Here is a 72,089-nt window from a genome sequence, read left to right as displayed (position 1 = left end):
CAGCTAATCCCGATCATGATGATTATTTCTAATACATGTATGATTCGTAATAATTTAGCTATAATTACTTGTAATTTGCATATATTTCTAATTATGTTTTGTTTGCCTATGCTGACTCGTGTACTCTTTTTAATTGCAGGTCATTAAGCAATGGTGGGCGGTATCAGGAAGCTCACGTCGATTTGCGAGAGACTGGCCGTGGCAGGGACTGGTTCAGGGTCAGGGTCACGTTCAGGGAGTGGTCGAGGGAGGCGTCGAGGCAAGCCTCGACGTAGGGTTGAGGAGGAGGAGGAGGAGGAGGAGGAGCAGGAGGTGGTCCAGAGGCCTCGAGGGAAAGGTAAAGCGGCGAGGCCCCCGTCGCCTGAACCTGAGGAGGAGGAGGAGGAGGAGGAGGAGGAGGAGGAGGTACCTTCCGCACACTCCTCTGGGGACGAGGAGGCGGAGGAGGAGGAGCAGCAGGAGCAGGAGGGGGACGGGGAGGCAGGGGATACCCAGGCCAAGATATGGTTGCGAGGTCCCTCATCCCTCCCGAAGCGGCCGATACCTGAGCATTTACGCCCGCTCATTAAACCGGTTGGGATCAAGTAAGTAACTTTAAATATTCTTAAAATTGTTCTTATGTTGTAAGTTACAAAAACTAATAATTCATATTAATTACTTGTGCAGGAGTTGGGTTAAGCTCAGCGGGGGTGACCACAACCGTAAGGCCAACGGGATCCTTGGCCTTTTGTGCAGGGTTCACTTCCCTGGCTTGGTGGTGTACGCCGGACAGCTGCAGCCGGCCTACACGTGGGACCACTACGTCGCCGCCCCCGACGTCCCTGATCGTCAACAAAGAAGATTCCCCAACATAGCGGAGCGGGTCAAGGCCGAGCTGTGGGTAAGTACTCCTCGTACTAAATTGCTCAATACATCAGCTACTTTCGACATTCTTGAAATAATAACGGTTTACGTGTGTATATGCAGGACTTCTATAGATGCCAGGAGGGGTTCGAGGCCAAGGCGAAGGCCGTCTGTGATGTAGCCGCCAAGAAGCTCGTGAGGGACATGCATTACGAGGCGCGCATCCAGGCCATCATAGAGTTCAACGCTCAATACAATCATACGAAGGTTAGAAAAGAGGAGGCAAGAACAATGAACCTGACTAAGGATCAATTCATGATGGTAAGTAAAGAACGTTGATCCATACTATTTATGATTAATTAGGCTCATTTTCTTTTTCATACGTCACACGCTTGATGATGTAGGTGCCTCCGTGGTGGTGTCGTGCGCATATGCCGTGCTGGGAGAGGATGGTCGACGTGTGGTTGGAGCCCGGGTGGTTGGAGACCCACCTTTCTTGCCGGCAGCGGCGTTTGCAGATGCCGACTGCATCACACCATCAAGGCAGCCTAAGCCTTGATGAATATAGAGAAAAATGGGTACGCAACTTCAATTCTTTATTGTAACGTTCAGTTCTACGTAATTTTTAATGATTTTGTATTTTGCCGCAGTCGGCGTCACATGATGGCCGACCTTGCTCCCAGCTCAAGGCATGGGTCCTCTCCAAAAAGGGCAAGGCGACGGCCGATATAGATTTCAACCCAGACGACCCGTCCGAGGCGTACAGCCACCCTAGCATATACAGCCGCGTCAGCGAGTATACAAAGATGGCTAGGGAGGTTCACGGGCCAGACTTCGATCCGAGCTCCGAGGACATTGATGGAGAAATCGTGATGAGGGTGGGAGGAGGCAAGAAGCATGGCCGATATTGGATTGGCGACGGCGTCCTCGACACGGCCTCTACTCCCACTCTCTCCCAGATCCGAGCTAGGAGCACGGACTCGAGCCCGGCGGTACGCCCACGACCCACCGCTGCGCAGTTCCAGATGGAGGCTCTACAGGTTCTTTCTCTTCCATTCATCGTTCGTTTGTTGTTATACTTTAGCTTTGCATTATAACATTGCAATGAAATATTGTAGGCCCAGGTGGAAGAATCAAGGAAGGCACAAGAGGAGATTAAGGCGGAGATGGCGGCGCAGATGGAGGAAATGCGGCGGAGGATGGAGGAGGAAAACCGGATTAGGATGGAGCAGATGTTCCAGTACATGCAGAACTTTGCTACGAGCATGGGACAGTCTTTGCCTCCGCCACCGCCGATGATGTTCCCTCCGCCTCAGCCACCCACGACTACTCCTGTGAGTCACTTTACACATTGTGCTTAAGTTTCAATAGTTTAAATTTGACAACTTTAGATGTTACCTTAGAATGTCCTATTCTATGTGCAGAATCAATCGGCAGCTTCGAAAAATGAAGATCAAGATTTGTCGCAGTGGTCTCCTTGGCCTCCACGGAAGTAGACTTGATTGTGAACAATGTGGAAACTAAATTGTGAGAAGAACTTGGATTTATGGATTATTTCTTGCTTATGTTGAACTATGCCTGTGATGTTTATGAATTGTGCCTGTGGTTGTGAATTATCCATGTGGTTGTTTATTACAAATGCCTGTGATATGTGTATTGTGAATTGGGAGGGGTCCGTTATACGTGGCAAAATATCGAAAAAGGGGCGGTTCTGGTCACTTTGCCGAGTGTTACACTCGGCAAAGAGGGGCCTTTGCCGAGTGTCGTGACCATAGCACTCGGCAAAGGAGCATTTCCCAGGTGTAGGAAAGGTCCTTTGCCGAGTGCTATGGTCAAGGCACTCGGCAAAGGGGGCGGCTTTGCCGAGTGCCCGGGAGCCGGCACTCGGCAAACATAGGCCGCTTTGCCGAGTGCCCGGGAGCCGGCACTCGGCAAAGAGACCATGTTTGCCGAGTGCCAGGCGCGTGGCACTCGGCAAACTCCCTGCCTTTGCCGAGTGTTGGCACTCGGCAAAGACTAGGTGTTTGCCGAGTGCCTCCCGTTTGGCACTCGGCAAACTCGCCGTTAGTCCGACGCCGTGAGTCCGCTGTTCGCCGAGTCCATATGTTCGCCGAGTGGTTTTCCGCCGTCGGCAACATGTTTGCCGAGTGTCCGAGTTTTGACACTCGGCAAACTAGGCTTTGCCGATACAATATTTGCCGTGTGCCCTTTGGCTTTGCCGAGTGTTTTCATGCCTTTGCCGAGTGCCCCAGGCACTCGGCGAACTTTCTGTTTCCCGTAGTGACTACAAACAGGAGCGGGATAATATAAGTATATATATATAACAGTAATTAAAAGTCAGACCCTAGCATTCCCAAAATCAGTTGTGATGAGAAGATTACATTCAGCTTCATTTTTCCTGCAGGCATAGCTAGCAGTGTGATCGATCGGCTCCTGCGTGTACAATGACCTCATGCACCATCGATCAGCTCCCTGCTTTGAAGTGTAATTGTGATTTTGCCCTCATTTTCTCAACTTTGTGATTTTACCCTCAACTATTCATAAGTCAACTTTGTGATACTCGGTACTGCACCACATTAGTTCCTGGTAATGATAATAGACAATTCTTCAACACTGTCTCTACCTCTCAAAGGCTCCATTGTGCTGCAACATATTTTCCTAATTCCTCCCAATCCTACATATTATTACTACAAACAATTTTGCGTTCCCGGAATCAAAACAAGTGTAAGGAAGAAGAGGAAGCATAAGGAAATCAGCTTGAACACCATTATGCTTAGACCCACAAGATAATTGACTGTCGCAAACTTTCTAGCTAGGTTTATATATTCACCCTTCACTTTCAAGCCACTTATATAGTCATGCCTTCATACGGCGGATGGATGAGAAACAAATGTGCCCAGACAATCATGAAGAAAAGCTCGCACACTGTTGTGTACTTTAGTATGAATATTTACCAATAATGAAAAAAAGATGAAATTGAATTTATCGTGTAGTTCCTTGGAGATCATTGAATTTGGATATATATATATATATATATATATATATATATATATATATATATATATATATAGACACACAACACAGATACACACACACGAAAATGGAAAGAAAAAAAATTCTTGACACGCATACAAATTAGATAGATGACAAAAAATCTTCTTAATTGCCTGTTGCAGATTACAATCTCGTAAAATCAATCGGTCAAGGCCTACATGTACAGGGCCTGAAATTTTTCTTGCCTATTCCAAGATTACAGTCACTGATACAGTTAAAGTACATGTACCAAATTTTCTTTCTGTTTTCCCAAAAACTGGAGAGAAGACGTCTTCCCAGCAGAGCAACACAACGATCCGATCAATGTGCCCCAAGGTTGGATGCTCAAGATCATTGCTCCAAGTGAACAGCTGATGGTTCCGAGATATGAAGCTCAAGATCATAGGAATCATTTGAAACTGCCCCATAAATTCATAAATCGATCGTCTGTTTCGGCTGTGTTAAAATCACCACAGAATGGCCGCGAACGAATGCAGCAGCCGGCCCAGACGATTATCATCTCGACCTTTTCATGTTGATTGTTGGGACCACATGCACGACGATGCACCTTTTCATGTTGATTGTTATGACAAGCACGCCGGAAGCTAGCAGCTTGTCATAGCCAACCCGTAGGCGTGGTGGACTGCGTTTGCATCTGGCGCCTGACGGGCTGCCTTGATGCACGACTTCAGCACGAGCACATTCGGTGCCTTTGGACTCGTTAGAACACTACATTCGTGCCTGCTAATGATAATAGACACCTGCTGCTCACATTGGTCCTACGACCTGAGTCGCAAATCCTGCAGGATATTTTCCTAATTCCTCCCAATCCTATGTATATATTACTACTACAACGCAACGCATAAATGAATTTTGTCTAGGTCTTAAAAGATAATTGACTATGTGTGTCGCAAACTTTGTAGTTTTATATATTTATTATCCTTCACTTGTGAACCACTTATATACCCATGCCTTCACATGGCGGATATGATGGAGGAGAAACAAATGTGTTCGGTCATCCACGAAGAAAAAAGCTGGTACAGTATTGTGTACTTCAGTGTGAATAATTACCAGCAATGAAATAGATGCACTTAAATATTGACGGGTCCATAGACTCGGGTCCCCAACGGAACTGCCTTCCCGCAATACTTGGCCCAACATAGGGCACGAAAACGACGCATACCTGGGCCGGCCCAGCTACGTGTAGCCAGGCCATGACCACGGTCCAGCCACCGACCAGCTCCTCCGGCCAGGGGACTGGTCAACGCCCCGACCACGATTGAGCTCTCCCAACCAAATGCTCCCGCCCGAGCTTCCCGACTAGGGACTCGCCGTACCACCTGTACCGACCTTCCCAACCGACTCGGTCGGGGACGACTTGGACTCCCGACCGGGGACGCCCGCTCGAAGTGGACCCAAGGAGCAGGTGGGACGGATAACGAGTTAGCACCCTGCTCAGCCGGCCGTACGCAGAGCCGTACCACGCCACGCTCTGGGCATGTCTATACAGTGGCATCGTAATCCTACCCGCTACAGCGTAGTGGGCTGACGAGGAGAACAAGGACCGATGACGGAGGCCATACCGTATGCACCGGCATGGGATTCGACAAGACTAGGCAGCGCCTGTACACTCATTCTCTTATCCTCCACCAACCTGTAAGGGCCGCCCCCTTGTGCTATAAAAGGGTGCCGACCCCCCTCTTCTATAGGACTTATGCTATCGGACGTTCACTTACACACAGACACGTTCACACTTCCTAACGCACACGTTACGTCTTTAGATGTTCCCATACGTTGCGTTAGGAGCTCTTGCATACTTCCACAACTCTCACTTACATTCTCACAAACTTAGCGCACGTCTGAACTCCTGCCATTCTCCTGCACTGAGAGGAGAACAAGGCCAGAACTTGGGCACCCCATCTCTTCCTACTCTCGTTTGTACCCCCACTGCAAACTTTGAGAACCTGGGCTTAGGAATAAAGTTGACGACCGACTTCCAACTGGATGCAGGGCACGTTGCCTGAACCAGTATAAATCTTGTATCATTGCGTGCTAGGCCATATCCGATTAACGCGCGGAAAAACTATAAATAATTACTTGTCCGCACGGATAAATATATTGTAGTTCCTTGGAGGTTATTGTTAATAAAAGATACTTAGGTGACCGAGGATCAGGCCTAGCCCTGGGGGATCGAGCTGTGCGGCTGCCCTAGGCCACCAAAACAAAGGGGCCCCCTCCCAGGTACAACAGGCTGTGTGTAGGCCCAAAGGACGAGCGTTGCTGAGCAGTGTAGGCCAGAAGCCACGCAAGTCCCCTGCTGAACCAACAACGCGATTTGCTGGCCCTCTGCCCGAGCTGCACAGCACGTGCGACTCCTCTTCTCCTCGTGGCGTGATGCTCTAATCTGATCTCACCCGCAGCATGTTGAAACGGCGGCAACTCCGTTTTCTCTGACGCTGACGAACTTGCCAGAGTCGCCTATTGTGCACCCTATGCCTTAACGTTAGTGTAGGTTATCTATTGGTGTTTGATGATTAATACTTGGAGCCTTTGATTAATAGTGATCAAAGTTGCCCGTTCTCTGCTGCATGGTAGAAAATTGATAGACTGAACATTGGTTAGGGTGAATATTATTTGGATTTGTGTGTTCCATTTGATAATCTATAATATTCCTGCGAGTTCATTAGGTACTTATTTTTAGCTTTGCCCTAGTTTTCAATTACCGATGTGTTAAAAAAATTGCAGAAGTAAACTTTAAGGTAATATATACTATAAAATGTATATGATTTTGTGGTGCTATTTTTGGATGCACTTTAAGAGTTTATAAGTACATTTCATTTATAATAGAAAGAAAAAGTTTCTTGCCTATCTTGATTACAATCTCGTTAAATCAATCGCTTAAGGCCTAGATAGGGCCTGCAGAAATAATCTTCCTTACCTATATGTTCTAGATTACAGCCACTCGTAAAGTTAAAGCACATGACTACCATTTTCAACGCACCTTGGATACGGCAGGTAGAAGTGGACTGCATTTGAATCAAGTGCTGGGCAGTCTGTAATGATCGACTACTTCCGCGTGAGAACATTGGGCGCTTTTGAACTCTGTAGAACACAACACTAATTCCTGCTAATGATAATATAGAGAACATCCCTCCATACAATCACTACCCTTCCAACTGTGTGGTGCTACAAGATATTTTCCTAATTCCTCCCAAACCTACATGCATGTTATTACTACAACACAACACATGAAACAATTTTGTCTCCCTAATAGCATAAAAAATGTAAGAAAGAGAGGAAGCCTAAGGAAATCGGAACACCATTATTTCTAGCCCCTCAGGATAATAGACTTTGTCACCAAATTTATAGTTTTATATATTTATCCTTCACTTCCAACCCACTATATATAAAGATGTGGATGAAAGAGGAACAAATGTGGTCAGTCACTCAAGAAGCTTGTATGGTGGGTGTTGTACACTTTTTATGAATCTCTACCAATAATAAAGAAGAAGTACTTGAATTTACTTTATTTCATTATTAGATTCTTTTATTAATAATTCTGATGCAATTAAATCGTTAAATCAATCATTCAAGGCCTAGAAAGGTCAGTAAAATCTTCTTTCCTACTCTTGCTTACAATCACTGATGAAATTAAATCAATCCACCAAGGCCTACAAACGGCCCAAAATCTTCTTGCTTTTTTTCTTTTTGAGTACTTGCGGTAGATGCACACATCTACACATGATACCGTACGTGGATGTATGCATATCATTCACTTTGACAGATATGTTCCAGGGAGTGCCATTTGGACTGCCTGCCAAGCGCACCGGCTGTTGAAGCAATGCAGGGAGGTCATGGATCGTGCAGAGACCTCGGCCGGAGTCGAGGAGCAGGACTGAGTTGCCGCGGAGAAGGTCCCAGGCACCTCTTGTGTAGGGACATGCATATCCATAGAAAATGTTCTACCGTGATGTTAAGCCTCTCCAGAGAAGACGATGGCTAGGCTATCAATGAATATGATAGCACACCATGGAATTAATTCAATTTAAATGAATACTATTTGTGATCCCCAATATATGTGTTGTACCGTGGAAATAATTATTCTATGGAAAAACATTGTTGCACACATATCGTACATCATAATCACAACATATAAAAAATTCACATGGGTACAAACTATTAAACTTATATTTTACAAGTACATATTAACCATTATTACTTGATTGTAAACTGAATATAAAGGTACAAGCTCAAACATATTGCATCAGGTTCATGAGCTTCACAAGTTTACTTAATAACCTGGTCCGATAGCTAATAATAAGCAGACTTTGAGTACGCGGTAATGGACTAGTGCTGATATTTTACTGAAGATGATTAGTTGACTTAACGCATTAGCATTTCAGTGCGACAAAGTAGTAAGATTTGTGCTCGATCTAACTGGGGCGATTATTACCCTGATATCACTTCCATCTCATCTGAATCCGCCGACTATCACTCAAGACTCAACATATCCTCGCCCGTCCATGCCTAGGTGATGATATTGCAGAACACACCGCAGAACCTGCTCCTTGAGAAGAATCTTAGGCACAACGTACTTCATCTGAATACCCCAGATAGTCTTCTCCTGATACCACCCAAATTTAAACACATGCATAAAAAGGTTACAAAGAACCGCAAAACGTTCTATTTTCTCAAACTCAACATGAGTCTGTAAACCAGTATGCTTTTGATCCTCAGGTTTTTCTTGTTCTGAAAAATATCCTGTATTGACCACCTTGCATTGACCGAACAACCATATGCTTCACGTTCACGCAAAACCGTGCAGCCACTGCATTCATCACTTGCCGTTCAGCTTAGCCAGCAAGATGCGTTATCAGCGAGAAGCGTCACCTTTTTTGAGTTTGACACAGAGAATTAGCGCGCGGCGACACATTCGTGGCAACCCAAGCATCAGTGTGTCAGGCAACCACACGATTATTATTCTGCCATGAGTATTTTAGAAGCAGAAGGATAATAACAGTAATCAAAGTCAGATTATGAATCGGTTGTGATCAGTCTCTGGCTCTACACATTCATCTTCCTTTTTCCTGCAGGCATAAGCAGTGTGATCAGCTGCTGCACAATGACCTCATGCACCGCGCTCCTCCGTGCACATTCATTCAGCTCATTGCTAACCGGCAGAATGGTCGACCAAAGAGTACATCGCAATGGTTTGGCATGTCGGTTCCATGTCTGACGATGCCATCGCGGCTGCCGGCGCCCCGGACGGGAACAACTCCCGGATTGGCTCGCGCGTGGACGCTGGCAGCAGCCTGACCAAACGGACTGGTACGCGAGGATTGCGTTTGCATCCGGTTCCTGATGATCTGCCTTGATGCACCACCTCAATACGAGAATATTCGCCGCCTTTGGACTCGCTAGAACAAAACATTAGTGCCTGCTAACGATAATAGACACATACTGGTCACAATGGCTCTACAGTTTGAAACATTGACCCTGCAAGATATTTTCCTAATTCCTCCTAATCCTCTACATATTACTACTACAACCCAACACGTGAATGAATTTTTTCTCCTCGAAAGCATATTATAAAGTGTAAGAAAGAAAAGAAGCAAGGAAATCGGCTTGAACATTCTAGTTTATATACTCATGGCTTCACAAGGCGGCCGATGGAGAAGAAACAGAAGTGTTCAGTCATTAATGAAGAAAAGTTGGTACAACATATAAATTGGAGTACTTTAGTATGAATATTTACCAATAAGGAGAAATATGTACTTCAATTTATTATTGTCGTTCCTTGGAATTTATTCTTGTTCTAAATATTTCAATCACGTTAAATAAATCGCCCTAGGCTTAGACATGGTCTGAAATATTTCTTGACTATTCTAGATTGCAGTCCCTGATACAGTACATGGCTATCCTTTTCTAAGCAGCTTTGTGAGATCCCCAGAGGCTTTCCATTGAAGGAACGCTCAAGCAAAGCCCAAATAGAAAAGGGATGATAACTTATGAACAAACAGGATCTATAAGTTGTGTAACCTATGACTAACCGCAATAGCTCATCTTCGGTGCATTGCAACTAATGAGGACCAGCGGCGATTTACTTTTCTTTTTGAACGTTTATTTCCATTTCAAAATTCGAACTTACTGGCACAACAAACGACGGCGACCAGCCCCTGTGTTGTGTTGGTGATCGAGGACGCCGGCAGAAGAGGTTTCGACGCGGTGGGCAACAAGATTCGGGCGTCGTCCACCCCACAGAAGATCTCTGGACGTTCGTGGTGGTGCTTCTGTGGGCGACGGTGGCCATCACTGGACGAGTAAGGTGCAGGCCATGAGTGGGGAGTATGGTGCAGGGAGCCGGTGGCGGCGGCGGGGGCTCACCTTGAGTGCGCGCTCCGGGCTTTTGTGGAGTTTTTCGGCTATGATCTCAGATCACCATCGTGGCAAGCAACAGGTGATCTTGCGCCAGCCAAATCATCTATACATCCATGATATCTTCCGATGCCCCGCAAACCTAAACATATATATGCAATAATATTGATATACAAACGCAACATGAATGTCCTATATAAACTCTTTTTACATTTTACAATAATAATACATGAACACATCTGTCAGAATTAATCTCCTAGCTAGCTCAAGAGAAGTTGCTAGTCTCTTTTATCATGTCTAATTTCCTTTGCATTTGAAGCATATTTATATAGCTTGTGCAGATGAAATCGAACAACAAACTAAATTGCGTGGTCTAAAAAAGAAACCAATGCAAGGTAAATTGCGTAATATATAGCTCCTAAATAAGTACATGAAATGTGGCTTGTTGCGTAGTATTCATAGACGCTAAAAAGTACAGATAAAAGCCTACTGTACTGCATACCATGGTAAGTAATTCGAAAAGATGATAGCAACTGAATGTTTCTTAGGGAAATATGTATTTATTATAGGAAAATATTAAATAATTACACAATTTTATGTAGCTCGAGAATAAGTACAGTTCAAGCACATTTAAGAGCCTTTCAGAACTCATATTGATGCCTAATCCGTAGCCGTATTCTTTAGAGGGAAGAACTCCAAGAAGTAGTGCCTGAGAGTGATCACTACTAGGATCCAGCCCTATCGTGACGCCTATATTGGGTTGCAATATGACTATTTTGGTTGCAATAAGGATCAATTACATCTATGTATGGTCGTTGACAGGTGGTTGCATTTGGAACGTTGCAATAGGTTCTTGCATCCTTTTGGAGTGGTGTTGCAATATGGTGGTTTTGCAATGCACATAAAAAAACTAACGCAACTGCGATTTGGTTGCAAACACGGATATCGCGACCAACAGAATGGTTGCATGAATTGTGGCTGCAATGAAATACGTGGCTGCAATATGACAGTATTGCCACGAACAAATTTGTCGCAAATAGGTTTATTGTCACCCCGTAGTTACATGGGAATATGGCCATATTGCCATGCAATATGCTCCATTGCATCAAATAAATATTGCAACGTAACAAATTTGGTGGCTAGAGTCACAATTGCAACGTTCACTTGCTGGTAGCAATAAAAAGTAATGCAACGAATCATTGTTCATGGTAGACACATCCTATAGCAACACATAAAGTTTGTGGCAATAATGTATATTGCAACAACAAATGGTGGTTGCGTAGTGGTTTGTTGCAACGAGAGCATTTTGTCCAGCACCTTTTTAATTTTATTTTGTAGCAAGAAATTTAATTGTTGTTACAAAATAATTGTGCCATGAGTATATATTTCATCATCACATATAAGAACTTAAACCTTCATTAACTTCAAATATATGTCTCAACCAAAGTAATAACACAATGAACAGAGTACTGCTAAAATAAACATGATCTCTAACTACAAGTTTGTAACTATGTTTTACATAATAAAATAAAACTAAATATGAGTTCTCTTATTGATCTCTTCATGCCCTATCAGGACCGGCCATCACCAATAAAAATTTCTATAATTCTTCATTCTTCTAGCTGTCCATCACCAGCATATAGGCAGAAAGCTTTCTCTAAATATTTTAGCTATCCACGCTTTCCTGCAATTCATGAACACATATACTTTATTAATTTAATATAAGAACCTTGGTGATTAAGTGCATGGAATAACTAATCACGTGCAAACTAAATGATCATGGTGACATAGTAAAGATATAAACTAAATTAAGGAACATTCTACAATAATATCATATACCGTTTGAGATGACAAGATCCCCACCAGTTTGATGAACTTTATTGACATATCATACAAAGCATATTGCCCACCATTTCAAAGACAAATCACATTGGTATTCATACCTGCTATTTTTTCTTTTGATTACGAGTCCTTAATAGTTGTTGGGTAGAAACATAATTCAATGACCCATTGGAACCATTCTTTTTCTGAAAAAGAGTCCTGGTTGCACTAGTCTTTGTTGTCATGGTAGTACCTTCGTCAACTAACGTTTCTGTGGTCAACATGCTTACTGGTTCATTATTCTGCCAAAATGAAAGCTTTGATGTGAACAAGTTGCATTTTATATGTAAACATGTTGCATCTTCTGTAAGTAACCTTGTTGTATTTGTATTACCTTTATAGCCACATCCTCTATGCATGGTGGTGTGATGAAGTTGTTGTTGACACTTGGTCCGTTTGGAACTTGTGTGGTGTTGATGGTTCCCGGGATAGCCTGCGTAGCCCAAAAGACAAGGAACATTAGCTGAAATAGAGGAGCCAAAAAAGGAGAACCGTGGTCCAAAGTTATTACCTGCTGCAATGCTAATTGTATTTGTTGTTGTAGTGTTGATCGGAATTCTTCCCTGATTTCTTCAATTTGTTTCGTAGTTTCTTCCTTGTCTCTTTCCCTTGCGGAAACTGCAAGTTCAAGTTTTTCTTTTAATTCTTCAACCTCTTGTTGGTGCTGCATTCTTTCTTGTCGAACTAAAATTGATGGGCCACTATTTACCAAATTTCAAGCAACAATCAAGATTCAAGACAGCATGTTTTTCAAGATAAAGAATTAACACAGCCTATATGTGTAGTGATAAGTATTTGGTTAGAAAATACAAAGAAAGCTAGCCACACACTACGCCAGAAACGATTTGTGTTGGCACAAGCAAATTACTGTGCTAGCGAGTGTGATTGGCACACCAGCACAAAGGTTCCTTGTGCCGGCAGGGGAGCACCCGCCAGCACAAATTGCCCCATTTGTGCTTATGGAGTCTTATGTGACCCACCAGTACAGTGGCCAGTGCACAAAAGCAGCCTACAAGTACACCGCACGCGGGCTCACCCAGAGTGTGAGAGAGTGTGCAAGTACCAAAGCAAATTAATGCACCCACAGCTGCCTGCTCACCCAGAGTGTGAGAGAGTGTACGTGCAAGTACCAAAGCAAATTAATGCACCCAGTTGTCTGCTCACCCAAAGCAAATTAATGACACCAGCAGCACGACACATGCACTGTGCTGGCGGGCCACATAAGCGTCTGCCAACACATTTCTTTCAATAAAATTCAAAAATTTTAAATACTTCGTAAATAATTTTAAAATTATTTCAAACTTTTACACATGCACATAAATGTTGTTTAGTGAATTTAAAAAATATTATTTCATAGATAACACAAATTATAATGAGTAGTTAGTTCACTTGTCACTATGGGTTGAAACACCCTATAACTCATGAGGTGTTTGAACCTATAGTGATAAGTCAACTAACTACTCATTCTCATTTGTGTTATCTATGAAATAATATTTTTTAAATTGACTAAATAACATCTATGTCCATGTGTAAAAGTATGAAACACTTTCAAAAGTTGTCACACACATACAAGTTTTTCATTTGATGTTGATTGAAGGATTAACTTTGAAAGATGTATTTTTTGAATACAAACTTTTTCATACAACCTCAGATGAATACGAACTTTATATCAAAGTTATAGATTTAGATTAGATCTAAAATTTTGTACTTGAAATTCATTTAAAGTTGTTTAATAGCTCAAAATATCATTGTAAGCTCTCTAATTTTGAAATCTTGAATTTTAAAATTTTCAAATGACCTCGGATGCAAACAAGTTCTATATCAAAGTTGTAGTGCTTAACGAGATATAAATTTTGTAGTTGACAAATGTTTCATTTAAAATCGTTTAGCTGTCCAAAACTTTGTTATAAGGTTATGACATAAACACATTCCGCCACGTGAGCGATCCGTATCTCCAAAATTGAGCTCTCCCATTGGCCCGAACCTCATCTCCCTGGATTCCTCCCCTCCTATCCCTTCCCTCTCCCTCTCTCTCTTATCCATCCCTCTCGCTTCATCTTCCAAGGCCCTGGTGGTGGGTGGCGCGCAGGAGGCTGGTGGGCAGCGGGCGCGGCAGGAGTCCCTGGCAGTCGTGCAGGAAGTCACCCTCACCTGCCCGAGGTTGAGCGGCTATGCTGGCCCAGCGTGGACGCAGTTCTGCTACCTCCACATCGGCGTCGGCTACAAGTGGCCCTTCTCGGAGATGCTTCCGCACGAGATGGACAAGGAAGATGGTGAGGAAGCAATCTGCGAGGGAGACGTCAAGCGATACGTCAGGGCACAAGCCAAAGAAGCCATCAAGCAGTGGGGGTGGTTGTTCACGGTCCCCGTGAAGTCGGGCTGGCTGGGGGCAAGTTGCTCGACATCCTCATGGAGCGCGTCGACCGGAACCTGCACGTGGTGATCCACGGCGGGCCGCACACCTCGACTTACACCGTCGTGATCAGCAGGGCGCGGGTGCCGCTGCTCGACGCCCTGGTGATCAGGGACCTCAATGAGGAGGAGGAGGACGTGGTGGAGGATAACAAGAAGAGGCGCCGTGCCGAGGTGGAGAGCAGCTTGATGCTGGAGGGGATGCTGGAGTTCAGCAAGAAGCAGGGAGCCGGCACGGGAGCCCATTTTTTTATTTTCGCAAAATCAACTGTGCTAGCGGGTGGTTATGCCACCCGCCAGCACAGAGCTATCTGTGATGGCAGGCGAGCCATTTGTGCTGGCTCAAAGTTGCTAGCGGGTGCTAGGCCCACCAGCACAGAGCCATTTGGCCCGCCAGCAAAAATGGATTCTGGCGTAGTGATACTAGCGTCAGTACTGGTACAAGTACAAGTATTTTTTCCTCCAGTAGGCTAGACACCCACGTATGTGGACCACATGGCTATTCCAATCGGGTCGAATGAAACAGAAACACACTATTTCAATCACTACGCTAGAAACGAGAGCGGCGGGTGGCCGGTGGGCGCGGGAGCGGCAGGCGCACGGGTTGGAGCGACGGCGAGCGGTGGCCGGTGCGGGCACGTGGGCTGGAGCGGGGGCCAGCGCATGAGCCACGGTGACGGCAAGAGGCGGCCGGTGCGACCGGCTGACTCGGCCCGCTCACTGCTCCACTCTAGTAGTCGCGGGGGATCGGCGGAGGATCAGTTGCCAGCGCAAGTGGAGCATAGCTTACCGTGTGCAGTTGCTTTTTTTATTTTTCGAAAAATATCTTTGCTGGTGGGCAGCATAAGCAACCGCCAGCACAAAAATCATATGTGCTAGCGGGTGACTTAAGAGGCCTGCCATCACAGAACCGTCTAAGTTGGTCGGTAGCCACCCGCTAGCGCAAATAGCTATTTCTGCTGGCTCAGCGTTGCTGGTGGGTGCAGTACCAGCCAGCACAAATCTCTTCTAACCGCCAGCACAAATCTTTTCTAACCTAGTGAATCATGTCGCACGTCATGGTAGTAGACATCTCGGCGATTAGCACTGTCTCTGCCGTTTGACTGAAGCGGCGCCGCAAGGTATTTTCCTGATTCCTCCAAATCCTACGTAGTAATAGCCCCTCAAGGATATAATTGACTGTGTTGGCAAACACGTGTAACGATTTTGTCTTCATGAAAGAAGCAGAGTGAACGGCTTGAATCCCAATATGCCTAGCCCAGCCCCTCAAGAATATAAGTGATGGTGTTGGCAAAAGTTTTCAGGTTTTATATATTTATCCTTCACTTCTTCTCCACTTTTATATCATTCCGTCATGCAGCAGAGATGGAGGAGAAATAAATGTGACAAGTCACTCATCAAGAGAAGTTGGTATGGTGTTGTACTTTTGCATGAATCTTTACCAATAATGAAAAAAGTGGTATTTAGAATTACTTTAGTTCTCTGGAGGTTATTGTTAATACTTTAAAAGCTCTTTGAGCTCATTGTCCAGGAAAACGTTAAAATCATGTTAAAATCACCCACAAGAACCAATGCAGCCCGGCCGAGTACTATCATATAGCTCCTGAAGGATCTCGACATCAGTACGCCATGGTTAGCCCCACCAAGACGAGTTGTCAGCAAGCCTTACCTTCATTGAGAGAGATTGGATGCGTGGCGACATGCACATTCGTGTCACCCCAGACATCAGTACGCCAGGCAACCGCAATTCCCCGATGACAGTAATCAAAGTCACATCCGATCATTGCCAAAATCGTGCAGCTTCATTTTTTCCTGCAAGCATGATCGACCTGCAGCGTGATCTGGCCCTGCACAACTACTTGATGCGTCGCGTCCCTGCGTGCATGTGCATTCAACCCAAGCATGTTCCACACAAACGAGATTTTGGCTTTTTGCACTGCTCATTGCTAATAACTGGAATGGTCTGACCAAAGAGTACACTGCTCATTTCGAATTCGCCCTTCGTGATGTCCGATGGTGCATATTTGCGCCTGCCGGCGCTCCGGACCGCCGCGCATTTGGACTCCGACAGCGCAGCTTCTCAAAGGAGACAATGCATCCGTAGTCCTGTTAATTGGGTTGGGTTTATTGGTTTTAATGGTTTGGTTTATATAATAAGTTCATTTGAATTGGTTTATAATGAGTTGGCCTGCTAGATGGTTTGGTTTGGTTTGGGTTTTACAAATAAATAGTTTGGAAGGTGTTTGGGGTGTGTGGTATTATTTTTGGATCTAAAAGACTCTCAACCCGTGGGTTGAGACCCATTAAGAACCCAAAAGCTTGGAGCCTCATCTATCAAGAGTCGGACCCTAAAAATAAAACCTCGCGTTCACACCTTAAAATTTTGGATAAATTGATCGAAACTTGTTACAGATGAATTAGTTTAACAGTCCGCTACTGTATGCAAAGTAGTACGGCTGGACTTACATGTGGGGCCCGCGTCAAGAGTCGGACCCTAAAACTAAAACCTCGTGTTCACACCTTAAAATTTTGGATGAATTGACCGAAACTTGTTGCAGATGAATTAGCTTGACAGTCCGCTACTTTGTGCAAAGTAGTATGGCTAGACTTACATGTGGGTCCCACGTTGAGAGTCACATACAAACTCAAAAAAAAGTTAACTAATGGGTTTTTATTGGGTACCTAATGGGTTCTTATTGGGTTGTAACCATATTTGGCAAGTAATTTGTATAACTTATGCAATGGTAAGTTTGGGGTGGTGTGGTGTGTGATAGTGGAGGTTTGGTTTAGGGTGGGTTATATTTATTTTCTTATGAGAATAGATTGGTGTGGTTACAACATGGGTTACAACCCAATTAACAGGGCTATGCATCCGGCACCTGGCACGCTGTGGTGCTGCAAGCTATTTTCATAATTCCTCTCAATCCTACATATCACTACTAAAACATAACACATATGAAACAACTTTGTCTCCCTGAAATCATGAGTGTAAGAAATAAGAGGAATCATAATAAAATGGGCTTGAACATACACCATTATCACTTGCCACTCGAGATAATTGATTGTTTTGCACACATTCGAGTTTTACATTTATCCTTCACCTCTGATCCACTTATATACTCATGTCGTCGACCATGACATCGATGTAGGAGAAACAAATATGGTCATCAGTCACGCTCATGAAGAAAAGTTTGTTTGGTTGGTGTGTTGTGTACTTTTGTATGGATCTTTGCCAATAACAAAAAACAAGTACTTGAATTTACTTTAGTTTATTAGAGGCTTTTATTAATAATTCAGAGTGCACAGAGATTTGGTGGCCGAGGATATACATGCAATGCGCTAAGAATGAATGTTCATTTGCGGTGGTAGTAGCCGTCGTCAGAATGAGTAAATATATAGAGTATGGCATTGCTAATATCGAATATAAAGGAAGGATCATATATATCCATCCATGGATATGTTTTTGGCGATTGATTATTATATTACTAGTAATAAGTATATCTTTATATATTCTAGTTAACAGCTGCAGGAGGTCTAGCAGTAGCTATTATACGTCTGAGGCCTCCCCTCGGCAGCAGTAGCAGTCCCACCCAACGCACTCCCCGCGGAGGAAGCCTGCAGCCTTGCAGCACTTGTTGCAACCGCCAGGCCGCAGGCACTTTATATAGCACACGACTGGAAAGTTCTTGCAAGGATCTTCATCAGCTGCCGCCCCCATGCTGGCCTCCTCATCTGCATCACATCTATACCATATGCATCCATGCAGGAATAATTTGCTATTTAGTTGGATTGCTATTTAATTTGCTTTTTATTGTGATTGCATTTAATTAATCATACAACAGAAGAGAATTGAAGGACGAAGATGCTAACTAGCTGGTCGATGATGATAACCGGATCAACTGTATAACTTACGTGAGGCGATGAGGAGGACAACAAACAAACAGCAGGAGGATCAACATCATCTTCTCCCTCGTGGTGCCCATCTTAGCCATCATGCCCGCCTTGATGAGAGAGCAAGTCTGCAGGATGATATTCAATCTATAATAGTGTTCATCTCCATCCTATAAGTGCTTGTTGGTAGTCTGCATCTGCATCCAGATATTAAATATTCAGTACATATTATATCTAAATATGGGTACTCAAGATCGGATATCTAATATGCATATGAGATGGATATATATCCGATTATGTATTGGATTCTATGTGAATAATAGACCCCATATCACGGGTATTTGGGTCATGCAGCTCAATTATAAAAAGATAACTAGAAAAAATAAAATTCACTTGGATGAGTTCATTTTCCCTTTGATAATTTACTAATTAGAAGAATTCACTATAACCACTTCCCACACACCAACTCATCAAACATTATATCCACCCATTTTGTATATGGAAAATGGACATAAATTCTTTCCATTTAGATCTTAATTTCTTTCTATTTGAAATCCTAATAAATTGGTTGGGGGGGGGGGGGGGTGCTGAGTTGAAGCTCTGGAATGAAATGGCAAAGTAAAGATTGTTCAAAGTGAGTTAATTTCTTTCAGAATAACAATCATCCTGTTGTTCATTAATTTTGATTATCGACCTAACCTATAGTTATTAACGTCATGCCCCTGTCAAATATATTTCAGTTCTATCAAAATAGTCTAGCCATGTAAGCATATATCCACCATCATCTTAATGATCATTCCTCCATGGTCATATTATATCTTGTAGTATAGTACAGTAGTTTGAATTTGGAGGTCGTCGACCTGGTCATATTATCTCTAAATTGATTGTATAATGATGGTTTTGGTGGCATCTATATTTAGGCTTCACAAATTTGCCAAATACTGTTCCTCAATCAAAGTCCATGAACCATAAAGTCCCAACTTCTGATGGTTCCATCATTATAACACAGGAGATCATATTGAAGATTACTACCCGCACATATTATGGAGAGAAGCAGCCTTTTCAATACTAGTAATAAGCTATACCACGCTGGCATGAAACTAGTTATTTATTTTATCGTACTAGGTTTCATCGTTCTTACTCCAGGGAAATAGTTCTCTTCTTATTGCATGACCTGCGACCTTGTGCTAGGAGTGGAAGTAATGCCTCTGCTATATTAACTTCAATGTTATCCCAAATTCTAAGATATAACCATGCATATCATTGTCTTTGTATAATGTTATCCCAAATTCTAAGCTAGTTTGAGTTGACTAGCTTGTGTATTTTCATAATCTTATTTTGACACAACATCCAAAGGCACAACTCATATCTTTCTTATCTATATTCTATAATGGCATTATAGCTTGGAATTAGTTCAGTTAAATAAAATCTGGGATCTCTGATATATGTATTGTGGTAATTTATAGGAAAATAATTATTGCACATGTATCGTACAAACATCGTCATCACAACATACAATTTCGCATGAGGTTACATAATAAAACCAAACTTAGTTATTACATGTCTTAACCATTACTTGATTACAAACCAAATATAACTACGAATATATTATTGCAACCAGGTTCATGAGCTTCACAAACTAACATGGTCCACCAGCTAAGCAAATTTTCAGTACACTGCAATGAGAATCTTCAAGAGAACCAAACGCCTGGTTGTTCCATTTACCGACATATATAGAAGTTTACTTGAGGCTAGTGTAGTATGAGCACCTCTAAGCATCACCAATTTCAGTGGGGTAAAAGTAACCAAAGGCTTGCTCCTCGCCTGAATTTTTTTTAACAAAAGCAAATTAAATGAGGATGAATATGTACTCGCAAGAATATTTACTCCACACTATAACCAATGATAGATTCAAGTATGAAGGCTACACGCTTGCATTTGAATCTAGTATTGTCACACCCGGTTTTAAAGGCAAAGCCAGATGACTATCATATGTGTGCCAGGATCAAGTTTCACATGTACGATAACTTCATTAAATATCAAAAATACTTTATAACATAAAGAGAGAGTTACATAGATTCCATAACACGAAATGAGATAAAAATCCCTAGTATAAGCACCGGATATCCAACAACTCCACAGGCAGTTGATTGGGGAAACGTACGCCTAGCAAATCTTCAAAGTCTTCAATAGATTTGTCTTGTAAGAAACAATAGATATAGCAAGTCTGAGTACACTTATGGTTGGTACTTAGCAAGTGTGGAGAAATGTGTAGTGTAAGGCCAAGTCAAGGAATAGCTGACTGGTTTACTACATTTAAACACTTTTAATGTTGGTCAAGTTTTATTAGCAACCTACTTACTAGAATTTAAGTTTATACAACCCAATTAAGCATAAGAACAAGAGTATATCACGAACATAAATAAAACACATGTTAATTATTCTTCAAGTTCAATTATCATGGGAGGGTCCAGGCCGTTCTTGACTGTGAGCATGGCGGATATACTAGTTTTACACTCTGCAGAGGTTGTACACTTTGATGATAAGTCACGTAAAAGTTCAAGAGAACTTTAGACCCAATCATGCTGTGCAAAAGTGGGCACTTAGAGGTGTGACTGCATAGGGATGCTACGAGATTTTTACAAAGATTCCCCAGTAAGTAGTAGTCTACTAAGGTTTCGATTGTTGCATGTGCATAACCCTCCCCTAAGGTGAGTATCTACAAAGAGAATACCACACAAAGGAGCTGAGCTATGCCCCATCACAAGACCCCTTCTTGCCCTTTCGGTAAGACCACCACAAACCAGAGTCTTTAATTAGTAAGCCAACACCAGAGCCCATTGGTCTTATGGTTGTACTGTTTTCCTGGGTGGTCACTCCATGTTCCAATTAAGGCATGTGAGTGGTTGTAATTAACAAAGGTATATAACAGAAATAAATTAGGTTCATCATTGTTCATTACTTCCTACCGTAAACCAGGTATACCAACTAGCATAGCTACCCAACAATAAAGTAGAACCCAGGTTGACAGGGATAATATGGAAACTAGGTTAATCCTTAATTAGGACCCATCAAATTAAGACTCAAGCATGCATAGCATATGTTTCATATATAAATGTTGTGTAGGACAGAATGTTATCAAGGACATAACTTGCCTTTATCCACAGTACCGCTGCTGCACAGAATGTCTCCATCTCCTTACTCTTAAATGTCCTCAGGGTATGTTCGTTCTACTCATGACAATCATCCAAAGCACACATCCAGAGCACGCACATACAAGCAAATAAATGAATTAAATTACAAACAGTACACCAATCATCATAAATAGTACTGAAAAGCGGTAAAAAAACTAATATACACGTTAAGACGAATGCGTGGGCAAAAGAATCACTCAATAAAATGCAAAAGATATGAGCTAAACAAGGTTCAGGGGCGTAATTGCAAGCAAACTAAACTTCCAGGGGCTTAACTGCAAGAAACCGAGGACCTAAACCTCATTTCGTGTAGAAACTCGAGGGCTAACGTGCAAAAGCTTAAAGACAGACTGGATTGCAAAAAGTCTAAACTTTTTGAGGACTTTTCTGCAAAACATACAAGAAACAAATTTTCCATCAAGATTTCCTATTTCTTCGAGGGCTAACTGCAAAAATGACTTCTTGAACCTTCGGTACAATCTGCTCGTGTGTTGCCGGCAGAATAAGAAATGCAACCAGCATGAATACAACACACATAAATCTATGGTTTATTAAGTTAATTGTAGAAAAAAGATTTTAATGCCTAATAAATTCACAAAGAATCTTTAAGGCCTTAAACAAACTCAAACAAAATCTAGAGAATTATTAACTTGCAAATGATGAAAATTAGGGTGTTACAAGCATAAAGCATTTAATCATTATAAAATGAAAGGAGCTAGCATCGTCAGAATAAAAACATGGCAAGTTCACCTTTTTGACATTGGTTAAGCATTTGTAACTAGCAGGGTAATCCTTGCGTGGCTGAGAATCCAATTGTTAGCATATCCATGCTATTATCTTGTGTTTATAATCTGTATGTGCTTTACTATAATATTGATTAATTTTGGTTTTTATCACTGCTGCACATGCTTCTTGATGCTCTATACTACCATAACAGTGCGTTGATGTTCGTACTGCCGTTATCTATTTCCTTCATTTCATATGGATTCTACACTGGATGCACTTATTCTCAGGGGCGGATCCAAGGGGGGCTAGGGCCTGCAGCCCCCCCCCCCTCCCGAGAGCTCGATTTTACCTATAAAATACTGTAGATAAAGTCTCAAATCACCATTAATTTCTAGCTCTAGCCCTTAATCTCTACTATTTAACCCCTAAGGTATTCATCTTGGTTCCGGCCCTGCTTATTCTCGTACATCGTTTGATATTACAATAGGATATATTTTGTTTGGGTCAGAGCCTCATGCATCTAGCTAGCTCTCAACCATGTTTGTACCAATTCCATCTAAGTCATCCATATTTCAGGCAACATGATTTTTTTTAAAATTTCTACGATTGGCATAACCATTATTACTAGGTAATATAAGGTAAAGGTAAGGTAAGGTAAAACATGGAGTGTGAATTTCCAGCATGCCAAGGAAGGCTGTGCAACAAGGATAATCCACACTTGCTAAGCCTAAACCTAAATGCAACTACAATGCAGATGCACAATAGCGGATATATCTGCTGTGTACACTGCAACAATATTTGAGTCAAACATGACATATTGCATCATATGGGATTAACATGTTATATGCTTGCCTTGTTCAAGCTCATAAGGGCTCTGCTGGTCCCGCGCAACAAGTTCCTCCTCGACTCCAACCCCACGACTCTCTATTACTTCAGAATAATCTGATGCAAATGCAACGGTGCTCCATGTTAGAATAGATAACGAAAATAATGCTCCAATACTTATGAAAGATGATGTATGGATGATGGTCTACAGAGTTACTAGCATGATGCACTTCATATATTATTTCATTTTTCATATATAGAAACTTCCGAACCACCCTTTTCAATATAAAAGAAGCTTTTATTCATCCATTGAAATAATAATCACATATACTACAAATTTCCACCGGAGCACCAGAATTAAACAGGAATTTGATTTAGGATATATAATAACAAGCTTGAATCTTGAAAGAATAATTATGGAACAGCTACTTACCGGTGCATCCGTCTTCATCTTTGTAAGGGTTGCCCTCGAAGCCTTGCTTGCATCTGCAGAAGTAACCAGGCCCGTTGACGGAGTCGACGCACTCACTATTGACACCGACGCAGGCGTACCCCGCACTTCCCTTCGCGGCCGCGCAGGACAGGGCGTCGTCGTCCTCGCGGATGGCCCAGTCCAGCCACACCGGCATGCTGCTCCGGCTCACGTCCATGTGCAGGTCGGACGCCCGGAATTCGTAGCCATCCTTGTCGACGAGGAAGGCAATGTCGCAGGGGCTGTGCTCCATGCCGTTGTGCGGCCATTGCTCGAAGTAGACGGCGTTGTCGGTGAGGCCCGGCGGGATGTCGACGTGGCAGCAGCCGACGCTGGCGCACCTGCCGTCCCTGGGGCTCCCGGGGCCTCTGCAGTAGGTGAAGCAGCCCATGTAGTACTGGTAGCGGTAGCGGCCGACGTCGCCGTCGTCGACGCCGGAGTTCATGGTGAAGGCCCCGGTGTTGCACCCGAGCACCACGAACATGTTCCGGGCGTCGGAGATGCGGTACACGCCGTGCGCGCTCAGGTCCACATGCCCGTTGGAATATTTGACGGAGTAGCCGTCCGAGCTGTAGCACTTGTAGGCCACCGGTAGCATCACCCTGGCCTCCGGCAGCGGCGCCACCGACAGGCTGGTCACCGGGATGGTATGCGTGGCCGAGCGGAGCGCCGCCGTGGTGCCGTTGTTGATGCAGGAGATCTCGAAGCCCTTGCTGCGGGAGCAGCCGGCGCCGATGCCGAACGGGTAGGGGATGTCCACGTCGCCACACTTTGTTGGGCATTCGGGCTCCGCGGCGGCTGCCGTCGCCGCCAGAAGCAGCGCAGGCAGCAGGGACAGCGCCGGCGACATTGTTGGTTATTAGTTGGCTTGATCACGTTCAGTACCCAGTTAAGCTTTTGCTTATTAGTTAGTTGACCATTGGTAGCTAGACAGGGTTCCCCGCGTTTAAATAGCAGATGCAGCGGCTACGTGCATCTTCTCCAGTGGCCCTTGTAGTATGTTGCTATCGGACGGTGGACGGCATATGTGGATTCATATGAACAAAATTATTAACAACATTATCGTCTACATCAATAAAAAAAATTGTTCGCATCGATGACATCGAAACGGATGACAACAATCCTGTCAGAGTCACTCGATCGTATCCCGTCTTCTTGATCACCATCATTTGCTGAGCATCGTTCACCCAACGTCGTCCAAGGAACTCCTTCAAGTTTTGAATCTGTGCTTCCTGTGTCCCCTGTGGTTGGTACAACCGGCCGGCGGCGTGCAGGACAATGCGCCTACGGTCAATTTGCCGGCCTGCCGGCTGCGCAAATTGTCATCGTTTGATAATGTTAGCTCCGATTTACAAATGCATCGATGATGTAGAAGTTATATAAAAATATAGAGAGTAGAGGTTATGCAAAAGGACCACTTTAATTGACATACAAATATTTTTCCTGTGTGATAATACTGATAATCTGTACGGATTTCTATATATATGGTCGACCAATAGTAATTAGCTAGGAACAGAAAATTCGTAGATGTGTGTCTTCCCTTGAAAGAGACATGGATAATTGTTCAAAACCATAGCTAGGCAACTATTATTCTATTAAGGCCATTTTTCGAAGCTTATTTTAGCCTTTTCTAACTAGTGGAAATAAAACGGCAATTTCTCTAACAGTTAGCCTTTTCTAGAACCATCAGGGAAAAAGGCAGGACCGACAGAGAAATAGGAAAAGTAATTTCCCTGCCGGTGAACCGATAGGGATATAGCTCAGCATGAAAAAATTGCTTCCGTTTCTCCGGTAGCAATCTAGTAGCTAGGCAACAAATTTGTTCTGCTTGTATATAAAGGCAGCGATGCAGACAGGATCCAAATCTGCATTTCTCCCTGAAGGTTTCTTGGTAAGGCAGTCATAAGAGAACCAAACATGACCTAAGTTGTAACTGGTAGTCATGTAATCTATTCAAACTCTTTTCGAACCTTTCCATCGAATGGCACATGCTGGTACAATAGGTTGATGTTGATGATCACCCCTTCAATTACAGAATGTCATCATTTTCTGGGGAGTTGAAGCTAGCTAGGCTATGCATTAAGAATAAAAGGAACTTGGCATGAAATTAACACGGAAGTGCATAATCCTGGTGCCTCCCGACCCAAACAATACACAGTTTGCTACGAGGTATCAGCATGTGTGGTTTATTTCTGAAATAAAATGCTATAGCAAACTCCAATGGGCGTTGCTGGCGCCTGTCTTTTATGCGTGAGTAATGGTCTAAAATTGTAATATGTTTAATAGAATACTTCCCCCAAAGAACACAGATCTTGTAACGGATTTCTTGGAGTATTTAAATGCAGGAGTCCCATGGGATTGTTTTTTGGCCTTCAGGTTTTACCATATATATGTCTACCCAACAACTACAACGGTACTTACCTTATTCCCTAACTCTTCAACAAACGTATTCAGATCAATACACTCATTTGAACACAAGTCACACAATCCACATTGAACGACCGACTAGTCGTTTTACCTTTTCATATATATCCTCCACATGGATAAGATATTATTATAGTGTCTTGAACGTTAAGGAGATGATTAGAAAAGATAGAAGTAGCATGTGTTGCTGACTCGCATCTAGGAGGAATATTCCCTCCATTCCGGTCCTTCAGCTTGACCTAATTTCACGTAGTTTGACACCAATTACACGTAACACCAAATGAGCTCGAAATTTCCAGGCTCCTTCGAGATGGAACAAGGACAACAGAGTTTTTAATGTAAATTGATGAGCAGGACATCCTATTGAATTGACGAGTGATGGGTACCACATATATTAAAGGTCCCCATCCACCCCCTCTGATCGACCGTTCCGGTCCTTCAGCCTGACTTAATTTCACATAGTTTGACACCAGTTGCATGTAACACCAAATGAGCTCGACATTTCCAAGCTCCTTCGAGATGGAACAAGGACAACAGAGTTTTTAATAAAGATATAAATGCTTTATTTGATCTATTTTCTTTGGATGTGCATTATATTGCTCTGAAAGGTGATGGTGATGTTGCGTATAAATGAAATCAGGACATATAAACTGTTCATGTGGCTGCATGGGGCTGCAGCAGCCTGCGCCGAGAATGACAATGAGGGAACGAGTGTCGGGGGTAAGCTCACGCAGCTGTTTATCGTATACTCCCTCTGTCCCAAATTTTGTTTACTTTTTCTAGGTCCATACCTTTTACTATGCATGTAGACATAATTAATATATAACTAGATGCATAACAAATTAAATCTATGAATCTAAAAAACCAAAAACAACTAATAATTTGAGACAGAGGGAGTAGTAATATATAATGGTTTTTCTGCTATTAGTGTCATTATTGATTTTATGTAGCTCCTAATGATTATTAGCTGCTAATGATAATTTTGTTCTTCTGCTATTAGCTGATATTCTGTAGCCAGACACCGACCTGAGGTGTTGTTTGAACTGCCCCATTGAGCGTCTGTTCAGTGTACGTGGTGTTGTTTCTGTCAGCGGCCTTGTAATTCATGTTAAAATAAATCACCACAGAGACAGAGTACGTAGCCACGGATCAATGCAGCCCAGCCGAACTTGGCCTATTCATGTTCATTGTTGTGTTGGGGCCATTGCATACTGTGGTTACATACTGTGGTTACACACCAATTAATAAAAGTGATCAGCAAGAAGCGTTATCTTCGTTGAGACTTGACAGACACATTCATGGCAGAACAGAGACATCAGAACGCCAGGAAACCACGATTCTCCTACGACTATTAGAAGCATGCAGGAGTATAGTAACAATAATTTGTCTCAGATCCTGGCATTCCCAAAATCAATAGAGATGACTTGACCATATTCTTCATCAGCCTGACTCTTCTTGCAGGCATCGCAGCACGGCACATGTCTCTATGTGCGCGCGCGTTCAACCGCGAATGCAATACCTGTTGCTACCTGGAATGGTTAGCCCAACAGTGCAGTCGCAGCCTCGTGGCTGCAGGCGCGCGAAACGGGAAGCCTCGTGGTTGCAGGCGCGCGGAACGGGAAGCATCCGCTCGACACCGGTAGCTTCTCGTAGGCCTAGATTGCAATTGCATCCGACTGGGACTCTTCCCCCATGAGGCCATGAGAACATTCGGCACATTTGACGTCGGTAGAACACAGCATTAGTGCCACCAAATGATAATTGGCACCTCCGGCTCATCCTGGCTCTGCTTTCCAATCCTTTGTGCCCGCGACATACTTTCCTAATTCCTCCCAATCCTACATATTAATTACTACTACAATACAAACATATGAAATAATTTTGTCTTGATCCCCGAAAACATAAAATTTGTAAGAAAGAAAAAACAATGCATAAGGAAATCGGCTTGGACACCATTGTTTCTAGCCCCTCAAGATAATTGATATGCTGTAAACTTTTCTGGTTTTATGTATTTATCCTTCACTTCTAGCCACACTTATATACTCAAGCCGTCATGTGGCAGACAAAGGAGAAATAATTGCCAGGCACTTATGAAGAAATAAAAGTTGGTATGGCGTGTACACCTTTTATTTGTATGTAGTAAATATTTATCATCAATAATGAAAAACAGTAACTTGAATTTATTGTAGTAGTTCCTTGGAGGTTATTATTAATAATTTAAAGTACACATAGATTTAGCGACCAAGGATAGTAGATAAACACAATATGCTTCAAGCCTATATATGTCAATGTCGCTATTCTTTTGGACACAAACTTTTATTGTATCTCCTTCTGTTGACATGCATGGTCGTCCCATCATGTGCACTGACGCTGCCGCCGGAGCTGGGCCTCCGCGCTATCGCCCCTCTGGCCCTCTCCTTTTCGCTGCTAGAGAAGATGAAGAAAAATGATACAAGAATCTCTTCTGCTAGAGAAGACCGAGCAACGAGAGGCAACGCAGGACGCGTGAAAAGAATAAGGGCTTGAAAGGAAGAGATTAGGCAGCGCAGGAGGAGAAGTTTGGCCAATGGGAGAGCTCGGTTTGGAAGGTGTGGATAGATGATTTGGTGGGATGTGTTTCTTTTGTGAGCTTACATATAACAATTTTTTGGAGAATTAAACTATGCTAAATAAAGAAGTTATCCAATACAAATTTTTGATCTTGTCGAGCTCCACAATTTTCATATAAAATTCATCTTCATTCGAGATCATATGAAAAATAAGCTACGGATTTATTTGCAGAACCATTTTTAGGGATGGTAGAAAGTTTAATTTATATCGATAATGTTAGCTCTATTATAAGTATATCTACATAATCTAGTGCTTATATAAGTTTATATGTAGTTGAAATTTATATTGCATATTTAAACAACATTAACTGAAAAATGTGTTAACTATAAAATTTTAGACTTTTTTTAACACTACAACTTTGATATAGAGCTTGTCTGCATCCAAAGTCGTTTGGAAAACTAAAAAAATTATAGATCTCAAAATCTAAGATCTTATAATGAATTTTGGACTACTAAACTATCTCCAATGAAAAGTTTTTAACTATAAAGTTTGTGTCTCTTTGAGCTCTATAATTTGATATATAGTTTGTCTTCAGCCGAGATCATTTGTACTTTTTCAAGTCATTTTTAGGGACGGGTGCCACCATCAACCCCTAGAAAATATTTTCGAAAAAGGTGATGCTGCCACCCGCTCCTAGAATGCGCCCGCCCCCCCCCCCCCCCCCAGGGGCAGTTTTCCCCTCTGCCCGCATTTGGGGATGGCGGGTGATGTTTCGGTTAGTGGTCCACCGCTACAAACCCATTTTCAGGTGCTACAGCGCGGCTCCATGTGTTATTAGACTGGTGTAAACTCCTCATTCGCCTTAGAAAACCAGACGTGCCTAAAACTATTTTCTGTAGTAGTGATGCTCAGGTCCACATGCCCGTCGAAAATAGGAAAGTAATTTCCTTGGTGGTTCACTGCCGTGAAATAAACGATAGGGCAAGCTTGTTAGGGAAATGTTATTCCAGTTTCAAGGGGTGATCTCTAGTAAACAACAAATTTGTTCTGCTTGCCCATAGCAAGTGATACAGACATGACGATCCAAATCTGCATTTCTCCCTAAGGTTTGCTCAGTAAGCAGCAAGAGAACCAAACATGACCTTGAATATGCTAGTCATGCTGGCTATCTATTTAAACTCTTTTGGAAACCTTTCCATCTAGTGACACATGGTACGATAAGTTGATGATCACCCCCTTCAATCAAGCACTGCCAATATCATATCATCTTCCTTCTGGCCATAAGATGTAAAGACGAAAAAGGAACTTAGCCTGCAACTCAAGCAGCGCTGCATGATCCTCATGCCTCCGAAGCCTAACAATACACAGTTAGCAATGAGCTATCAGCATGCGTGGTTTCTGAACTAAAAAGCTAGAGCAAATTCCTGTGCATATGGACGCCTGTCTTTTGTGCCTGAGTTTCGTCAGAAGCATGGACTAACAAAATACTTTCCCGAAAGAGCAGAGATCTTGTAATGGACTTCTTGAACTATTTAAATGCAGGATTTCCTTAGCCTTTGAACTATTTCCAAAGGCTATATATAAATTCCATCCTACAATTAACTGTGCAACAGTGTACTTTCCTAATCCCCTCTGTCTTAAAATGTACCACATGCGTCTTCATCAATACTCTCATTTGAACACAAAGTCGCACACTTCACCTCTGAATGAGTGACTGCTTGCTCATTATACTGCTTTAAAAGGTGATGGTGATGTCGCGTATAAATGAAACCAGGACGTGCCATGTTTTTCACAATTGCAGTAGTTTTGGTTTGGAAGCAGGCAGCAGGACCATGCAGGTTCAGGTGCAAGGGCCTCTTTGGCACTTTCTTGGCATCATTGTCTTATGAACTGGTGAAGATGATGGAAGGAATCTTGTTGGCACAAGCCCTTTCTGCTAGAGATTACGCAGTCAGCCTTCCTTGAACCTTCTTGAAATGAACGCACCTGTTGGCTTTGAAGATGAACTCAACAATTTCTACCACGTAGTGCTGCTGATTTCAACAAAAATAGAGAGAGATTATGTGGCATATAGTATGTTATTTGATATTTCTTTTGTGAATGGCATAACTTGAGGATGAATTTCTCTATTAATGTCGATAGTTGTTCCATCGTAGATGCAACGTGCTTATAGAAATGTTAGCGAACTATTAGTGTTATCACACGGTCATCACAACTGGTAGATACTGATCAGGCGCGTCCTGGTGCTATGCACTGATCAACTCAGTGGAATAATGTGCTTCACAACAATAAAACAAATAAGTTAGCTAGGGCGAACCTAATAATCCGAACACGTTGCCATGTGACAGACAATGTGGGAGAAAAGAAACTAACTCAAGCTAGCTTTCACCAAGAGATAATGCATGCAGTCCGATCCGAAATGGTTGCTCTTTTTTTATGACCTGAAGACCGAACTACTTCCTGTGCATACGCCGAGTTGAGAGACACATTCGTGGCAGCGCAGACATCAGTATGCCAGGCAATCACAACTCCCCCACGAGCTGAGTATCAGAAGCAAGAGTGTAATAACAATAATATGTCAAATCCTAGCTAAGTATTCCCAAAATCAGTATAATAAAAATTATTCCCAAAATCAGTTGTGATGAGTCGAGAATACATTCAGCTTCATTCTTTATGCAGGCATATAGCAGGAGTAGTAATAATAATAATAACAACGATATCATGCACCAAGCCACAGCGTGTTCGTGCATTCAACCGCGGATGCAATACTCATTGCTAACTGGAATGGTCAAGTAAAGAGTACACCGCGGCATTTCGCCTGCACCCCTCCTTTGTCCAACGGTGCAGTCACGGGTTCGTGGCTGCTGGCGTGCCGGACGGGAACGCATCCAGATTGCTGCTCGCTCGACGCCGAAGCATGGTTGCTTGTAGGCCTGGATTGCAATTGCATCCAACAACTGTCTGTCTGTCACGATGGACCTATTCCCCCATAAGAACATTCAGCGCCTTTGACGTCGGTAGAACACAGCATTAGTGCCAGCAAATGATAATTGACACCTCCACCTCATACTGGCTCTGCTTTAAAATTCTCTGTGTCCGTGACATACTTTCCGAATTCCTCCCAATCCTACATATATACTAATTACAACTACAATACAACACATGAAAAAATTGTCTTGATCCCCAAAAACGCAAAAGTTGTAATAATAATGAAAAGACGATGCATAATGAAATAGACTTGGACACCATTATTTCTAGCCCCTCAGGATAATTGACTATGTCGTAAACTTTCTAGTTTTATACATTTATCCTTCCACTTCTAGCCACTTATATACTCATGCTGTCATGTGGCAGATGTAGGAGAAATAAGTGTGGCCAGGCACTTATGAATAAAAGTTGGTAGGTGTTGTACACATTATATTTGTAAGTATTTAAATGCAGGAATCCCGTAGGATTGTTTTAGTGCTTTTCGGTTTTGGTCATATATAGTGTCCACCCTCTACAAGTACTTGCCTAATTCCTTCTCACTTTAAAAAAGACATACCCCATCTTCGTCAATACTCTCATTTGAACACAAATCACGCACTTCACCTATGAGCGACGACTAGTCCTTTTAGATCTTCATATCCTCCACATGAATAATATATAAAAGTGTCTTGAGTGTTAAGGAGATGATGAAGAAAAACATAGAATTAGCGTACGTGTGGTGCTTGCAGTTATAAAAGCTTTATTTGGTTTATTTGCTTTGGATGTGCATTATATTGTTTTGAAAGGACTGGTGATGGTGCGGTATAAATGAAACTAGGCATGTCATACTTATTTCACAACTGCAGAGAGTTTAGGTTTGGGAGGCACCAGGATCATGCAGGTTCAAATCTGTTGTGGACACATTCTTCAGCCTGCAGTTCAAGTGCACAAAGAAGGCCCAAGTATCCCGGAGTGGCTAAGCAGTTCCAGCGTTTGCTTAGATATTTATTCGGTTGTAAATTTGTTTAGGAGAAAGTTTAGCTAAGTTTGTTAGGGCCGCACATTTATATAGGATGCAGCAAATTCATTTTAATTAGTTTTAAGCAGAAGATAAACCTCAAAGCTCAGAGCCTCCTAGGGAGGACGAGCAGGTTGTTTATCAATCTGCTCATCGTGTTCTAGCCCATAAACTAGCCATATATCAAGACCATTGGCCCCTTTGGCACTTTTAGTACATCATTGTCTTATGAACTGGTGAAGATGATGGAATGAATATTGTACACAAGTACTTATTACTGCTAGAGATTACACGTTGAAATGAACCCACTGCATTGAAGATGCAATAAACAATTTTGTTGCCGATTTCAACAAAAATAGAAGAACATTATGTGGCAAATAGTATATATGTTATTTGATTTTTCTTTTGTGTATGGCATAACTTGAGGACTAATGTCTTTGTTAATGTCGATAATTATTCCATCACAGATGCGATGTGCTTATAGAAACGTGAGCAACCTATTAGTATATATTATATATCATGGTCATCACAACTGGTAGAAACTGAATAAGCCACGTCCTGGTACTATACATTGATCAACTCAATGGAATGTGCTTCAATGATGAAACAAATTTAGCTAGCTAGGGCACCTATTACGAACACATTGGCATGTGATGACATAGTGGGAGAAAAAAGAAAGTAACTTAAGCTTTCACCAGGAGATCACGCGGTCTGAATGATTGCTCTTGTTTTATGACCTGAAGATGGAAGTGGAACCACTTCCTGTGCATACGCTGAGTTGAGGGGAGCTTCAACTTACATCAATTGTTTTTTTGTTTTGTGGTTCTGAGTTCTAACCAGTTTGGGCTCTTTCAGTTGAAGTTAAAGTAGTGAATTGCCCATATTTACAAGAACAGCATCACCTTATATGCCATTCACCAATTAAGATGCAGATTAGAACCCATTGGTCCGCATCTAGATTTCAGAGGGGGCAGGGATTTCCCAGCTAGTGCAGAGAGATTATTAAGCAGTGGGGATCTGGGCATTATATGCTAAATAAGGTGTCAGACGTACGTGTACACATAATTATAAGTTCCTCACATGTGGATTTGTACCTGAGATATCTTCAGTGTGATTTTTTATATAGAGGAAAACGAGTTCAGTTTTTTTTTTGCATCTTTAGGTTCGTGGAGCCTCACAAGTTACAGCTCATTATTTCATCATGAATGATCAGAAGGAAAACAACAAAAGCATGAGATCTGATCCAAGTCATAGTCGTTCGACATGAGATGGCCTGTGTCTAGCTAGTCAGTTTAACGACTGCTCCTATTTGATGTGTTCAGTAAAACCCGAGCCATGGAGCCAGGTACTGCATGCATGGCGGCACACTACATGAAGCTGTAAATGTTTGCAATGAAAACGGGATCCAACCATGTGTTTACTCTGATAGTAAAACCATTGCTAATACTAGTATGTAGCCTATTAATTTCTGTAAGCAAACACGTTACATCTTCACAAAGGTTTCACACACTTGGATGCAAATCAATTGCTCTAAACAAACCACAAGGATCTGATTTAATTTCTCCTGGTGATTTGAAATTTTGAATAATGACACAGTGACGGAAACAACAATACCCTATGCAAGGACCCCTGTCGATCCACGTCCCAACTAGTATGGACGTGAGATACAACGAACTGTTGGAGAAAGTACGTTGATTGGATTTGGGAGCACTACTCACTATCACCATCATGAGATCTGCAGAAAATTATGGCTCCAAACGCCTACATACAGACCTTTCACAATCTATGGATCTTGATGGTTTTCTCCTGTCGCCTCCCAAACCTACACCTACATACACAATCGCTGCAATCAAACACTCTATCGATAGATGCTATCTGTATTCTCTCAAGCTAGAGTTCATCTATTATGATCTTTCAAAAGCAAATGCACTACACAAGCAACACTCTGTAACCCTTTTAAATTTTTAATTTTCCTCAGCATTTCCTTAATTTGCCTTCCAAGATATATCTATATATATCATCTTGTTAATCACCGGTAGAAAACTCACATTCCATCCACCTCTTTTGTCCCGGTTAATATTTAATCCGTAACTAAAGGTTCACCAACTAGGACTAAAACTCAGCCACTGGCGGGGGGCGGGCGGCGGGCGGGCGGGCGCAATGCTTTTTTTTGTTTTTTTTTTTTGAAACTTTTTAGTCACGGTTGGTAACACCAACCGGGACTAAAGGGGGTCCCAGGACTAAAGGACCCCTTTTTGTCTCGAATAGTTAATCCCGGATGGTTTTTTGGAGAGATTTGGCCCTTACCAACCGGGACTAAAGGTGAATTTTTCACCAGTGTAATGATACAAGAAGAAAAACAAGTAACTCATGAGTCCTATAAGGAAGAGTAACATGCGTGTGTAGGTAAATAAGCTAATAGATCAAAAATATGAGTTAATGGGTTAACATTACCTCCTTACCAGTAAGAAAAGATTACCGGAGGTCACCGATAAACGGGTTTATCGGTTTTATCAGAAATCTACCGGTTTATCGGATTGATTTTCAGCCAAAATTTAAACAAATTGTTGTCTCGATTTCTCTAAAAAGTTACATATTTGTTTCCAAACCATTTAACATAACAAAACTACATGTAATGCCACTGAAATGACATAATATCACAAGTTGATGAGGGTCAACCAGTGAACTGCATGCGAATTCAACTAAAAATTAAAATTTAGGTGATAAAAAATATTTTACCGGACCATGCCAATAAACAGGATTATCGGATTTATCGATATTTTATCGGCGATAAATTATTCCCTTAGGCCCCGTTTGGATCATTGGAATTGAATTCCATCCTAATAATCATAATTTAGACACAAATTGATTAAGCTAATATAATTGTATGTGGAATATAGTTGTATATTATAGTTGGTGATATGGGAGAGATACTTGTATGCTGCACTTCTACTATAGAGAAGCGAGTCTAAGAGCGTGCTATAAGAATTGAATTCCATCTAATAACCATAATCTATAGAATCAATTTCCATCTCCCACCCCATGAATTTAAGATAGGCTTATATCTAAACTTTGGAAAGTTGTGGAATGCCACATTCCAACATAAATTAGCCTACTCCATTAAATAGATTCCAATTCCTTGGATCCAAACGGGGCCTTAATGTACAGTAGGTTGAGCTAGCCAATAGGGAAAAAAAAAGTGCAGGAGCACTGCGATGTCATTTAAGTAGAAAAATCAAGCAAAGTCTCACGATAGTTGATATTGCATAAACTGATAAACTCGCACAGCAGGCACTCTGAAAGAACAAAAGTTAACACAGTTACTAGGGTAGCTCAGAGCCTCCACATGCCCTCTTGTGACGCATTCATTCGCCACCGATCTTCAAAGAAGCGCCAATTTCTTTCTTCCCAACCGTTCCGGCCTGCAGTATAAAAGAGAGCCGCAGCCTTGACGCGCCTTTGCTTTGCCAAGCTCGTCATCTCGCTTGCTGCCACCAAACCGATGACATCCAGGTCGTCCTGGCTCTCGGCACTTGGATCATGGCCAGGTGTTGGCTGCAGACACAAGCAAAAGCGAAGGCTGGCCTGCGCAGGCCAGGGACGACCTGTCGGTGACCCATGGACCTGCCGGTGGAGGAAAAGGGATCGGACGGGCCCAGCGACCGTGGCGCAGACACGACGCTGGCGGATGGCGGCGGCGTGGGGGGCTGCAGCGGCCTGCGCCGGGAGCGACGAGGAGGGAACAAGTGTCGGGAGTGGGCCCACCAATCCCGTTGGCACTGAAGTCAACGCTCTCTCTCTCCCTTCTTATAACTGACACGGGCCGGCAGGCGCGGCTCCAGCACAGCCAGTTCCTTCGTCACGCCGCTCAATCACTCCCCCGACGCCTCCGCCATGTCCCCGCCTCCTCCTGCGTCGCCGGGTCGCCGAGCCCCGCCGGCGCTACGGTTGACGGAGGAACCACCGCTGCCGTTCGCTCTGCTGCCTCCGAAGAAGCGGTGGGCGTGGCTCTGGCGGAACCAGTCCGAAGCCACCGACCCCGTCCCCACTCACACACCAGTCCTGTCCCAGATCCACGCGACCCCAGCAGCTGCAGGCGCCGCCACCACCAATCCCCTAGCCGCTCCAGCGCTTCTAGCTGATGCAGCAGCCTCGTCACCTGCCGCGGGCCAGAAGCGCTCCTCCCCGCTGCCGCCTCTGTCCGGGGATCACAAACTCCACGCGCCGCCGCCGCCAGACGCGGACGGGAAGCCGTCGACTCCACCGCCGTGCAAAAGGGAGCGCAAGGTCCTGAGGAGGGTGCGCAAGGTCGTGAGGAAGATGGTCCCCAAGGGGACGTCGTCTGCCGCCGCTCGAAAGGAAACCATTGCGGCCGACGCAGCAGCTTGGGCCGCCGGAGCGTCACAGTTGCAGGCGGTGGATGAGGCGGTGACGGTGGCGGAAGAGGAGCTGGAACCCGGAGAATTTATACCTGAGAAGACCGCCAACGATTGCAATAATTCAGATGCTGCACGTCAGCCGTTGCTGGGTGAGGAGGAGGCAGCGGGGGAAGAAGCAGCCGTCGTCGCCGGTGAGCCTGAGGCGGCGGAGAAGAAGCTAGTGAGCAGCAACCAGGGTGAGGAGAGGGGGGTGACGACTGGGCGGCAGAACAGGATGAGGGAGGTGTTCGTCGGCGCGCTCCACACGGACGCAAAGGAGGAGGACGTCCGGGCGGCGCTTGCGGAGGCCGGCGAGATCACCGAGGTCCGGATGATCATGGATGCAGGGACGACGACCAAGAACAGGGGCTACTGCTTCGTGCGCTACCGTGAGCCCGCGCAGGCGAGGAAGGCCATTCAGGAGCTCGGCAGCGTCAAGGTTGTGCGCGCTTCCATCGTATATGCATGGATTCATCTTTTATTTGATTAACTTACATGAATTCATCTTTTCATATATAGTTACTATCCAAGTCTCATTTCTATCAAAAAAAATGGGTGTATTTATTTTTATATAATAACCTAGCTTATTAGATGAATTCATCTTTTTATAATTAAACTGAATGAATCATTTCTCTACAAAATGGACGAATTCATTTTTTATAATTAGCTTAGATTTAGATATATTTTTTAAATTAATTTGGATTAATCATTCCTCTCAAAAAATTGGATGAATTCGTTTTTTTACCGCAGTTCCCAGTTCCCACACATGTCAACCATTTTGCACTATGTGCTTTTTATCAATGGTATATAATTAATCATAGAATTACAAAATGGGATTTGGCGCTATAAAAATGTAAATATACCCATTTCATGGAAACCAGATGCAAAACAATGACACAAGAAATCACTACATCACATTTTGGGTTCTTTTCAGTTTTTAGCATTAGATGGAATGGACAGGTAACTCTTGCCACTGCCAGGTCTCAATTTCTTTGCATATGATCGAATCCTTGTTACAGATTTGTGGGAAACCATGCCGAATTCAAGCTCTGGAAGGCAATACTGGCAAAGCAAAGATAGCTCAAAGTGAGTTAATTCTCTTCAAATAATGTCGAGCCATTTTGTTACTAGTTCATTTCTCATTATCTACCTAACTCATAGTTACCCATCTCACTCTCTGTTGAATATATGTTTCTGTTTTATCAAATCAGTCTGGCCATGCATATAAGTATATAACCGCCATGAATTTTATGTCCTTGGTCACATTATAATATTATATCTATTACTTATTATATATGTAGTTGTAGTATTCCAGTGAATTGAATTTGCATATGTGATGTTGATTTGTATCTGTCCATATTCCTTGTAGTGCCCCCCCCCCCCCCCCGCCATCTTAATTAAAATTGATTGTATAATGATGGTTTGTGGGCATCTCTATTTAGCCTTCCCCCATTTGCTTGTGACTAAAAGCCTTTATTGTTGTAGCTTTTGTTGTAGCTTATATTCTCACTAGCTTTTATTTTCATACAAGGGGTGAACACCATTGGACTCAATAAGGAGCATATTACAAATGACTTTTCATGTTACAATAGCGTCATCAAAACAAAGTAGTCTCCAATCCAAAATATAGCTATTTTTAGAGTTTTACAGAAAGATTAAGGAAACGGATAAAAAATTACATTTGCCCCTAATCGACAACACCGTAGTTAATTCAGCTGCTTGTCCTGCTCACCATGGTAATCTCGTGTGACCTGCCATATAGGCTAACCACTGCCACAATATTGGTTTGGTGTGCAAGAAAAATCAACAGGCTCACAACTAACATCAGCACCAATAAAATTTCTTGCCACCACAATTCATGTGCGCCCTTAATTACTTGATGAGTACACAAGCAGCCACACAAATCAATTGGCAGCACGTACCGTGTAAAAGAACAAATTTACGTCACCAATATCATGCATATTTTTAGAGCAGAGCTACAATTTGAGGGCACAATTGAGCACTAGATGCGGTAGGGAGAGGGGCGCAGTCGGCATGCGGTGCTGATTTTCTTTTTTCCAATACGAAGGCCGTAGGGAGAGATAAATCTGTAACGGTACTTTGAAGTGGGTTGGGAATTCAAATCATAGTTATATTTGGAAAAAAGATTTAACCCTTAATGTACCTAGCTATATTCTTGGATGGAGGGAGTAGTTGTTTTTGCAATGCCTCGATGCTTAAGAGTTTTTACACATCTATTTATTTTGTGTCTATTATCTTCTCCTAGAATTTTATTCATTTTATGAATAATCAGTTCCCTTGATGAATCATTTTCTGAAATAGGTCTGAAGCACTCTTCGAGTTATTTGCTAATATGCAAATAGTTGCAACTTGCAAACAGTAGTACTGGATGGTTCTGTGTTTTAGTTATAATCTAATCTTGGCAAAACCTCTTCTTTTGATGATAACTCTTGGCTACAACTTCTGCTAGCCCCTGTCATTATGTAGATTTTTATTATTTATGTCATGGCATGGTGCATTAAACATATAATCGGCAAATCTAAAGTATCCCGTAGTGCTCCTTTTTGCATTCAGTGGAACCTCACTTTTTTATGCTTTGCCACTAATGTTTCTAGATCTATGTTTAACCTTAAGCCAAACTTCTGATGTTCTATTTCATCCCTGTAACAGGAGATCCTTTTGAAGATTATACCCGCAACCCTCGTGCTAGGAGCGGGAGTAATGCATATGCTATGGAAACTTCAAGGTAATCCAAAATTCTATTCTATCACCATGCATATCATCGTATGTATATGTCATCCTGCATAGAGTAACGGATTCCTTCGCGATCCAAAATTGCATCTTGTCTCAGCTATGGTGCAGTGCCCCATGCTATCGGTGGATATTCTCCTCTATATCATCATGGCAACATTGTGTTTCTGCCAGGTAAGTCTTGCAGCCTATCTCGTTCTAATGTGTCTTTGTCGTCTGCTGTTCCAAAATATATAAGATATGCTGTTTTTGCTACCAGATTCTAATTTTTATGGACTAGCAGAACCATGGGGCGGGATTCCGGTATACTTTCTCATCATGATACTCTCTTTTTGTTAAGCAAATGGCACAGTGTCTTTCAAGAGGAGTTCATACAATTAACGTCTAAGCATTCATCCCTTATTCCATTTTTTTCTATTCAGATTTCATTGCCATCCAAGTTGATCACTAGCTAATTGTTCTACCTTTTGTTCAGATCAGGCAATCTGGTTCTAACAGACCAGGGCAGCCACATGGAAGCAGACGTTAACATAAAAGGTAAGTATATATGTCTTGCATACATCAGCTTCATGCAGTTTAGAATTTTGATATCTTATTTCTACATATCGTATTGGACTTTCACAGGCCTACTGCATTCAAAGATACTCTGTGACTTGGGAGGTAGAAGACTTGCAAATAAAGAGTCGGAGTTCTAGGCGTGACTATCTGTATATACATAAAAAAGCCAAATTTCAAAAGGATATACTTAGTTATTACATAGCTTATTATGCAGTGAACTAATTAAGCATCCTGTACAACATTATGTATCCTTTTCAAAGCACATATATATCGATACCTTTGAATTTCGCAGGGAACATCTTAGCAATATATCACAGGAAAAAGTGAAAACAAGAGTAAATTTCATATTAGTTTTGCTATAATATGATTGGGTTGAACATTTTTTTATCGGAATGAAGATTCTTAGTTGAGTCTTTATAGCTCAAATGAAAAATTTATGGCTACGAGGCTTTTAGTTAAAAGTCTTATCCTCAAACAAGCCATTTCAGGAGCAGTGTATTTCCTTGCTTCTTTTTTTGCTTCAACCAACCCACCCGAGGAAAGTTATGACAGATAGCTGGCTCTGTTTGTGGATTAGTGAATGACAAACAAGAGGGGAAAACCAGAGTGCTAGCTTTAATTGTTCATGATGCTTAGCTTTGATTATATGAGTCCTTCTAAATAGCTGTGCATGTGTTCATTACATTTTCCATGGTTAAAAAAATTAGAGGTGGGGAAGGCCAGGTTGGTTGATCTGTAAAAGATCTTTGAAGTCAGAGGCAAACAGCAATGTGTTATCAGCGTTCAGTTACAGCAATGTACTTGGGCTCGACCTACAGATCAGATGGCTCTGAAGGAGTAAGAAGTCAATGTACTCTCTTTCCGCGCTGAATTGCATTCCCTTAGCTTAGAGCTTGGTGCATATGTCATCCCTACACATGTCTTTACTGCCTCTGATGATGCACCCTTTCGAGTACAACTCATTCAATTTAGCATGCAGGATCGCAGATTATCGGCAGATCAAGCTATGTGAAATGTGTGTCCATGCAAAATGGGCGCACTTGGTCCTAATGATCCATATATGCAAGATATTTCCCTGATGCTTCCCATACCTAAACATGTGCACAGTGTTAATAAACAAACAAAAAATAAACATGCCCCATGTTCTTCCGAAGCTTGTGGCAAGATGAAGGTAGAGCCATATAAACTGTGAGCACAACTTTTGTCCGTAACCAATAGCTACCACAAGAGAAACTTATCGTGCTCACTTTATTCTCCTTCACACCTGAAGCATCAATATGTATACAACTGATGCTGAGGAATTGGAAGCAAGTAAATAGCTAGAGTTATATAGCTCATAAATAAAGAGTAGGTTGATATAAGTGTAGTATTTCTGTGTAGCTGAGTCATTTATTAGTGTGCTAACATATACTCCCTCCGTTCTTAAATATATGATGCCGTTGACTTTTTTTCATTTGTTTGACTACTCATCTTTTTTTACAAATAGATAAACCTACAAAGTTAAATCTAAAGTACTTTTGACAATAGACATAATAATATACATTTTATTTTAGTTAAGTAACTCGTTCAATAGATATTGGTGGTCAAAGTTGGAGTAAAAATTCAACGGCGTCTTATATTTAAGAACGGAGGGAGTACGACGGAATGAAAAGCTGAAAAGCACATAAAGAAACTTACAAGTGCCGAGCACGCACAGTCGCACACTGCTATTTACTTCATGAAATCAAACTGAAGAGCGAGAAAAATGTTTTTAATTATTAGCACACTGCTATTTACTTCATGACATCAAACTGCTATAGCGTCATCGTCAAGGGAAAGAGTGAAGGAAGAAGAAATGAAGAAAGCACCGTATAGTAGGGGTATAATGGTATTATATTCGTAGGTCTCATGGAAGAAGGGAAGGCCAGTAGTCCAACACACAATTAGATACATCATTGTATCGAGCCAATTCCATTGATTCGCTACGGCAAGGCAGCCAACGAGTCGAGGACGCGCAGCACGTGAGCCCCAGCGAGATGGTGACGGCGACTTGGCGAGGTGTCAAGTAGCAGGAAATCCTAGCAGCAGTGTCATCGCATTAGAGTCACTTGACTCTACTGGGTTACAGATACAAAGAGCCATACTTCAAAAAGATATGCTTAGCTACTTAGATTATAGCCAGCAACTAATTAAAAGTCCTCTACAACATTATGGTGATTCCCTGAAGCCATGCAAAATTGGTGCACTTCCTCCTAATCTGTGCATTGGTATTTCCCTGATGCTTCCCATACCTAAACATGTGCACAATTATGATAAACAAATTACACAACATGGCAAGAAGTAAACTAGAACCACAGAAACTATGAGCAGAACTATTGAAAACTTTTGTCCATACGAGACCTTCTTTTGTCCATTTTGTTCTCCTTCACATTTGAAGCCTCTATCTGTATATATACCGATGCTGAGGAAGCAAGTAGAGAGATATGCAGCTCATGAATAAAGAGTAGGTGAGGACTTGTGTAGCTGAGTATTTTAAATCATATCAACATATATAAGAGTATTTTCTGTAGCTGAGTCATTTATTGGTTGGCTGGCATACACGATGGAAGGCTAAAGATACTACTGAAAGAAACATACAAATTGATCTCCATCATGCGCACTGCCGTTTCAAGAAGTCAAGCCAAAAATCTTTCACTAGAGAGAAATATTTTTACTAGCGCAGACCACACAACGATTACATATTTTAGATTGATCAATCATAGACTGGGTCAATTTTTCTTCTATAGTGAAGTGTATAAACTCTCTGCTCTTTACAACGATTTTTGAAAAAAAAAATTATGAAACTTATTTTGCATAAACGAAAACGCTGAGGTCAACTACCTACTGTTAGATGTATATGTACTGTTGGTGATTTACCTTTTCTATTAGGGGGTTTTCTGTATATTTTCCCCTTCTTGTACCTGTATATATATGGGCCTAGAGCCCCTGTTATGAATACAAGTGCTATTCCTAACATGGTATTAGAGCCGAACTAGGGTTAGATTTCTTCCCAATCTGCCTTAGGGTTCCTTTTTTTCCCCGCACGTTGCACTTGCGTGCTCTTCTTCTTCGTCAGCTCCGCCCGCCGCCCGTCTGGCTCTCCACCCGCCGGACTCGTTCTCGTCGGCCTCGTTGCCTGCTCTTCCCCCGCCTTCTCCGCTCGCGCCGCCCCGGCGCCCCGCCGTCCTCGCCGCCCGCCGCTTGCGCCGCCCCGGCGCCCCGTCGGCCTCTCCGCCCGCGGCGCCCTGACGCCCCGCCGGCCTCTCTGCCCGCGCCACCCAGGCGGTCTCGCCGCCCGCCGCCCGCGCCGCCCCGGCGCCCTGCCGGCCTCACCTTTCGCCGCCCGCGCCGCGCCGCCGGCCTCGCCGCCCGGCGGATTTGACGCCCGCGCTGTCCCGCCGCTTGCGTCGCCGCCTGTGCTGTGCGGTGCGGTGTGGTGCGCGTGACCGGATAGGACTCCTGAAGGAGTTTGGTCCTTAAAAAAAATAAAAAAATAAAAAAAATAAAAAAAATAAAAAAAATCTATGCGCCGCTGCTTTGTATTGTGCACGTGCGTTTCAGAAAAAAAAAAGAAAAAAAAAACTTGCGCCACTTTTCTTCTGCGCTCTCGCCGTCGCCCGCCGCTGTTTTACTTGCGCTCTCGCCGTCGCCATGGCTCCTTCGGCTCCTTCGTCTGGTGGTGTCCCAGTGTTACGTTGCCCGGTCCTATTCAATGGCAACAACTATCGCGATTGGGTTCCTCGTCTACGGATTCATATGCGTGGTCTTCGTCTTTGGGAGTTTCTTACTGGCGAGTTGCCTTGTCCACCTCGTCCTACTGCTCCTACATACCCGGTGCTTCGTGAAGCCAATGATTCCAGAGAAGGCTACGGCTGAAGAGATGGATCGGTTGCTTGCTACTCATGATACTGATGTGGCGAAGCTCCTTGCTGATTATGATGATGGCCTTGCATCCTATGAGTCTCAGTTTACTGCATACCGGACATGGGTTGATGAGGATGCTCGAGCTGCTTCTATTCTCGTTGCTAGCATTGATGACAGGGTTTCGGCTGATATTATTGAGCTTGATTTTGCACATCAGATGTGGGCTTTTCTTCGCACACGTTATGAGCCTACTGGTCAATCTACTTTTCTTGCAGCCATTCGTCAGGAGCAGCTCGTTCGACAGGGTGATGGTACCGTTGATGATTTCTATGGTCAGATTTCTACTATTTGGCGCCAGCTCGACACTCTTAGTCCTCCGTTGTCTCCTAGCACCTGCCAGTCTTGCCTAGGTCAGCAGCAGGCTCTTGAGCTTCGTCGCACCTACGACTTCTTGACACGTCTTCGGGATGAGTTTGAGCCCCTTCGTGCACAGCTGCTTGCTCGACATCCCTGTGTCTCCCTGATGGAGGCTCTTGCTGCTGTTCGTAATGAGGAGACTCGCCCTCTTACTGCTGGATTGATGCGATATTCTTCCGTTTTGGCTGTCAGCTCCTCTACTCGTCCTGCGGTGCCTTCTTCCGAGAGTTGAGGGGGTGGTCTTAAATGTGATTGGTGTGGCAAGGATAATCATGTGGAGGCCTTTAGTTACAGGAAGAAGAAGGCTCAGTCTCGTGAGGGTCAGTCTCGCCGCGGTGGACGTTCTTCACAGGGTCCTAGTGCTCCTGCTGGTTCTGCTCGTTCTTCGCTGGGTGCTAGTGCTACTGGTGGTTCTGGTTCTGGCAGTCCTCAGAGGAGTTCTTCTGGTTCTGAGACACAGGAGATCATCAGGTTGCTCAGTCGCCTTGTTACCTCTACGTCACCAGGCGCTGCAGGTTCTGTGACTCAGCCCTCTGCACCTATAGGTTCTGCTGCTGCTTCGCAGTCTTCCGCTTTGGGATCACCTTCCACGTCTACTCCAGGTATTTGTCCATGGATTCTTGATTCTGGTGCTTCGTTTCATATGATTCCTGATTGCACCTGTCTTTCTTCCATACAGTCTCCACCTGGTTCTCCTACTGTTCATACAGCCGATGGTTCTTCTCTTCCTGTTGTCGGACATGGCACTCTCCTATCTGACTCTTTTCATGTCCCTAATGTTTCTTATGTTCCCGATCTGACCATGCAGCTCATGTCCGCTGGCCAGCTCACTGATCATAACTGTCGTGTCATTCTTGATCCTGATTTTTGTTATGTTCAGGATCGTCGCACGGGTCAGCTGGTTGGTACTGGCCCTCGTCGTCGTGATTCTCAGCATCTTTGGGAGCTTGACTGGCTTCGTCTTCCTTCCGCTGCGCTCGTCAGTCTAGTTGGCTCCGCTTTGGCTGCTTCGTCGACCGCATCTTTTGATTAGTGGCATCATCGCTTGGGTCATCTATGTGGCTCCCGTCTATCTAGTTTGATTCGTCGTGGTCTTCTAGGTTCTATTTCAGGTCATGAGTCCTTAGCTCAGTGTCAGGGTTGTCGGTTGGGCAAGCAAATTCAGCTTCCCTATCATTCTAGTGAGTCTGTGTCACAGCGTCCTTTTGATCTTGTTCATTCGGATGTCTGGGGTCCTGCTCCCTTTGTTTCTAAAGGGGGCCATCGATACTATATTATATTTATAGATGATTTTTCTCGTCATACATGGATTTACTTTATGAAACACCGTACCGAGGCCTTATCCATCTACAAGTCTTTTACTTCTATGATCCGCACTCATTTTGACACTTCTATCCGTGTCTTTCGTGCTGACTCTGCTGGCGAGTACCTTTCCGTAACTCTTCGTCAGGTTCTCTCTGAGCAGGGCACTCTTGCTCAGTTTTCTTGTCCTGGCGCCCATGCTCAGAATGGTGTGGCCGAACGCAAGCATCGTCATCTCCTTGAGACTGCTCGTGCTCTTCTGCTTGCTTCTTCTGTTCCGCCTCACTTTTGGGCTGAGGCTGTGTCTACAGCCACTTACTTGACTAACATTCAACCTTCTTCTGCGCTTCATGGTGAGATTCCTTTTGAGCGTCTTCTAAATAAGGTGCCTGACTACTCTAGTCTTCGTATTTTTGGCTGTGTGTGCTATGTGCTTCTTGCACCTCGTGAGCGCACGAAGCTGACTGCTCAATCTGTCGAGTGTGTTTTTCTCGGCTATAGTTCTGAGCATAAGGGATATCGTTGTTGGGACCCAGTTGGGCGTAGGATGCGGATTTCTCAGGATGTTATTTTTGATGAATCTCGTCCTTTCTATCCTCGTCCTTCTTCTGATGTTTCCCCGGCGTCTTTGGTCGATCCCCTCTCCTTCTTAATATTACCTGATACTTCTATTGCTATCACCCCTTTATCACGTCCTCAGGTGGTCCCCCCTGTAGTCTCCTCGCCTACTCATCGTGCTGATGTACTTCCCCCGGAGTCTACTTCTCTGGAATGTCCTACTGATTTTTCTGTGAAGCCACCGGTGACACATGTCTATACTCGTAGAGTTCGGCCTTCTGATGTGCCATCTTCTTCTGATGTGCCATCTTCTATTGTGCCCTCTTCGTCTGATATGCCTTCTTCTCCTACTGAGGCTTCTTTTTCAGAGGATTCATCTCCTGAGCCACTTCTGCGTCGTAGTCATCGTCTTCGTAGGCGTCCTGATTGTTATTCTCCCTCTGCTTATGCTGCCACTATTCTTTCGGAGCCGTCCTCTTATCGTGATGCTCTTCCTCATCCGGAATGGCAACACGCTATGGCTGAGGAGATTGCCGCTCTTGAGCGCACTCACACGTGGGACCTTGTTTCTCGTCCTGCCAATGTGTGCCCTATTACATGCAAGTGGGTGTATAAGGTCAAGACTCGCTCTGATGGCTCTCTTGAGCGCTATAAAGCTTGTCTTGTTGCTCGTGGTTTTCAGCAGGAGCATGGTCGTGACTATGATGAGACTTTTGCTCCAGTTGCTCACATGACCACTGTTCGCACCCTTCTTGCTGTGGCCTCTGTTCGTGGGTGGTCCGTCTCTCAGCTTGATGTCAAGAATGCCTTTCTTAATGGTGAGCTGCGTGAGGAGGTCTACATGCAGCCGCCGCCTGGGTATTCTGTTCTTGAGGGTATGGTTTGTCGTCTTCGTCGCTCACTTTATGGGCTAAAACAAGCTCCTCGTGCTTGGTTTCAGCGCTTTGCCTCCGTGGTCACTGCTGCTGGGTTTTCTGCCAGTGCGCATGATCCTGCCCTGTTTGTACATACTTCACCTCGAGGTCGGACTCTTCTCCTTCTTTATGTTGATGATATGATCATTACTGGAGATGATTCTCCGTATATTGCCTTTGTCAAGGCCCGTCTCAGTGAGACGTTTCTTATGTCTGATCTTGGTCCTCTTAGTTTCTTTCTTGGGATTGAGGTTTCTTCTATGCCCGAAGGCTTCTATCTGTCTCAAGAAAAGTATATTCAGGACCTTCTTGATCGGGCTTCTCTTACTGATCATCGGACTGTTGAGACTCCCATGGAACTTGATGTTCATTTTCGCGCCACTAATGGTGAACCCCTTGAGGATCCCACTCGTTATCGTCATATTGTTGGGAGTCTCGTTTATCTTGGTGTTACTCGTCCTGATATCTCTCATGCTGTGCATATTCTGAGTCAGTTTGTTTCAGCTCCTTCTCATCTTCATTATAGCCATCTTCTTCGAGTCTTACGTTATCTTCGTGGGACCATTTCACGTCGTCTATTCTTTCCACACTCTAGTTCCTTACATCTCACGGCTTATTGTGATGCTACATGGGCTAGTGATCCTTCTGATCGTCGGTCTCTTTCTGCATATTGTGTTTTTCTTGGTGGTTCCCTTATTGCTTGGAAGACTAAGAAGCAGGTAGCAGTTTCTCGTTCGAGTGCTGAGGCTGAGTTGCGTGCTATGGCGTTTGTGACGGCAGAGGTGACTTGGTTACGGTGGTTGCTTAAGGATTTTGGTGTTTCCGTTTCTGTGCCGACTCCTCTTTTGTCTGACAGTACCGGAGCTATCAGTATTGCTCGCGATCCAGTGAAGCATGAGCTTACTAAGCATATTTGTGTGGATGTTTCTTATACACGTTCACAGGTTCAGGATGGGGTTATTGCTCTTCAGTATGTGCCTTCCGAATTGCAGCTGGCTGATTTCTTTACCAAGGCCCAGACTCGTATTCAGCATAGATTTTTCCTCTCCAAACTCAGTGTTCTTGACCCACCATGAGTTTGAGGGGGGGTGTTAGATGTATATGTACTGTTGGTGATTTACCTTTTCTATTAGAGGGTTTTCTGTATATTTTCCCCTTCTTGTACCTGTATATATATGGGCCTAGAGTCCCTGTTATGAATACAAGTGCTATTCCTAACACCTATAAACCTGTGCTATTTTCCAATTGTAGTTTATTTGAGACCTTCTCCTATCTCAATATGGCAGCCACAGAAATCCCCTAGCAATCTATGTTTTGCATATGATCTGCTGTTTGATATCAGACTCGATCTTACACTACAGGAAACTGGAATATCTCTGTCGTTTTTTCACATCATGAAATTCTACAAAAATATTTCCCCATTGTAGGTTTTTACAATCCTCTGTGGGCGGAGCTTAGTGATGACAAAGGGTGCACTTAATTGTTGATTCTACCACTCAAGTAGGCAAGTGTGAAGGAAATTCTAATATGACTCACCTTTCTAGCATAAAGTTAGTCCCCATTTTTCGTTAAGATCGGCAGCTCTTCTTAATAGAACACAACTTGCAGTGCAAAGTTTATTAGTCGACAAGTAAATTTAATTTGCCCTTCAAAATAATAATACTCTTTCCCTATTATTTTTCAATCAATGGTGACTCTAATTAATGAATGCCTCAGAAGCATCAAGCATGTAGTTGAAGACAGCATTCACATTCAAGCACGTGCAAACATCATTACTAGGAAAAACGTCATTAGTACCGGTTAGGAACCCCTTTAGTACCAATTGAGATAACCAGTACTAAAGGGTATTAAAAAATTTAAAAAAGTTGAAATCCCCTGTCAGCCCCCACCCCGCCCATCCACCTGAGCCTCCTCCACCGCCCGAGACCACACCCTCCCGCCGCCGCAGCCACCAGTGCCGCCGCCGCCCGCCAGCCCGTGCGCAGCTGCCGCTCCTTGCCCCGCCGCCGCTTCTCACTGCCACAAGTGAGGGGCGAGCAAAGGGGGAAGGGAGGGACAACACTCACGTTCAAGCACGTGCAAGCACTCATCTAGCTGCTACATGATTATTTCCTGATGCCTCCCAAATCTGTAACACATGATATAATAAGCATGCATACCTACATATATTTCCTTAAAAACAACGACAAAAATATAGAAAATCAAGCATGACACTGCTTGTTATTGTCCACATCGGTATCCTATATGAGCATCCCTTTTGGTCACTCTGAGAGTAATATATACTGCTCGAGAGAAACACCAAGGTGGGAACTAAAAGCTCATAGTAAATCGATCGATAATCATGCACAATAGTAGGTATTGAGCGGGTTATGTATCAGTATGAATGTAATAAAGATGAGGCGATGTGTGTGGCTTGTTGCACGATGTGATCAAATATAAGATGCAGAAGACAGATTTTTTATAATTGCATACTGCACCAAAAACACAAGTACAGATTTACTAGAAAGTTTACAATTCATGAAACCGTACTGAAGGTTACTTTTCTAGCAACGGTCTCTATAACTCGTCCACTCAATAATTTGTAAATTAAATATGAGCCCATAATCTTTCCATTTGCCCAAAAAAAAAACAGAAAGCTACTTGCCACACCATGGACGTCATGGGTGTTGCCGTGTGTCATTGACCCAAAAAATTGTGGTAAAAATATTTTGACCCTGTGAAGCCCACTTGTCAGTGTCTACCCTCTTTTCTTTAGCCGCACCTGCACTCTAAAGCTCTATTCTCTGCTTGGCTCTCTCCTTGTACCCACACACTGCACAAGAAACGACCAGTTTTTACTTCGTGCCGTGTCTGTTTGATCAAGAATCAAACAGTTCTTTCAAATCATTCAAGAAAGGAACCTGCCAGAACATACTATACGGTATGCATGGCTGAAAGACCACAATGCAACGAGCTCGAAGCAGCTCTAGGTGGGAAAGTAGCAACGGAAATCAGCTACACCGTCATGGGCAACTTCTCCGTTAGCCATATGCCTGGGAGGGAAGTACAGCAGCACACCACGTCATATACGTTAGTTCAATGACTGGCCTGCTTGGTTCGTTTCCATGGTCTTGTAGGCTATCGAGGTTTACTGTGCTAACCACAACAACCACTCAAGGTGCTCTGCTGTATAATACTAGTCCTCTGCGATCTCAAGATCGAATTCCTCCAGACTCTCTACAAGCATTTTCCAGTAAACCACCATACATTTACCCAATGTCTCCCATCCTTAGATCATAAATGTTGTGACAAACTAAGTCATCATCTGGCAGGCTCTGTTTCTTTGAAAAACCGTAATGGGAGAAAGAAAATGTCATGATCAATGTTAAAATTACAACATACAAGAATGGACATATATCAATTCTAGTAAATCGACTATATTGTTGTCTGAAATCATTCAAGTTATTGTAATCATTCTAGTACGTTGGATGGGCTTGTCATAGAATAGAGTATACTCTTCCTATATACCCTAGTAAGATCTAGCTCCCTTTAGGAAAAATCTCTGAAATGTATTTTCGTTTCCATCTATTCCTCATTCCCATGAGACATTTATATATGTACAGCAGGATGGTGAGTTAAAGGGTTCATAAATCGAAAGAGTAGGAGTCATGTAACACATGCTAATATTTTGAATGATTTGTTGACTTGATGTGTAAATATTTCACTGCCAGGAAACATTCTAGCAGACTTTTACTGCACATAGTATCCTCAAAAGAGTCAAGCCTGGTGAACACCAGCATAGTATCCTCATCAGAACGTAAACCTATGCTGTTGTGATAGACACCAGAGCTGCAATGTGGTTCTACGCGGCAAAAAATTGAGTAGGATGACACAAATTTATTGAAGGAAGATAATTTTTCATAATTTTTGGGATTTTCTAGATTTGTTTTCTATTTAAATTTCACCATTCAGTTTTAGCCCATTTAATTTGCAGCTAACATGCACCCATTGAAGTCAAGCCGAAGGGTACTCTGTTTCTATCTTTGTGCATAATTTAGCGACCCACTCAAGTGCTTCTCTGACATTAGAGTACAAGCTAGTTTATGCGTAGACAAGGACAGGATAGATTCTTTTCAACTCGCGGTGCTCAAGAGAAGAGAATGAGGGAAGAATGTTCACATAACTTGATGAGTGTGTGAGAAGGCAGTACTTATTAGAGTTGATGCCATGGATATGATGCACCTGTATCTCTCTCATTATGCTGCTGTCACCATATATTGTTTTCTCCAACGCTGCAATGCAAACACTACAATCCTCGTCTACCTCCCAAGGAAAATGGCTTGTGTGAACTTCACCTGCCCAAGTTAATGTGTCAAAAAACAGAGTATATACTACCTGGGGAAAATATCAGTGGAAACTAAAAGGATAATAATAATCATGCTGAAGGTCCGTTTGGTGCTTCATGAGTCACTGTTATTACTACGTACTGAATGTGACTTAGTACTGCGGTTAGTCGTAGGCTGTGGTCGAAGATAAGAAAAAGGCAGAGTAGCGATACTGGATAGGAATTTTATTGATGTGTAATGGCTGCTATATTAACAGATTAGCTAAACAACAAGAAAGAAATTAAATTTAACTTTATGAACTTGGTCACATTCGTAAGTCGGGTTCAAGGTTATTTTCTAGCTAGCTCATCCAATTAACTGTCTAATGTAATACTAGAATGAGCAGTACCTGGTGGTTTTTTTAGTAGTATCTAACTGATGGTGAACTGTTCAGGTTCTGGGATCGTAACATTTTAGAGGAATACTATTGGACAGAATTTCAACCCCCACGGTTCAGCCAGGAAGAGTGCATGTGAAGCTGTAAACAAATTCATACGTGGGCTTGAACACTCCGTTTCATTATTATCTCCCTTGAAAAAAAATAGTTCAATGTCAACTTAATATTTGTGTGGGAAAATTTCCACCGCAACATCGAACACATGTTTCATGCAATGTTCCAAACAAATCAACGTAGTTGGGTTGGGGTTGAGCTTGTACGGGGAAAAATATTACAACATGAAAAATCGACAGCTAAAACATCAAAAGCCAACTATTGCAACATCGATACATCTCAGAAAATTAACCATGCAACATTACAAAATGCATTTATCTGCAACACCCGTGCATATCTATAGTACTTGCAACATCCAAAAATCTCTACTGCGGCACCATGACATACCTATTGCAACATGACCGTCGCTAATCTTCAGATTAAAAGATCTTCAGAATGCTCTTCTCGCCGCACCTCCACCTCCATCTCGACCACCACTCCCTCACCTGAGGGCCACCACCCATGCCGAAGCAGCTCGCGCCGGTCATCAACACTGCAGGGCTAGAGCTGCCCAAGGCCGCGCTGCTCGCCTGTGACTGGACACGGTCCAGAGAGGGCTGCCACATGCTGGGAAAGGCGGCCGGGGAGAGGCGCCGCTGCACACCAGTAGGAGGCGCCCCGCGGGCTGCCACACCGCGGGAGGCACCGCCGCACGCCGAGGGAAGGCGGCCGGGGGAGGCACCGCAGCCGCGGCTTGCCCGGTTGCGCTGGATCCTGCTCCCACCGCCGTTTGCCCGGCCACGACTCGCCCTGCTCCGGCCAGAAAGTCCACTGGTTGCCGTTGGCTTGTTGGATTCGCCGGGGAGAAAGCGACGCAGGAGAGAGAGAGAGAGAGAGAGGTGAACGGGATGAGTAGTGCGGAGAGGAAGGGGATAAATATGGCAGCCTGCAAAAGGATAAGAATGAGAGGGGGCGTGAAATAGTCATGCGGCTGCGAAGCGTCCAATATTTTGCGCACACGTCGTACGCCTCCTCCTTAGCATTACCGAAAACATTTCGAAACTTTAACATGGCAAAGGATTTGATGTATAAATATCTAGATAATGTTTTGGACTTCTGTTGTTCCTATAGCTAATAACCAATCAGTCTCTTGTATTGACATAGTTAGACAGCATATGTATTAAATTACGATTACTAAAAGCGAATATTTCATCTTGCGTCCTTGCATCAAATTTCAATATGCATATCCATCTAATGTCGCTACTGTTTTTCCTGCAGGCTTAATGAAGACATACGACGTGAAGAATGGGTACTACTTGTTTCGCATCACCGCAATATCATCGATTCAGCGCTTTGTGCCTACTGCGGCGCGCACGAGGATCAGGATCGTATCATCCTGCACTGTGCACAGGCAAAGCGCGCCCGGCGCGCCATTGGATGGGCCTGTGCTCCTCACCTGGCGTCCTTCCGCGATCTCTGGCATATACCAGAGTTCCCTGACGACGCCTCACTCAAAGCACGCTCCACCATTGTCATCTGAAAAAGATGTAAATGCCCTGATGATAAAAACTACCTGAAAGCTCGAATCTTTGTGGAAAAAAAAGTTCAGTTACGTTAGTCACTTAGTTTCAGCTTATCAATTGAACAAAACCATCAAATTCTACCAAAATTAAACAGTTTTTTACTAAACCCTATGTACTACGCTTACATCCTTTATATGTACAACATATTTTCCACCCTAATTTCCTACCCAACCAGGTCACGGAACTCCCCTGCCCATGGGCAAAACTCCAATCTTTTCCCCTCCCACAAGCACCGGAACCCTTGCACAAATGGAACACATATACCGTGCGGAGCCATGTCGCGAACCCTGACGACGTCCCTCCCACTGGAATTACCGCGGCAGATGGCTGCCGGCGATGCGCACTTCCCCTGCTTCCTCCGAGCTTTTCGGCCACGATAGTTTGTCAGTTTGCCGCCGCACATCTGGCTTCAATCGAATTAAATACGTCTCAACCAAGCCATGATCCAGTCTGACATGAGACCTGGCCCGTTACTGTGCCACGCTGGCTGGTATATGGGTCGAGGTGGCAAGGCAACGTGGGCTTCGGTGGGCAGATTGCAAACAGTCCGGCTGGGGGGTGGGCTTCTGCAACAATCGGGCTTATGGGGGGCAATATCAACCCGGGGCTGACTTATGGGTGGGTATATGAAATTTTGCCCCAAATAAACCAAACCCCATTGCTCTCCCAGTTTTTCTTCTTCTTGGTGCCGAGGTCTCTCACGTTGATTTCTTTTTGGATCACTTTCTTGTCCCTCCACTTTCTTGTTTCTTGCTGATATTTGTCGAGATTTTCTGCTGCTTGCGGTATATCAAGCTCTATCATATCTTTTTTAACCTTTTTATTATCTGCCTTAGCCATGATTTTGAGCACTCTCCTCCTTTCATTCTTGATTTCTTGATGCCTCTCAAACCTGTGCTGTTCTTGTAACACCAGAGGTGTCTAGCATGCTCTACTACTTCATTCACAGCCATGAAGTCCTATCTCATAAGAAAAACTACATGAAACAACTAAAAGGTCGTTGACTCTGCTATATAAACACAATGAGATGTGAATGCCTAGAGAGAAACAGCTAGGGTGTCCTTTATATGTCAACTTTCTTGAGGTACCTCACCAGCATTGCAGGGTTTGGTTAGTTGCTTCTCTCTTCTGTCGAATTTAAACAAGAAATAAATGTGAGGCTAGAGAAAGAAGCAACGGGTTGAAACAGAGCGCAGTAATGAAAATTTGCAAATCTCTTCTTCCTACTTAAAAAGTGCTGGTAGCTCTTCACTTCACCACCCCTGCGTTTTGCTTTCCCCATTACGCTACCGGATACCCTCCCAGCCTGCCATCGCCCATGCCGCGCTGACAGGTGGGCCACACGTGCACCGCTCCCCTTGGCGGTCCTCGCAATAACCGTTTCATGCGCAGCGCTGCCCCTGGATCCTCCATTCACATGGCGACGTGCTCCCTCCCTGCTCATGGTGGCATGGGGGCGCAGCCTGGTGAATGGCGGTGGGGTGGGCTCGGAGGAGAGCGGCCTGCGTGGAGGGTCTGGCCGGGCTAGGCCCAGCCCAGACAAGACCCAAGATGAAAATAATTAAGAAAAAAAATAATTAATAACTCGTTTGCTTTAGGATTCATGCTAGTTTCGTGCAAAAGACCACAAGAACAAAGCTCTTCCAAAAAACATGGACTAACGCGTGTATGTTCTGTTTTAAATAAATGCGAAGACCTATAGTTCAGATAATAGTAAAGAGTCTCACCCCTCATATTGGTAATAAAGTGGACGCTTCTGGGACCTTTTTCTCTTATTATTTCGTGTCTACTCTAGCTGATGATCTTGTTCATTTGTTTTATTTTTTTGTTAATCTTATTATTTCGCGTCTACTCTAGCTGATGATCTAAAGAACATGAGATTAAACTAGCAAAATGTCAACCGATACCTTGCGAGATTAATAAGTATGATCGAGCTGCAACAATCTTCAGAGTTTCCTTATTATTGTTCTAGAAATTAATCTATAGCTTGATCTACCTCAGGGTCAGGGATCTCTCCAGATCTCAGTCCTACTGATTTGCACCGCACCACTGGTTAGCACGATGCTGCTCCCACCACCAATGATCAAGCAGGCAACGACGTGACCATTACATGATCGAGCTATGGTTTCAGTTGTGTCCAAGTAATATTTTCCTAATGCCTTCCAAACCTATATGTTGCGATACCACATGCAGAGTTTGGTGACATCCCAAGATGCTTACTAGTGATATTCCCAGAACAACAACTACAAGGAAAACTAAAAACCCAAATAAAAATTGGGTGGACACGACTATGATCCAAGTTAGCCCCTTATATACACACACACACATTCTTTAGTCTCCTCTGTTTCTCCATTATTGCCTTGTCGCCGCAGATGCAGAACAATAGGTGTTGTATAACTTTAATTTTCATTGGTTTCCACTACTGATGAAGGTGTGTTAATTGACTCATATATTGTAGTTGGTAGGAGAGCGTTTGATAAGAAAATTGAGACATTATTACTAAGGGTATCACAAATATCGTTTGAAATAATGTCTCAATACATAGGTAGCACTCTTGAAGTCGGTCAGCACATTGTAGGTGTAGTTGTGAAGGGCTTGTGTACTGTTGCATTTTACATAGGCCTGCTAATGGGTTGAAACCCACCCCAAATCCATCCCAACCCGCAATAAATTAACTCATTCACCCACCCCACGCCGCTCCATAATTTTATTGTGTAAACCCAACCCAACCCGCCCCACAAATTGATATAACTCGTGAGTTTTGTACATGAACCTATAAGTTTATACAAATCTCATGTTCACACTTTAAAATTTTGGAAAAATTGACCAAAATTTGTTGTAGATGAATTAGTTTGACAATCCGCTACTCTGTGCAAAGCAGTGCGGCTGGACTTATATGTGGGGCCCGCGTCAAGAGTCGGACCCTAAAATTAAAACCTCACGTTCACACCTTAAAATTTTGGAGAATTGACCGAAATTTGTTGCAGATGAATTAGTTTGACAGTCCGCTACTCTGTGCAAAGTAGTGCGGCTGGACTTATATGTGGGCCCCGCGTCAAGAGTCGGACCCTAAAATTAAAACCTCGCGTTCACACCTTAAAATTTTGGAGAAATTGATCGAAATTTGTTGCAAATGAATTAGTTTGACGGTTCGCTACTTTGTGCAAAGTAGTGTGGCTGGACTTATATGTGAGCCCCGCGTCAAGAGTCGGACCCTAAAATTAAAACCTCGCGTTCACACCTTAAAATTTTGGAGAAATTGATCGAAATTTGTTGCAAATGAATTAGTTTGACAGTTCGTTACTTTGTGCAAAGTAGTGCGGCTGGACTTATATGTGGGCCCCGCGTCAAGAGTCGGACCCTAAAATTAAAATCTCACGTTCACACCTTAAAATTTTGGAGAAGTTGACCGAAATTTGTTGCAAATGAATTAGTTTGACAGTCCGTTACTCTGTGCAAAGTAGTGCGGCTGGACTTATATGTGGGCCCCGCGTCAAGAGTCGGACCCTAAAATTAAAATCTCGCGTTCACACCTTAAAATTTTGGAGAAATTGACCAAAATTTGTTGCAGATGAATTAGTTTGACAGTCCGCTACTTTGTGCAAAGTAGTGCGGCTGGACTTATATCATGGCCCCATGTCAAGATCCGAAATGTGAAAGTTAAACCTATGAGTTAAATCCATACAAATTCAAATAAAAAACCACTTTCAACCCGCCCCAACCCGCATTTCTGATATACCCAACCCATTAGATACTAAAACCCATTTTAACCCATTCAAACACACCCCACGTCACAACCCGCCCCATAAAACCCATTTCAACCCGCCCCACTAGCAGGCCTAATTTGACAACATTCTTATAAACAGAAATTGGAGCCTGAAACATTTTCAATTCTCAACATTCTTACATCACAGTAGCCAAATCGAATGATCATCAATAATACTAGAAGCGATACGAGTGCTACTCCAGTGGTCAGTGCCATGGAGTCAGCTTGCATTGGTAGGCACTACGTAAGAAAGCAACAAATGTGACACTATATTTAGTGACGTGAGATAAAAATGCATCACTAGTTCAGCATTAGTGATGCGGGTTGTAGAAACGTGTCACCTAGGCAAACCGCAATGACATATTAGTGACGGCTGCTGTTGAGACACATCTCCACTGTTAGACGTAGACTCATGGTGATCGATATCTTTAATACGCGTCACTAATGTGGTTCCTTATTAGTGACGTTATTCCTTTTACCCGCGACCCTAGGACCGCTTGCTTCATACGCATGAGCGATTGAGCGCATGTTGAGTTCATGAATCCAACAAGGCTACATAAGCCATGTAGTCATTTGCTTTGAGGTGAGTTAGCAATACACAGAAAATACAGAAGGCGTGTGCCTCCGCAAATGTTCTTGCTCTCGTGAGGTTTTGTGTACATGTGTCAAAAACTCAAAAATGATCTGTATTAGTCCCAATTGCCTTCGTGGCTGTGCACTTTCATGTGTTTCTGATCCTTTGAGCTTGATGAGCTCGTTGCAACCACTTTAAGCTTCCATCAAACGTATAGCCACCACAAGGTCTTTTCCTACTGCCTTCCAAGCCTACCTATATATGTTATGACTTACGAGAACACATGCAGAGTTGCACATCAAGTATTCTTCAATGATCTTTCTTAGCTCCTAAAGATATATGGTGTATACTGTATCTCATGTCCACTATTCTCTTCTATTTCTCCGTTACCTTGCAGCCACTTCTATATATCCTCCCTCTGGGAACAAACGGGTCACAGCTATGCAGGGTAGTTGTGTGCAACTTTTCTCATTGCTATTCGTGGCTACTGAAGGTGATGAGTTAATTGGCTTATATATAGCAGTTAATTGGTTTATATATGAAAACTATGAAGTATTGGTTTGCATTGAAGTGTGTCTCGAGACATAGGTCTAGTGGAACTCTTGATGTCAACACAGTCTATGTGTATACTGTTGATAAAGGATGGAGTAACAAGTTCTGCTTTCCTCGAAGTAGTTCAGTCATTCTATGGAGAGGGGGGAATTTGAAGCAGCTTGAAGACTATTAGTATTATCCTCAAGGATTTCCCTTGTAAAATGAAATAGATTTCTTACTCTTTCTCTCATCAAGAACCCCTTCATTCTGAACAACTTACTACATTTGACCCTTGGTAGAAAATGGAATGAAACAATGCAATCATGACTCAGAGAGAACAGAAATGATATTTACGAAGATGGTTCGGTTGGTCAATCATAGTTTGGTTGGACTACATTAGATCAAACTAAAAGAGTATCAAACTAATATATAACGTTCTAATAATAACCTTGCTAAACCAGTATCCCTACCGTTCTTTCAGGAAATACATTTCACAGAATCATGCAGCAGTTGTATTGATGGATGAAACAACTTGGAGAACAGTACACGAAGAGCAAAAGGTTCCATTTAGTACTTTGCAAATGCGACGAACATTTGTGAACAGCACACAAATGTCATGAGCCCACCATATGATTCAACACTCCAGCCCATCTTACCACAGTTGATTTCTGAAAAAGATAAATGTCAAAGATCTCCTGATGCATCAAGCTTGGCCTCTAACTGACTCAGCTATTCCTGGTTCATTTGAGCTAGCTCATATTCATTGTCTGTGAGCTCATGGACATGCATGAACGAACATGAATTTTCTTGATGCCTTCCAAGCCCATCATACTGTTGTAATAGAGCTGTAGATAGCGCATGCTCTGTTTTCTCTCAAATTAAAGTAACACATTCCTAACTCCTGAGGAGAAGAAACAATGGAAAGGGCATCGACTCTGTTCCCTAGAGCGAAAGGACTACTAGCATGTTTTTTGTTTTTGTTTCTGATTCACCTATACTACTTCTCTCGGGCTCTCTCACTTGAGGCACTTATACAAATACAATAAGCGAGTATAGAAGAGAATTCACAAATTAGTCGTGAACATTTCACCAACAAAAAGTAAGAAATCATTGCATCTACTAGCTTGGAGCATTCATCTAGTGCGCTTAGCATGCCCACCAGCTACTGTTTCGATCGTCCTTGTCCTTCTTTGGGCATATTCAGGAATCGTCTAACTCCGACATCTTTAAATGGTGCGCTCCACTGCAGAGCGCCATTCCAGCCTCTCCACATTGACCCTGTGAACAACGAATAGCTGATTCTTGCACGCTTGCTCCCCAGGCAGCCCAGCACCTACCGCTCTACTTTGGGCTTCTTTAAGGTCTTTCCGTAATGCCTTCCAAACCTAAAAAGTATAAAAAACTACACACATGCATATGTACAGAGTTACACAGCACCTGTTCTTTCTAACATTGTTTCGTTTTCATCTAGGCATACATACACAACAATAAAAGAAGCAAACAGAAACAGGTTGAGCATTGTTGTCCAAACGTAGCCCCTCACTGCTGAGGAAAGCACCTTCAGTACTAGGTCCAAACTCTCCTTTAGTACCGGTTATGCAACTGGTATTGCTAAGTCAATTAGTATTTCATATTTGTTTCTTTACGTATACTACTTCTAATACGCAATAAATATAAAGTTGTATTTGATCTATAATATTACATTTGAGATAATATTATGCATAGACATATTGTGCATACACATATATGAATAATATTACATTGCATCAACTCTTCAAGTTCAACATTTTGGATCAACTATTCTGAACCTGAGTCCTGACAGCGATGCAGATTTGATCCATAATTATGGAACTCTCCTTCTAGATTTACTACCTCATCTAGAAGAAATCAACTTAGCTGTTCTTGAATTGCCTTGAATTTTTCCGTCTCGAAGAGTTCTTCCTTCATGTGCATAATCTATGTCATTAGCAAAGGTTATTATATTAGATCAATGGATATGCACAACTAGAACTAATTTATTATTAAGGAATGTGTATATGTACTCTGAATTCGTGGTCAGTTATACGCTTGGGACATACAAAGACATGGATGAACTTACATACATAGTATCCGCGTAAATTATTCCCCGGATTCTGTCTCAAATACTATATATATGATAAAACAAGTTATGAAATATTTATTGTGTTCAAGGAAGTGACACGAGATGTGCAAATTCATTACATACCGGGAGTTCAGACTGGATATGAAGTTGCTCCTTGAATTCACGCGAGTGATGTTGACGACAATGAGCCCATGCTCTATTAAGCATGTCTATGAGGTCGGTGTATTGATTTCTTGGTCTCCTTAGAGAGTTTAGGATATAGACCATGCTTCGATCAACCACGATAACAAGGAGTATCCAGTGAAAGTTGTACATATATGCATAGTAAAACGCTATTTAGTCTTATTTGTAACTGCTAGTTCGAAAAATAAAAGAGATGGGAAACACGCTCACTTGAAGTTGTACGATAGAAGTATGTACTTCTTGTAATGTTACTTGACCAAAAAATTATATATATTCTTCAAGGTCCGATATAGTAGGATTTATTCCAAGAATGACTTTAACTTTTAGAATAAATGAGTACCAAAATGAATGACCAATAGTTATACATTTTCAAACAATAAATGACTAAAAAAAGAATGAAACACTTATACAATTTGTTACAATAAATGACTACAATAATATTTACAATGAATTTCTAGTAAATGACAATAAAAAAAGAATGAAACACTTATACAATTTGTTACAATAAATGACTATAATAATATTTACATTGAATTTCTAGCAAATGATAATAAAAAAGAATGAATAAATAAAACTTATACATTTTGTAACAATAATTGACCACGGAATGAATGACTAATATTTATACATTTCGTAACAATAATTCTCTACAAAGAAGAATGGCTATAACTTATACATTTTGTAAAAATAAATGACTAATACTTATATAATTTGTTACCATAAATGACAATAACATGCACAATAAATGACAAAGAATTATTCTAAGTAGTAGGCAATTTACAATTTCTAGCACAATTTATATATTTTCTAACACTATTCCACTAATTTCTGACCCTAATAAAACAATGCACGGCAATAATGTACATTAATTTCCTATCACTATTTATAAATTTTCTAATTTCTATATTCACCACATTACTTATACATTTTTCTATTTTGGGAAGTTGTCACCTCACTTCATTGGACGTTTCAAATTCTTGAAAGGGTGGGACAGGTAGCTTATCGGTTGGAGTTACCTAATCAGCTATCAAATGTACATGATATGTTCCATATCTCACAACTCAAGAAGTGTCTCAGGGTTCCGGAAGAATAGTTGCCTATGGGAGAATTAAATGTTTAGGATGACCTCACTTATACTGAGTATCCCATCAAGATCGTGGATACTTTGGAAAAGGTTACCAAGAACCGGGTGATCAAAATGTGCACAGTTCATTGGAGTCACCATACAAAGGACGAGGCAACTTGGGAAAGAGAGGATGAGCTACAGAAGGAATTTTCCCATCTCTTTGTTGGATCATCCGAATCTCGAGGACGAGATTCTTCTTAAGGGGGTAGGATTGGTAACACCCAAAATTTGAATTTTTCAAACTTAATAAATTTGCCCAAATTAAGGTTGCATTTGAATTCCTAGGCATTTAAAAACATTTCCAAATTTAATTAATGCATTTTAGGAGTTCATTGTTGCATTCATGCCGATGCATATTTTTGTTTGCTTGAGTTTGAATTTGAGTTTAAATTTCAAATTTCAAATTTATTTCAAAACCCTTCTTCTTCTTCTTCTTTCTTTCTTCCTCTTTCTTCCTTGGGCCGTTTCTTTTTCTCTCTTCCTTTTAGCCTAGCAGCTCACTTCTTTCTCTTCCGGCGCAACCGCCAACTTCCTCCAGCCCAAACTGCCGCACCAGCCCAGTAGCTCCCCTTCCTGTTGCCGACAGGCGGGGCCCATCGGTCAGCTTCTCCTCCTACCTTTCCTTCTTCCTCCTCCGTTTCCTTTCTTCTTCCTTCCTTTCTCTGGGCGCACTTTCCTTTCTACACGCCGCACCTGACTCCGGCTCGAACTCGAGCAGGGCCAGCATGCCTCCGCATCCCTGCCCTATATATAGCCCCCCCTCCCCACCAGTTTTTCCCCCATCAAACCCTAGCGCCGCCAGTTCCTTTGCGCCTCCGCCACCCGAAGCTTGAGCTCGCCACGCCGCCGTCGCCTCGTCGCTTCCCCATCGCCAGGACCTTCGCCGGAGCTTCGCGTGGAGGTGGGGACCCTAGTCAAGCTCTCCCCGTGCTCTACCACATTTCCTACCGCGCCGGCCACACTCGCCGGAGCACCGCCGCCTCGCCGTGCGTCACGCGCCGCCATCACCGCGGGAAGCTCGTCGTCGACCACCTAGATGCGTCCGCCGTCTTCCCCGCTCCCTCTTGCACCTATTCGCACCCAAAACCGCGCACGGAGGCCCTTTTCCGGGCGACACCGACGGTGCGCCGCTGCACGTCGGCGAGCTGCCGCCGCGCCTCGCCGTCCCGCCGCCACGAGCAGCCTGGACCGTCCGTCCCGGATCCAATGGCGCCGATCAGCCCCGCTCGCGTGTTAACCGCGTCATGTCGCGTCCTTTTGCATTTAGGCCCTTGCAGATTTTGCAAATTGCTCCTCGGTCCGCAGCAGTTTAAAAAGCTTTTCAAACAAGTCCTGTTTTCTTTCGCTTAGGCCCCTAAGTTTTCGCATAATAGAACCCACAGTCCGGTTTTGCATTTTTGCACGTTAATCCTTCGGTTTATCCACGTAATTACGTGTAGTTCCTCGGTTTCTTGCTGTTTAGCCCCTGAAAGTTTAGTTTTCTCGTAGATAGGCCCCTGTAGCTTGTTTTAAGCATATCTTTTGCATCCTAGCTCTGTTTTTAGCGTTCTTTATATCCCCGTATTGTTTGTTTTAACGCATAGAATAGTGTTTCAAGCTTGTTTTTGTTTGGTGTATTGTTTTCTTATGTTATGCATTTGTTTGCTTGCATGTGCTTGTGTGATGCGTGTAGACGGTCAGCAGCTCGAGGGGTTTGAGGATCAAGCTTTCGAGGAGTACGAGCACCAAGAGCAAGGTCAAGAAGGCAAGTTGTTTCCTCGATCACTTCTTTAAGTCCTATTCACCTTTACTTTCATGTTCAATACAACATTGCTATGCACTTAACAGTTTAAACATGATGGGTTCCCAATTAAGGTTTGCCTAGATTTCATTACCTATGCCTGGACCAACCGGGTTTATTTTTATGTTGGGTAGTTCATGCTTATTGCTTACTCGGGTTATGGTGGTTCAACTGAAATCAATGATTAAACTTGCTTTACTTGTGTTATACCTTTTGCTAATACAAGATCATAAAGTTTAATCGGAACATGGAGCGACCACCCAGGAAAATAATGCTACCACAAGACTAAATGGCTCTGGTCTTGGCTAAATAATTAGAAACTCTAGTCTGGGGTAATCTTACCGAAAGGGCAAGAGGGGAGGCGTTGATGGGGTACAACACTTGCTCTCTTGGGAAGTGAGCTTTGCTAAGACACTGTACCCACTAGGGGATTGTTATGCTCTGCTTCGACTTGAAACCTTAGCGGGTTACCACTTACTAGTGAAACTTTGTAAAGGCCTCGTAGCGTCCCTATGCAATCACACCTCAGAAGTGTAGTATGGTGCCTTGTAAACACCACATGGTTGGGTCCAAAGTTCTTTTGAACTTTTACGCAACTTGTAGGTAAAGATGTACAACCTCTGTAGAGTGTAAAATTGATCAGTCAGCCATGCTCACGGTTAGGAGCGGCTTGGACCCTCACATGATAATATTATCGAAAGATGGACTTAAATCGTTATCATTTCATTCATGGTTATGTTGTTTACTTTATTTATGTTCTTGTTTAATTTTAGCTGGTATAAACTTACACTTAGTTAATTGCTAATAAAATTTGACCAACTAAATTAAAAAGCTAATGCTGATTAAACCTTAGCCATACCTTGATTTGCCTTACACTACACTGTTCCCCACGACTTGTTGAATACCAGTCATAAGTGTACCCACCCTTGCAAAAACCGTTGTTCAGCCTAGGTTAATCTGGAGGAGTATCTGGACGACTTTGAGGAGTTCTAGGCGTATGGTTCTTCAGTGTCGTCGCTACCTTTGAAGTCCGCTGCATAATAAGTTAAATTTATGGTTTATTTGAGACATTCGGTCGTGTAATAACTGGTTAATACTCTCTTTATTCGTTTTGGCACTATCTTTGATATTGACTTATGTCATACATGTGTGTAACTTGATCCTAGCGCATATGTATTCATTGCACTCGGTTTTGTCCTTAAATCCGGGTGTGACATTGATGCAGCGCTGTATGCATGTGCAGTGTACTCTTGTTTCATATACTAGCCCCAGAAGATGAAACAAATGAGTTTACACTGTATTGCTTGCAAACGGGTAGGTATTGTTGTGTAACTTTTCTTGTTAGTTTTTATTACTAAAAGTGAGTTAATTTAATTATCATAGGTGGTTGAACGTAACATTGGAAAGGGGAAAAAATGCTTTGTGAGCAGACTAAGGGTATCTACCATATTGGTTTGAGATGTATCCACTGTTGCAAATAGCCCGCTATAGTGTCACTATAGCTTTTTTAGACAGGTACCATGATGATATTGTAAATATTACCGCTAATGCCGTTAACTTCGCTATTGCATGAAATAGTACCGCTAAATTCAATAGCCTAGGATCGCAAACTCCGCTATGACTGAGTTATGAACTTATATACTTGTGATTTATGAACTGTGAGTGATGACTTATGACTTATCTTGTGAGTTGTGACTTTTTTTTATGACTTATCTTGTGAGTTGTGACTTTTTTTATGTTTGCACTTATGCCTGGAAATGCACTTATGAAATATGAGTTGAAATTCATGAAATTACTAATGTTTGGGTCTAAATTTTGTTGGTTTTTTGCATAACGCTAAATGCCATATATAGCTGCCGCTATAGCCGCGCTATAGCTCATATAGATTTTCCGAGACCACTCCACTAAATTCTATAGCCCGTGATTTGCAACATTGGATGTATCACAACATAACGTCATCAGCTTCTCAAACTGTAGGTATTCATGCAAAATGTGGGACGAGTGTGGGAGTTCCCTTTTCATTTTGAACAATTTATATGATCTCTCATGCAGTCATTGCTATGGAAAAATGTGGTTCCTATGTTGCGACTCATACAGAGCAATATCAGCATGTGCCATGTAACATTTGTTGATATTTTGTGACGATGGGTAAGTTCTCCAACTCTACAATGGAAGAATGAAACTGTTATGTTCCGTGCCATGATCCGATCTGAACCACTCCAAGCATGAACTCTTTCTGATGCGGTCAAGCGTGGCGGGATTGAGCGTTGACCTCAGGAGACTCTGTGAGAACATGGACACGAATAAATCTTTATTCTCCTGATGTCTCCCAAACCCATGCTATTTCCACAAGATTGTTTGCATCTATTTTTCATTCAAAGCGATGGGTCTTAACTCCTGAGCAAGAAGAAACAAAGTTACTGACAAAATATGAACTGATATTTAAAATGAATAAGGTTTTAAATGGGTGTGTTAAGCGGGAATATGAATTGTTGCGTAGTAAAGTAGTGTAAAATAGACTTGTTACTAACAAAGTTTCTTTCACGCACATGACATTTGTATACGTCGATTATTCATACGAAGGAACCAGCTCACAAGACAAAATACTCAAGAACAATGTGCCTTTTGGAATGCTCTCTTCTCCTCACGACAACATGATGTATATATTCCTTTTGCCCAAAAACCAGACTAAATACGTGCTGCGATATAAAGCAGATACAGGACACCAACTACTTCTGAAAGTCGTCATCAGACAATATCAAACCAGCTTTGAAACACAACCATCACTGATGATTAGCTACAACTGTGCTATATGCCTATATATATAGCTGCAGTGACCATATCAAAGCCTGAAAATCCCCAGCAACCGGCAGCCCTTGATCTGTCTGTATCACAGTATAACATTGTGCTGCTCAACCGAGTTATCTTGATGTCTCCCAATCCTAATGTTGTTGTAACACCTTGGATTGTTAGCATGCTCTGTTTGCGTTTTCCATGAAAAATGTGCAGTCCTATATCTGCTAACTCCTAAGGAACGGAAAAGCCAGGAAAAGGGCTTCAACACTGCTATATATGCACAATAACATCTGATTCCTTAAAGAAATGGCTGAAATGTCTTTTTTTTTTCACCTATTCTCGCGCTCACCTGCAATGACACTTACACACCCAACAGAGAATAGGAAAATCAAAGGAGTCATAAATCATGCAAAATATATAGTAGGTATATGTGGTGTGACTCTTTCTGTTGTTCCACTGATGATGATTTGTTGACTAAATACAGGAATATTTCACAAAGTGAAAATAATACAAATATTCGTGTCTATACTAATGTAGAAGGATTCACCTAGCGTACGAGTGATATCATTATATACTTCTTTCATAGCGGCCGTCGACAATATATATACACACACATTGTCTGGTTATTCTGCTCCTTCCTCTCTTGGGTTGCCTACACCTTTTGTAATGTAAGCGTTTGGCTTTCCAACCAACTAGACCAGTTATTTGGTACAAATGTGCACAAACGAGATCACAAACAGATACTCCATAAGCAAAATCAGACTAGGATCTTTATGATATGCAATTTTCCCCTGACACAGTCACAGAGATATGCCTCTCTTTTGCCTGAAAAACTAGCCTGAATACATCAATATATAACAGGTAAAGGTTACCAAATATACTTATGAAATCTTAGAAAACTTTTTTCTGACCAAAGTCATCTGACAATTTCAAACCAGGTTTCAGTTTAACCACACGAGCACAAGTAACCGGCTTCGTAAAATGTTCTAACAAGGGTCACCGTACTCTATGTTGCTTTGCTACCCCTCCCTATGTGGAATCACTTCCTCAGTTTGCCTAGTTTGCCTATACTATGAAATATTTGTTTCCTGTCATCCTGAGTAAGGTAAACAATTCCATCAACCAGAAGCCCTACGGTCTAAAGCACAGCAACACCTGCAGAACCAAACAGTCAAGGACAGACCTACCCTACCATGTTCTCTTGATGCCTCTCAAACCTGTGCTGTTGTTGTAACACCAGAGGTGTCTAGCATTCTCTACTACTTCATTCACAGCCACGAAGTCCTATCTCAAACCTGTGCTGTTGTTGAAACAGAGCATTAATGGAAATTTGCACGACCCTAGCATTTCGCTTTCCCATTTCACTACCGGCTACCCTCCCTGTCTGCCATCACATATGCCGTGCCGACAGGTGGGCCACACGCGTGCTGCTCCCTTGGCGGTCCTTGCGATAACCCTTTCATGCGCAGCGCTGCCCCTGGATCCTCTCCCTTGCCCCTACTCGTGGCGGCGTGAGGGCGCGGCCTGGTGTGGATGGCAGTGGGGTGGGCTCAGAGGAGAGTGGCCTGCGCGAAGGGTCTGGCTGGGCCAGGCCTGGCCATATGAGGCCCAAGATGAAAATAATTAAGAAAAAATTAATTAATAACTCATTTGCTTTAGGATTCATGCAAGGTTCGTGCAAAGGACCACCAGAACAAAGCTCTTCCAAAAAAAAAATAGAGTAATATGTGTATGCTCTGTTTTACATACATGTGAAGACCAATAGTTCAGATAATAGTTAAGAGTGTCACCCCTCATATTGGTAATGAAGTGGATACTCCTGGGACCCTTTTCTCTTATTATTTCGTGCTACTCTAGCTGATGATCTTGTTCATTTGTTTCATTTTTTGTTAATCTTATTAGATCACCGCGAGGAATTGTTACATAATGTATAATCAGCATCAGGTTGATCTAAAGAAAATGAGACTAAACTAGCAAAATGTCAATCGATACCATGCGAGATTAATAAGTATTATCGAGCTACACAATCTTCAGAGTTTCCTTATTATTGCTCTCTCTCTCTCTATCTCTCTCTCTATCTACTACGATGCTGATCCCACCACAACCTTCACCACCATTTCTCTGCTTTCAGTCTCATTATAGTTGAGCTCTGATTCCAAATATGTCCAGCAAATCTTTCCCTAATGCCTTCCAACCCATATATTGCGATACCACATGCAGAGTTGGGTGATATCCCAAGATGCTTACTAGTGATATCCCCAGGAGCACAACTACAAGGAAAACTAAAAGGAAACAAATCAAAATTAGGTGAACATGACTATGATCAGAAAATTGAAATAATGTCTCAGTACATAGGTAGCACCCCTTGAGGTCCGTCAGCACATTGCATTGTAGGTGTAGATGTGAAGGGCTTGTGTACTGTACTACTGTGAATTAGAAATCATTCTTAATTATACACAGAAATTAGAGCCCGAAACCATTTTAATTCTCAACATGCTTCCATCACTGTAGCCAAATCGAGTGATCATCGATCATACTAAAAATGCTACTTGCGCTATCCGATCCAGTGTCAGCACCATGCAGTCAGCTTGGAGGGCCAGTTCACACAAGTGAGTCTCGGTGTGCGATTGAGCGCGTGTTGATGGGGCAGTTTGTGGGGTTGACTCCATGCAGGCGAGGCTACATAAGCTGTGTGCAATCCGCTTCCATGAGAGTTAGCAATACACAGAAAAGGCGTGTGCCGCCGCAAACGGGCTAGCTCTCGCGAGTTTTGGGGTGTGTCAAAACCGAGCTGCGCTACTCCAAAGAGTGTTCCTGAGTGTGTTCTTGCGTCTGCTTTTGATCCTTTGAGCTTGAGCTTCGTGCCGCCATTTTGAGCTTCCATTGAAGGTGAACCCGCAAGGTCCTTTCCTAATGCCTTCCAAGCCTATATGTACATTACGAGAACACATGCAGAGATGCATGTCACGTATTCATCGATGATATTTCTTAGCCCCTGAAGATGAAGATAGATGGTGTACACTGTATCTCATGTCCTCTCGTCTCTTCTACTTCTCCGATACCTTGCAGGCTTGCAGCCACTTCTATATATCCTCCCTCTAGGGACAAATGGGTCACAGCTAGAGGTGGTAAAGGACCTTCTAATTTAGCCTAGCAAATTTAAGGATCGGGCTCCATAAATGCTGGGCTATAATAATATATGGTTTTGAAAAAAAATAGATAGGGCTGAGTTGGATTATGAAGGAGGCATGAGGACCATGATCCATTACCACCCCTCACAGCTCATGCAGAGTAGTTGTGAACCTTTTCTCATTGCTCTTCTTAGCTACCGAAGGTGACGGTGAGTTAATTGCCTTATTGCAGTTGGTTGGGGCTTTATTTATACATTTCAAAGAATCATGCAGTAATTGAATTGATGGATGAAACCACTTGGAGAACACGAAGAGTAAAAGGTTCCATCTAGCTAGTACTTTGCAAATGCCACGAACATTTGTGAACGGCACACAAATGTCACGAGAATGAGATAAGCTGCTTCTTCTATTGTTCACATGAATGAGATAAACTGCTTATAGTAAAACATATGTGAGAATCATGTATGTTCATCTCTGATAACATGTTGTGTTCCAAGAACTGGTTGGTGGCGCGGCCCAGGTGTGCGTGATGCAAGTTCAAACTCTCTCAGTCCAATGGATGCGAGAGACACCACAAGCCCCAGGAGCAAGAAGATGAATTTTCTTGATGTCTTCCAAACCCCCATACTGTTGTAGTAGCACCGGATGGCGCATGCTCTGTGTTTTCTCAAATTAAAGCGGCACTTTGCTAACTCCTGAGGAGAGAATTAAGAAACAATGAAAAGGGGCTTCGACTCTGTTCACTACAGAGAAAAGGCTACTAGCATGTTTCTTGTTTCTTTTTTCCATATTCACCTACTTCTCTCGGACTCTCTCACTTGAGAAACTTATACACTGAGCGAGGATAAAAGAATTCACAATTGAGTCACAAAAATTCCACCATAAAAATTAAGAAATCATTGCATCTGTACTAGCTCGAGACGAATTTATTGAAACAAAATCTGCAATTATGTCTTTCGTAATTAATCTTCTCCACCCCCTAACCGTCTGCGGCATCCGCAGTAGCCCCTGGTGGCTTGGGCCTCTGCGGCGCCCCCGGCACCCCCTGCAGCTGCCTGTCACAGTGTCATGTCTGTCACCCCTGGGCCCTGGCAGTCCTGCGGCAGTGCGTCCTGCCCCTGGCCGGCCTGGGCCTGGCCCAGTAAAAAAATAGCAACTAGCAAGCCTCTGCTCGAACCCTGGACGCATCACGCACGGCACAGCAGTCGCCAGACGCCAGTCGCCCCTTCGTGTTCCGCCGCCGCCAGTCAAAAAAATAGGCACATCTGCGAGCAGGAGGACAAGGATGATGGCATGACCGCATGATGCCATGATGATGGAGCCATCAGCCATGCACAGCAGCGTTCGTTTGGTGATCTGCCTGTATTATTCTCTAGCTTGTTTTCTCCCATCTTCATTTTCCTAGGCAGTAGATCTTGATCATGATGCATGTATTATTTTCTTTCCAATCCAAATATCCAATTGAATGTCTCAAACGGCAATGTAGATGATCGGAATTTCGTGCGCAAAGCAGGCTGCTTTTTTGCGTCCGACAGATCACTAACGTGACTTGCTGGTGTTTTCTTCGTGCGCAAAGGAGGCTGCTTTTTTGCGTCCGACAGATCACTAACGTGACTTGTTGTTGTTTTCTTCGCGAGGCGTCAAACCGCCGTTGTCTGTAGGTAATCCATAATCAGATAATATTATTACAACGTACGCTCTTGCTTGCTAGTCGAAGAGCTAAATTTAAGTTGATAAATATATAATTTTATTTTGGTTAAAACTTGTGAAATATGCTATTATTATATCATTATATTTATATGTGACTAAAACCAACTCACGTGGCTGTTAGTTCTACGTTGCTTTGTCCATTGCCCCTTACCTCCCTTACCTCAAATCCTGGCTCCGCTCCCGCATTCGTCGATCACCGTCCTACATTCTTCAGTAGAGCTGGTGTCTCTAGAATATCTAGGTAATGATCTTTTCCTAATGCCTTCCAAACCTACAGATTGCAGAGTTACACAGAACAAATTCGTCTATAATGCTCAGTGCTCCTCAAAGAGGCACAAGTACAAAGGAAAACAGAAGGAAGCACGTTTGAATGGTGTATGTCCTAGCCCATATATATGCATTCTTGTCTCTGTTGATCCATTACCTTCCAGCCACTTAGATATACACATACTCGTGCATCAACAAACAGGTCGTTCACGGCTCATGGAGAGGAGAGTAGGTGTTGCGTAATTGTTCAAATGTATTCGTCATCAGGACTCAACATGTGTGTATTGATTACTACAGTTGGTTAGGTACAATTTTAATTTTTTTAAACAATAA

The 72,089-nt window shown here is 42.9% G+C and overlaps 2 protein-coding genes across 2 annotated transcripts; one reads left to right on the top strand and one right to left on the bottom strand.

The window, feature by feature from the left end:
- Positions 1 to 23,820: 23,820 nt before the first annotated feature.
- Positions 23,821 to 24,502, bottom strand: LOC101776700 (wall-associated receptor kinase 4-like). The gene is made up of 2 exons (XM_022824227.1): positions 23,919 to 24,502; positions 23,821 to 23,863 (listed from the first exon to the last, which is right to left on the bottom strand). The coding sequence occupies exons 1-2, from the start codon at positions 24,500 to 24,502 to the stop codon at positions 23,821 to 23,823; spliced, it is 627 nt and encodes a 208-aa protein (XP_022679962.1).
- Positions 24,503 to 36,505: 12,003 nt separating this feature from the next.
- Positions 36,506 to 40,475, top strand: LOC106804143 (nuclear localization sequence-binding protein). Its single transcript, XM_014804678.1, has 5 exons — positions 36,506 to 37,468; positions 38,049 to 38,115; positions 39,700 to 39,775; positions 40,256 to 40,317; positions 40,405 to 40,475. The coding sequence occupies exons 1-5, from the start codon at positions 36,506 to 36,508 to the stop codon at positions 40,473 to 40,475; spliced, it is 1,239 nt and encodes a 412-aa protein (XP_014660164.1).
- Positions 40,476 to 72,089: the final 31,614 nt, after the last annotated feature.

Source organism: Setaria italica, chromosome II (genome assembly GCF_000263155.2).
Source record: "Setaria italica strain Yugu1 chromosome II, Setaria_italica_v2.0, whole genome shotgun sequence".
NCBI lineage: Eukaryota > Viridiplantae > Streptophyta > Magnoliopsida > Poales > Poaceae > Setaria > Setaria italica.
This window is presented reverse-complemented; position numbering and strand designations above follow the sequence as displayed.

Bases quoted from the DNA above. Each gene is read 5' to 3' on its own strand.
- LOC106804143 (XM_014804678.1), top strand. From the start codon at position 36,506: ATGTCCCCGCCTCCTCCTGCGTCGCCGGGTCGCCGAGCCCCGCCGGCG. The intron at 39,776-40,255 runs GTAATCCAAAAT...CCTTTTGTTCAG, and splicing joins TATGCTATGGAAACTTCAAG to ATCAGGCAATCTGGTTCTAA. The intron at 40,318-40,404 runs GTAAGTATATAT...GGACTTTCACAG, and splicing joins AGCAGACGTTAACATAAAAG to GCCTACTGCATTCAAAGATA.
- LOC101776700 (XM_022824227.1), bottom strand. From the start codon at position 24,502: ATGTCGCCGGCGCTGTCCCTGCTGCCTGCGCTGCTTCTGGCGGCGACG. The intron at 23,864-23,918 runs GCCGCACAACGG...CTCGTCGACAAG, and splicing joins GCCGTCTACTTCGAGCAATG to GATGGCTACGAATTCCGGGC.